Source organism: Macrotis lagotis, chromosome 1 (assembly GCF_037893015.1).
Source record: "Macrotis lagotis isolate mMagLag1 chromosome 1, bilby.v1.9.chrom.fasta, whole genome shotgun sequence".
Lineage (NCBI taxonomy): Eukaryota > Metazoa > Chordata > Mammalia > Peramelemorphia > Peramelidae > Macrotis > Macrotis lagotis.
This window is the reverse complement of record NC_133658.1, coordinates 672714909-672786997: the sequence shown is the minus strand read 5'-3', so window position 1 is coordinate 672786997 and position 72089 is coordinate 672714909. Positions and strand designations below refer to the sequence as shown.

Genomic DNA, 72089 nt, shown 5'->3' with positions numbered 1-72089 from the left:
GAGACAAATTACAGTATGTTCAACTGTGACTGATCATACAATTATGAGCTCAGAATACTCTACCATAGGTTAGGGACAGAAGTCCAGATGAACTCCTGGGGTGTTTGTTCTAATCTTAGGTATCCCACATTTCCTTTGGGCTGCTTTAATTCTATCTTTCTCATAGAGCTCAGTTCTTTCTCTCAAGAGAACACACTATTCTAGTCAATCTTGTAACAATGTCCCTCATGCTCTACAATGAGTTTTAAAGTTCTTAAGAGACCTTCAGGGTGTGCCAGGCCTTAGAATACTTAAAGGCTATATACCTAATTAAAGCACAAAAGAACATATATTACATGATATTTTAGTCAAGGAGGGTTCCAAATTGAGAAGGGATGGAAAAAAACAGATTAGCAAAGGATCTTGTATTAATACACACTATAGGTAAGGAGGATTTTAATACCATGGTTGGAGTACTAAACAGACAGAGGAAGAGAGTGTAGCTAACACTTTGTATGGAGAGGATTATATGGCTTTGTTTGAAGTAACATAGAAGAGGAGGGAGAAGGTGTAGTTAGATAGACTGAACATTAAAACATCACGAAGAGTTCATGACAGTTTTTCTTACAATTGGAGGGAGAGTGCTTGGGGTCATATAAATGATTCATGAAATGATTTCAATTTTCATGATGCTTAGTGCTCATGAGGATTGTCTGTCCATTGAGAGTCCTTGAAAAGGGAGTAAATTTTAAAATGATCATAATTTGGAGTGATGTCTGACTCTTGAGACCTGTATTTCTAATAAGACATCAGATATGAGGATACTTAAAGACTTTGTCAGTGCTTCTTATCAAGTAATCGACTAATCCACCTTTGAGAATAGTACTTCTATCAGGACAGAAAAAAAGAAATATATTTTAACAAATGAATTGTAAGTACTAGACAGGGTAAAAATAAAACATAAAAAGCAGGTCTATGCTAAGAGAAGGCAAGGTATTTATGGATAAATAGCAATAATTGAAAAGGCATAAAGACATTATTCAACAGGAAAAGAAAGGAGGGGGTGAACACTGAATAAATCCTATGCAATTAAGTTGGCACAGTAATGAATAATAGACATTCACAATTGGGTTTAAAAATCATGCTTATCTTACAGTGAAGTAGGGGGAGAATGGAAAAGAAAGGAGAAGAAATAAATGACACAACGGAAGGTAAATGTAAAAATGAAAATAAAGTAAGGGTAAAATTTGAAAGGAAAATAAAAGGGTAAAGAAAGGTTGCAAAGCACTGGTGAGGAGGAATAAGAGGAAAGGAAAGAGAAAAGTTTTAATGGGGAAAGATGGCATGGAAGGAAATATACACAAGTACTGCAATTGTGAATGAGATGAACTCACTCATTAAAGGAAACGAAAGTGGGTAGCAGAATCTTACAATATGTTGTTTACAAAAACACATTTGAAGTACAAAGATGAACACAGGATAAATTTTCAAGGTTTGGAGTAAATATATGTTACGCTTCAGCAGAAGTACAAAAAAAAAGAAACCAGAAACAGTGATATTGATTTCAGACAAAGCAAAAGCAAAATAGATCTCCTTAAAAGAGGTAAAGAAGGAAACTACACCTTCTTAAAAGGCAACATAGGCATTAAAGTTATATCTTTATTAAACGTATATGCACCAAGATATACAGCATCCTAATTCTTAGAGGAGAAGGTGATTCCAAGGAGACATAGCAAAATTTTGCTTCCTTCTGTACAAATTAGATAAACTAACCATGAAAATGAACAAGAAGGAAGTTAAGAAGGTGATTAAAATCTTAAAAAGTTTAGTTAATAGAACACTATAGAAAACTGAATGCGAATAGAAAAGAATATAGAAAAAAAAGAAAAGAATATACCTTTTTAGCTGCAGGGCATTGCACAAATACTAAAATTGAACATGTACCAGGACATACAATGTTACAGTCAAATGCAGAAAGGCAGAAATAATAAATGCATGGTTTTAAGATCATGACAAAATAAAAATTACATGTAATCACAGATTATGGAAAGGCAAACTTAAATTAATTGGAAACTAAATAACTTAATTTTAAAAGAAAGAATGGATCAAACATCATATCTTAGAAATAATCAACCATTTCATCCAAGAAAATGTGAACAGTGAGATATTATTACAAAATTTATGGGATACAATCAAAACCATTTTAGAGGAAATTTTATATTTCAAAATGATTACATGAATAAAACAGATAAAGAGTAGTTAATTGAATTCATTATACAGCTAAAAATACTAGTAAAAGAACAAATAAAAGATCCCCAATTAAATACAAAATTAGAAATTCTGTAAAACAAAGAAGAGATTAATTACATTGAAATAAAGAAAACCACTGATCTAATGAATAAAACAAATAGTTTGTTTAATGAAAAACACATATAATGCTCTTAAGAATCAGGAGCTAGTTTATCTTTTCATGGTTATTTCATAATATGATTATTCATACATTTTATTTTTCAGTCATTTTATCCTCCTAATTATTCTTCATAATGGATATTTGATCTTCTATCCCCATGATTTTGGCATACTATTGTGCTCCCTAGATGGAATATACTTCTTTTTCAAATCTTATTTTAGTCCAGAGACCCAAATAATTTAACCTCATGTAGAATCTCTCCCATTTCATTATTTTAGTGTACTAAAAAAGCAATGCTGCCAATTTTAGAAGGAATATGGGGGGAAATTGTGACAGCTATGGGTCTTATAAAAGTTTCATTTCTAAAATATATAGAGAATGGCATTAAATTTTATAAACTTACAAGTCATTCCCCACCTGATTAATGATCAAAGAATATGAACAGGCAGTTTTCAGATGAAGAAATTAAAGTATTTATAATATTTGAAAAAATTCTTCAAATAATTATTGGTGGAAGAAATGAAAATTAAAAGAACAAAGAGATACCACTCCAAACCTATTGGATTTGCTACAATGACAAAAAACGGAAAATAATCAAGGTTGCAGAGGTTATGGGGGAATTGTGACATCAATGCACTATTGGTGGACATGGGAAGTAATCCAACTATTCTGAAGAGCAATGTGGAATTATTTCGAAGGATCAATAAAAACTTTTCATACTTTTTGACCCAGCAATACCAAGCCTAGACTTGTATTCAGAAGAAATCTTTAAAAACTGGGAAAAGCTCCATATGATCCAAAATATTTTAACTACTCTCTTTCTAGTGACAAAGAATTGGAAATCAGTGGGGTCCATCAATTTTGGAATGGCTAAACAAGTTATGGTATATGAATACTATAGAGAATTATTGTTCTATATATCATCAGACTCTGGAAAGAAGTTCATGAACTGATGCTAAATAAATAGAGCAGAACCAAGAGAATATTGTATACATTAATAAAGCATTGCGAGTTGATCAACCTTGAAGAATGTAACTTGTCTCAGTAGCTCAGGGAGCTAAGACAACTCTGGGAGAACTGTAATTGACAATGCCATCCACCTCCAGTTAGAAAAAAAGAAAAGTGAAAACAATAAAAACCTACAAAATCTGAATTAACATTTTGATCAATGTTTTTTTAAAAATTCTTATGTTTTTCTTTCTATCCCATGGTTTTCTTTCTTTTCCATTATTTTTAATTCCTCATGTACAAAATGATTAATATCCTAATATCTGAAACACAAATGTCCACATACAATGTTGACTAGACTGTTTGCCACTGAGTGGGGGAGAACGAGTGAAAGAAAACTTTTAAATTATTTTTGCTTTATTTCAAGTTGTAAAGTGTCTCCCCACCTCCCCAATCTTCCCCCTTTATATTAGGAAGGACATCATTTGACAACAATTTATAAATATTTCTTTCTGTGGAGGTAGATAAAATCTTCCTTCATAATTCCTTTATAGTTGATCTGAATATTTATAATATTCATTATGAACTAGTTGTTCACAATTAAAAAAATAAATTTATCCTATTGTACAGGGTAGTTGGGAGGAGGAGAAAGAAAGGGAAAAAAGGTGCTGACAAAGAAGAGGTAAACATATAGATTAAGTTAAAGTTAAAAGTTTAAAAATCATAAAAGGGGAAATGGAAGCAGAAAAGGGAAGAGCACTAAGAAAAAACAAACTCATTGAGACTAACAATAAGAAGCAAATAATTGTGAAGAGTGATTAGAGGAAAAAATGGAGAAATGTACAAACTAGGGCAAGTTATGATGGAAGGAAATACTGAATTAGTAATCATAACTGTCAAAGAGAAGTAGATAGAAGAGTGAATCAAAAAACATAATGTTAAAATATATTGTTTATAAGAAACACATTTGAAGCAGAGAGTTACATAGATGGGGAAAGGTAAAGATCAGAATATATTATGCTTTAGCTGAAAAGCAGCAATAGAAATCCTGATCTTAGTCAAAGAAAAATAGATATAGCTTAAAGTGATAAGGATGGAAACTAAACCTTCTTAATAGGTACCATAAGAAATTAGTTAATATCAATATTAAACACATATGAAACAAGTATATCATCCAGATCTTTAAAAGAAGAGATAATTGAATTACAGGAAGACGGATACAGTGAAACTATATCAGTTGGGGATCTCAATTTCTTTCAGAATTAGAGAAATCTAGAGATAAAAGTGAAAATAAGAAATTGAATAGATTTTTATAAAAATAAGATAGGATAGACTTCTGGAGAAAGCTGAATAGGAACAGAAAAGAATATACCTTTATTTCTGTGGTACATGACACCTACGTTCTTTCAATAGGGTATAACAATTGCATCTTCAAATACAAAAAGACATAAATATTCAATGTATCCATTTCAGATCATGATGCAGTAAAAATAACTTGCAATAACAGGACATTGAATGATATGAGGAATTTTAATTGGGAAATAAAATAACCCAATTTGAATGAGTAGATTAAACAATAATTCACAGAAATAATCAACAAATTTATCCAAGACAATTACAATGATGAGACCCAAACTAAATTTTTATTAGGAGAAATTTTATTTCTCTAAATGTTTATATGAATAAAATAGAGGAAAAGAAGAGTTCAATGGACTGGGAAATCAACTAAAGAATCTAGAAAAATTAAAAATTAAAAATGTCCAGTTTCTAATTCTGAAAAACATAGGAAAAGTGCATAAAATTGAAAATAAGGAAACTAAGTAACTAATAGATAAAACTAAAAGTTGGTTTTAAATTTTTTTGAAAAAATAGACAAAACTTTGGTTAGCTTGATTTAAAAAAAAGAAAGAAAACCATATTATCAGTACTAAAAATGAAAAGGGTGAACTTACCTCCATGAAGGAGAAATTAATGTCATATTTTGGAGTAATATTGCCCAACTATATGACTACAAATAGGAAAATATATGTGAAATTGAAGAATATTTTAAAAATATAACCTTCCCAGATTGGCAAAAGAGGAAATAAAATATTTAAACAACCATTTAGTAAAAGAAATTGAAGAAATCATCCAGAAACTCCCTAAGCAAACATCTCCAGGTTCAGATGGATTTCAAATGAATTCTGCCAATCAATTAACCAACAATTAATTCATATTATATATAACCTGTTTGCAAAAATAGGTGGAATTCTGCTAAATTCCTTTCATGACACCAGTATGATAATGAAGTGTAAACTAGGAAGATGAAAAGAAAATTATTGACTCATCTTCATAATAATATTGATAAAATTTTTAAATAATATTTTTGCAAAGAGGTTACAAAAAATGTCCTACTAGAATAATATACTACAATCAAGCAGGATTTATATTACATATGTAGGGATGATTCAATATTGGTAAAACAACCATTATAATTGACCATATCAATAGCAAAATTAATGGAAATTATATAATTATCTCAATAGATGCTGAAAAGATGTTTTTTTTGGGGGGGAAGGAGTCTTTATTGTGAAGGCAATGATGTTGAAAAAGAAAAGAACATCAAGTAAATATTTCTTAAAATTTAAATGTAGTTGTAATTAGTGGGAAATGAGGTGCTCGGTAGCACCTACTTGTTGTGGTGATGGCACTGTTCTAGTCTTCATGATCAGGGGGAATACCCAATTCTTCATCTGTCCGTTTAGAAGCATCTGGATATGGAAAATGACCCAATACAGTATCTGAGTCATGCCAAAAACGCCAGAGAATCCAAAAACCACATTGTAGCACTTAACAACTCAGTTTTGAACACTTGAGATTTTGTCAGGTGGGGATACTGCCGGTAGCGGGGTTCAACGTGTACACCTCCTCCCGCATGCCGGACTCCGCCGATGCCGCGACCAGCAGCCCGCTCGCTCGGACCCTCCAGGGAGCGCCGACATGACCAGCGGAGGCCGCGGAGCCAGGGCCGACACTGCGGGACGACGCTGAAAAGATTTTTGACAAAAAATAACTCCCATTCTATAAGAAACACAAGATAATATACAAATAAATGAATCTTTTATTTAATAATAACTAATACGTATGTAAAACCATATCAAACATGATATGTATTGGGGATAAACTAGTGACATTTCACATAAGATCAGGAGTGAAACTAGGACATCCATTATCACAATTATAATTTAATATTTTATATTTGTATTAGAAATGCTAGCCTTAACAATAAGAAAAATTGATGGAATTAAAATAGGCAAGAATAAAATAAAAACTTTATTCTTTGCAGATGATTTGCTGAAATGCTTAGAGAACCCTAGAAAATCACATTAAAAAAACACTTGAAACAATTAACAACTTTAGCAAACTATCAGACTATAAAATAAATCCACATAAAACATCAGAAATTCTAAATATGCCCAACACAACCTCAGAACAAGAGTTGGAAGTTGAAATTCCACTTAAAGCAAATGTAGACAAGGTAAAATATTTGATTATCTGCCTCCCAACACAAACCCAGAAACTTTATGAATACAAATACAAAACACTTATCACACAAATAAAATCACATCTAAACAATTGGAAATATGTTAATTGCTCACCAGTAGTCCAAGCTAATAAAATAAAAATTGAAATTCTTTTAGAATTAAATTACTTTTTTCAGCGCCATATCTTTCAAATGATGCAAAATCTATTTTACAGTGCTAGGAAAAATAATAACAAGATTGTTCTGGTGTAATAAAAAGTCAGAAATATCAAGGGAATTAATGAAAAAGAATGCAGTGGAATGTAGCCTAACTATATAAGATCTAAAGCAATATTATGAAGCAGTAGTCATTAAAATTATCTGGTTCTGACTAAGAGATAGAAAATTGGATCAGTGGAATATCTTGCAAACAAAAGAAACAGTTCTTGATAAGGGCAAAGTCTGCCTTTTGAAAAAATAACTCACTGTTTGATAAAAACTACTGGTAAAACTGGAATATAACATAGTTAAAACCAGGCAGAGGCAAAAAAATGCAAAGGAATACAAGATTAAACATAAAGGGTCATACCATAGGCCAATTAAGAGAAAAAGAATATCTTTTTGTCAGTTCTTTGGTAAGGGAAAAGTTTTTGACCAAAGAACAAACAAAGTTGCTAAGACTGAAGTATAATTTTTTTCTCTTTCTTTCACTTTATTTTTCATGATGTATTTCTATTTCTGTGGGGTAAGAGTGTATTATGCTTACTCTTCCAACAAGGCTATTTTAGTCATGTATGAATAAATAAAAATATGTTTTATAGTAAAAAACAGATATGGAAGATTATTAATTACGAAATAGATAATTTCAACTCTGTTAAATTAACCACAATTTGCTCAAATAAAAGCAAGGCAGCCAATATTAGAAAGAATGCAGAAAGTAGGGAATCAATTATCATGGTTATTATGGCTAATAAGGAACTAATTTCAAAAATATATAGGTAATTGATTTAAATTTCTTAAAATACAAGTCATTCTCCAAATGATAATTAATCAGTGAATATGAACAGGTAATTTTCAGATGAAGAAATTAAAGCTACCCATAGTTAGTTGAAAAATTGCTTCCAATTCTTATTGATTAGAGAAATGCAAATTAAAACAATTATGAGGTGACATCTCACTCCTATTAGATTAGCTAAGTTGTCAAAATGGAAAATGATTAATATTGGAGGAGATATGGGAAAACAGGAACATTGATGCACTATTAGTGGAGTTGTGAACTGATCCAACTGTTTGGGAAAGCAATTTGGAAACCTGCCCAAGAAAGTTATGCCTGCCTTTTGATCCAGCAATACTATTAATAGATCTTTAACTCAGACATCACAAATAAAGGGGAAAAATCCACATATCCAAACATATTTATAGCGTCTCATTTTTGTATTGACAAAGAATTGGAAAATAAGGGGAAAGCCTTTCAATTGGGGAATGTCTGAACATTTTATGGCATAAGAATGTTTTGGAATGATATTGTTCTGTAAAAGAAAAATACTGAGTGGCAGACTTTAGAAAACTATGGAATGACTAGCATGAAGTGATAAGTGCAGAACTAGGACAACATTGTCCACATTTACAGAAACATTCTGAGATGGATCAGCAATGAAGGTTGCAGCTCCTCTTAGCAGTTCAATAATCAAAGACAATCCTGAAAGACCTGTGGATAATGACATTTATATCCAAAAAAACCCTAAGAGAAACAGAAAATAAATTGCAAAAACTCTTTAGAGTCTAAACGCAAAGCAAAGCTTACTATGTCCTCTCTTTAGAATTTTTGTTCTTTCTTCCTCATGGTTTTTGTCCCCTTGGTTCTAATTCCTCTTTCACAACTAATATGGAATTATGTTAAACACTATTATACACATACAAGTTTTAGCAGATTTTTCACTCCTGTTGAGTGGAGATGGGGTAGGAAGTGAGAGTAATAGAAAAATATGGAATCAATAAATTTGTAAATGGATGAATGTTTTTTAATTGATGATTCATTTTATTTTTCTAATTACATAATATGAAAATGTTTCAAAATTCATCCACATGCATATGCACATTTTTAAGTTATATGATTTCCTTCCACCCTCCCTTCCCACTCCCCTGCCCATAGCACGAAATAGTCAGGTAAATGTTGTACATACACATTTGTGGGGGGTTTTTTTAGGTTTTTTTGTGAGGCAAATAGGGTTAAGTGGCTTGCCCAAGGCCACACAGCTAGGTCATTATTAAGTGTCTGAAACAGGATTTGAACCCAGGTACTCCTGACTCCAGGGCCGGTGCTTTATTGCACTGCGCCACCTAGCCACCCCACATTTGTGTTTTAACATGTTTACAGATCAGTCATTTTCCATATAAGGAATTAGTATTAAAGGAAAAGAAAGAAATCCATGAAATAGGAAAGAAATATATAAAAGAATTTTTTTAAAGGGGGGTGAAGTGTTCATTTAGATGCAGTATTTTTGTTTCTTTTTGCTTTACTTCGCCTGAATGGGAATAACATTGTCCATAGGTGGTCTCCTAGGTTTGTCTGAGCTCTCTGACCTGCTGAAAGGAGCTGCATCCATGAAAGTTGATCAACTCACAATGTTTTTGCTAGTGTGTACAATATTCCCTTGGTTCTGATCCCTTTGAACAGCATCAGTTCTTGCAATCCATTCCATGTTTCTCTGATGTCTAACCATTCATGTTTTCTTATAGAATGAAAGTATTACTTAATATTCATATAGAATAACTTTTCCAGCCTTTCCCCAGTTAATGTGTATCCCCTCAATTTAAATGGATGAATGTTGAAGGCTTCCTATCCTTGTAATTGGAAAAAATCATAAAATCAAAGTGCAAAAAAAAAAAAAGAAATAACAAAATAAATAACAAAAAAATACTAGCAAGCATAGTAATTAATGGTGTCTTCCTAAAAATGATAAGCCTTAGCCATCTAAAACTAATTTCAGCCATCATATACAATGAATATAAACTTGAATTCTTCTCAATAGGATCAGGGTTGAAGTCAAGATTCCTGTTATCCCTACTATATATATATATTCAATATATTGTTTTAAATGTAAATTTTAACAAAAAGAGAAGTCAAAGAAAGAAAAGGAATTATAAAAGTCAATGAAGAAACATAAATATTACTCTTTGCTGATAAAAAGATGGCATAATTAAAGAATATTAGAGAATCCACTCAAAAATTACTTGAAACTAGTAACAGCTATATTAAAGTTGCAGAACATAAAATAATCCCATATAAATCATCAGTATTTTTATACATGTGACCAGCAAAGCCAACAAGGACAAGATTGGGAGAGAAATTTCATTTAAAACACCTTTAGACAATATAAAATATTTGGGTGTCTATCTGCAAGATAAACCCAGTTACTATATGAATGTAATTACAAAGCCTTTTTCCACACAAAGAAAATGAGATTCAATCAACTGGAAAAATATCAGCAACTCATGGATATTCTGAGTTTTTAATGAAAAAATGACAATTTTACCTAATTTAATCTATTCATTCAATGTCACAACAATCAGCGTTCCCTGACACTATTTTATAGTTATTATTATTATTATTATTAATAATAATAATAATAATAAAATTTATCTGAAAATAATAAATGATATCAAGGGAATTAATGAAAAAAATTGAAAAGTAAGGTGATGCGGCCTTATCAGATCTGAAATTATATTATAAAACAAAAGCTACCAAACTATTTGGTGCAAGCTAAGAAAAAGTGGTAGATCAGTGGAGTAGATCAATTTCTTTTTTTTCAATAGATGTTTAATTTTATTTTTCTATTTACAGGTTATGAAAGCTTTTCATTCTTCATCCACAGGAATATGAATATTTTGAAGGCATATAAATTCCTTCCACCCTCTTTGTACATACACATTTGTGTTTAACATATTTACAGATTGGTCATTTTTGGTTTGAGGATTTAGGATTAAGGGAAAAGAAAGAAAAATATGAGTTAGGAAAGAAATAGATAAAAGGACATAATATATTAATTTCACAAGATACAATAGTGTATCGCCATACTATTCTACTATTGATACACTTAGAGACTCTAGCATCTGTGATAAGAACTCACTATTTGATAAAACTGGGAAAACTGAAAAATAACATGGCAGAAATTCAGCAAAAAACAACACCTCCAATCATATACAAAGATAAGGTTAAAATGAGATTATGATTTGGAAATTAAGGGTGATATTATAAGCCAATGAGAAGGTCAAGGAATTGCTTACCTTTCAGACTTAGGAAGAGAAGGAGATTTTATGATCAAAGAAGAGATAGAGAATATAATGAAATGTCAAATGGATAATTTCAATTTCATTAGATTGAAAAGTTTTTGCACAAACAAAATTAATATAAACAAGATTAAAAGGAAAGTAGGAATCTGGGAAACATTTTTAGAAATAAATATATGGTTGACAAACCAAATAGCATGAAAAAAGATGAAGATTTCATATTCTTGGGAATGCTGCAATCAGCATGTTACCTAAACTGTGAGTGGGGGAAAGTGATGTTCCCCATCTGCCTGATTATGGAAGTATCTTGCCAACCAAATGAATGTTTATTAGCATTCTGAAAATTAAAGTAATTTTTAAAAATGTTTGTAAGCTCATCTATCTCTCCCTGCAGTGTGAGAATGCTGACAACATTATTTTGGCACAGACATTACCCATAACCCATAGTTATTAAAAATGCATAGTACCAATGAAAAGAGCATAACTACCAACAAGAAATTATAATACTGTTTACACATTCAAATGTATAATAAAAATTCCATGTTCTTGAGATTTCAAGCTATGGCTGTCCTGCAGGAAAAAAAAAATGATCTTTATAAACTCCCAAAAGAATTTTAAAAAACCAGCATATATTTAACTAAATTAGATATTTTAAAAATAAGACAAAGAGGTAAAGAGATAATTTGCTGAAGTTACATAATCCAATTATTAATTAAAGTTGATTCAAGATATATTTTGTCTGCTTTTATTCTATACCTATTGCTGCTGACTGTCTTTAGGATATTATTTTATAATGAGATACAGTGAGCTTTCTGGATTTATAAATAACATTAATAAATGATAACTAAACTGTATTGAGTGGTACATACAGCAACCAGCTGCTTTTGTCTTGTGGCTTTTCCAAAAGATTATTTGGTTTTTTGCCTGACCTGTTGCCAAGCAATTTTGTTCAATGCCTAGAAATACTGTCATAAGTAATTAACATGTAGGCTTCATAGTTAGATGCAGAAATAAATCCTCTTGACCCTAGGGAATTATTTCTCTGACAAAAATTGCTAATTTGTTTGCTGTTTGACATTTTAGGAATATGATTTTAAGAAGTGCATCATTCAATTGATCAATGATAGTCATAATTTATGAGAAGTGATGTGATGACATGGAGAATGGCCAAGTAGGTGGGAAAAAAGTCACAAGTTAATGAAGTGAATGGTTGAACATAACTCAATTACTTTTGAAAAATCAGTAAAATTAAAATGTCTTCCCACTGAAATTTGAAATTGAGGAAAATAAGCTTTCTAAATTGTATTCTCAAATTTTAATTGATTCATATATTAAATATTAATATGATAGAAATGAGTTTCCTTATAGAATTTTCTAAAATACTTCTAACTTACTGCTGCCTTTCTTTTTTCTGAAACATGTACTTGATGAAGACACTCAAGTGACACTATGACATCTTACTGAAATAGCATTGTCATGAAGTTTATTTAGTTTAGAACCAAAAAGTACTGATCAAAAATGTGTAACCTGTATGACAAATATTCATGAATGTGGTCATGAGGTAGAGAGGAAAGAATATTGGTTATGAAATAAAAAGTGACCTGGGTTTTAACATTGTTCACTCATACTAACTCTGTGAACTTGAGCAAATTCATTAATCCTTTTAGGTCTCAACTCCATCATTTGTAAAATGAATATAATAATAGTAACATCTGTCTCATAAGAAATTATTAAGATCAAGTGAGATAATGAATGTAAAATTCTTTAGAATGCTTAAAGCACCATTTTAATCTCAGACGTTATTGTTTCACTGGACTCTGGTGTAGAAAATAATGCTTAACACTGACTGTTTTAAAAATAAGCATCAATATGTGGTAGAATTTGAGAAGAATTTTATCATCTTGCTCTGGAAGAAGGAAAATGTCTTCCAATACATGTATGTCACCACTAGTGTACTTTGTTTTAGATATTACTTTCCCCTCTTACCTACCCACCCACATCTATGTTGGAGCAGGAAAGTTAAAGTGATTCAGCTAGCTAAAAAATAAAGAAATTAATACTAAGTAGAGTTGAATATTAGGTAAAGATGACTTTTTTTTTGCTTGGAACTATGTGGTCCATTTTCTCTACAAAGATAGCTTAAAAATTCAGATGATAATAAAAACAAAACTTTAAAATGTGGAGACCACAGACTAGAATGACATATGAAATTATACACAAGCATATACATTTCCTCTTATTCCTCCCAATTCACAATGTTATGAAAAGAAAGACCTCTGAAGATAATTTTATTCCTTTTTATTATCTATACATGTCATAATAAAATAGTATTGAAATAATTCACAAATTTAGCAAAACAGCAATGTTCGACTAAATAATGCCAAAAGATTGCCAGACAGTGATTAAGGGAAATAGAGAGTAAAAAAAATGTTTAAGAGGTTTCAGCAGTATCTTGGAATAGGCAGTCAGTCAGGGATCACTCTAGGTATAAGTAGAACATTTTTGCAAAAACAGAGAATTGAGAAAAGAAAATCTTTTGATAAATCCCCATGAATAGCTTCTGTCATTGCTGCTTCAAATAAGCTACAACTATGATTGCTTATCTCCACTACCTCCTGTTTCCTGGATTGGAATTCCTTAGGTCCAATACAAACTATGTGGAAAGTTTGAACTCTTGCTTGAACTGGGAAAAGAATGAAATATCTCTTTGAGGCACTGATCTATATTTCCCAGATTCCTTGTTGACAACCTCACAGATAATCATCAAGTTGGTGACTTTTATGAAGAGTCTGTAATAAGAAAATGCAATATGATATACAAAAAGATACTTCCAACCTCAATTCCAAGAAACTTTTACTGATGTGATTTCAAAATCTTTTTGTTTTCTAAGAATTGCTTATTTTGTGTGATATAGAATACCTCCCACCCATAGTCTTGTTTAACGTTAAATTTTTCAGGGAATCACAAGTGATATCCTGCAGGCACAAGTGTGGGCAAATGTTATATTTTAGAAAACAATTATTTTAAAAGTTTATATTAGAAGAGTTCATTCAATTATTCCTCCAGATTATAGGGATAGAGGTGATCTAGGTCCACAAATATTTGCCAAGTAGTAAACACTTTGAACATTGGTGTAGTAATCAATTATCTAACAAACAACCTAAGAATGTCATAATTGACCTAGTAATAGAGCCAGGATCTGAACTAATAGTATGGACTCTGACATACTTTCTTTAAGCCTAAGTGAGTCATTTAACCTTCTCATTTCCCTAGATTTGGGATTAGCAAATGATGGTTGAAGGGGCAATTCCATTGACTTCTTGTTATTGCATGGCTCTACAATTTATTTTTTAATTCTCCTATACCATAAACATTTCTGAGGGTCAAATCTTTCATCAGACATTTTTGTTAACAGAGAGCTAAGCATAATATGTCTGTGTGTGCACGCTGCACGCGCGCGTGTCTGTGTGTGTGTTTGTGTGCGTACACATCACTTTTTTTTACTTTTTATTTTATTTGAGGAGACAGGGTTAAGTGACTTACTCAAGGTCACACAGCTAGGTAATTATTAAGTGCCTGTGGTAGGTTTTGAAGTCAGATTCTCCTGACTCCATGGCTGATGTTCTAACCACTGTGCAACCTAGCTGCTCCTATACATAATTATAATGAAACATTAATTAAACATGCAAAAATAATTCTTATCTTGGTAAAGTAGGTTTGAATAATACATTTGGCCCATGGGCATGAATTTGCTGACTTCTTCTAGCTGATAGTCTATCACCATATATTTTTTTTAAATTTTTAATTAATTGATGTATTTTTTCCAACTATATATAAAGATAAATTCAACTTTCAGTTTTGTAGTTTTTTCTCCCTTCCACCTTCTCTTCCCTTAAATAAAATTTTCATATTATTCATGCTATGAAAGTAGATTGAGAGCAAAACGGTAAAAACTGTGAGAGAGTAGGAAACAAGTTAAAAATGGAAATAGTTGGCTTTAATCTGCATTCAAATACCATAGTATTTTTTTCTGGATGGTGACGACATCTAATCTAAGACAATTTGAACACAATGTGCTGACTTGAATTTCTACTGGAAATTTCTTCACCAAGTAAATCGATATGGCAGTAATAGTATATTTTCTTTCACTATACCCAGCATCAAATGTAGAGCAATGCAATCTGTGATGAAAGTGACACAATTTTAAAGTAATCTTGGATAAGAATTTTAAATTTTAGTGAAGAAAATATTCCAATGAATGGTCAATTTTATTAATGGGGTTTACCCAAGAAAAGAACAACAATTACCAAACTATATATAATTATTCTCATTTCTCTATACACTCTTAATTACTATGATCCATTCATATTATTCAGAATAATTTGGGAACTATGAGAAGCAATGAATGCCCTTTATGGATTCCCTATATGGATTATATAGATTTTCAAGAATGAATAGTAGAAAAACTGAAAGATTGTGTTTGATTATTTGCTTGATGATAACAAAACAATTTTATTTCTTTTTTAATTAGTTAATTTATTTCTTTTGAATTTACAATTTTTTCACTAATCTCACTTCCCTTTCCCCCACACTGAATAGAATTCAGTCTGTTTGTCATTACATTGTTTCCATGGTATTCATTGATCTAAGTTGAATGTGATAATGAAGAAAAATAAAATATAAGACATAGTAAAATTATATAATAAAATAAAGTTGTTTTTTTTTTAAATTAAAGGTTTTAATCTTTGGTCTTTGTCCAAACTCCACAATTCTTTATCTGGAGACAGATGGTATTCTCTATCACAGATACCTCCAAATTGTGCTTGATTGTTGTACTGAAGGAATGAGCAAATCCATTAAGGTTGATCATCACCCCCATGTTGATGTTATCATGTACAAGGTTCTTCTGATTCAGCTCATGTCAATCAGCATCAGTTCATGTAAATCCTTCCACACTTCCCTGAATTCCCATTCCTCCTGGTTTCTAATAGAACAACAGTGTTTCATCACATACATATATACCACAGTTTATTAAGTCATTCTCCAATTGATGGACATTTACAAAATTTCCAAATCTTTGCCATCACAAAGAGAGGTGCTATGAATATTTTTGTACAAGTGATGTTTTTATCCTTTTTCATTTTTCTCTTTAGGATATAGGCCCAGTCCTAGTATTGCAGCATCAAAGGGTATCTACATTTTTATTGTCCCTTGGGCATAATTGCAAATTGCTCTCCAGAAATTTTGGATGAGTTCACAGCTCCACCAACAATATATTAGAGTCCCAGATTTCCCACATCCCTTCCAACATTGATCATTTTCTTTTCTGTTCATATTGGCCAGTCTGAGAGGTGAAATTTGATACCTCAGAGATTTTCAGTTCTTTAATAAATAATGATTTAGAGCAATTTTTCATCTGATTATGGAATATTTTGATTTCATCATCTGTAAATTGCCTTTGACCATTTGACAATTGGGGAAAGGTTGGGTTTTTAAAAATTTGATTCAGTACTCTGTATATTTTAAAATGGATCCTTTCTGGATGGATCCTTTGTAGAATGGATTTTTTTCCATCTAGTTTTAAAATGGTTTCCAGGTTAATACACTTCTTTTGATCTTGGTTACAGTGGTTATCTTTTGCAAAATCTTTTTAATTTAATGTAATCAAAATTTTCTACTTTAATTTTAATGATGTTCTCCATCTCTTCATTCATCATAAACTGCTTCCATTTCAATAGATCAGATAGGTAAACTCTTCCTTGTTCTCCTATTTTGCTTATAACATTATTTTTATGTCTAAATCCTATATCCATTTTTATCTTACCTTGGTATTGTGTGTGAGGTGTTGATCTAACCCAAGTTTCTTCCTTACAAAATTCCAATTTTCCCAACAGTTGTTATTGAAGAGAGTATTTTATCCCAATAGCTGGATTTATCAAACAGCAGATTACTATATTCATTTCCTGTTATTACACTTAGTCTATTGCACCAATCCACCCCTCTGTTTCTTAACTAATAACAGACAGTTTTGATGATTATTGCTTTATAATATAATTTTAGATCTGGTAAGGTTAAACCACATTCTTTTGCACTTCTTTTCATTAATTCCCTGGAAATTCTTGACTTTTTATTTCTCTATATGAATTTACTTTCAAGTTTTTTCTAGCTCATTAAAACAATTTTTTGGAAACTTGCTTCATAAGGCACTAAAAAGTAGTTTAATTTTGATAGAATTGTCATTTTTATTATATTAACTAGGCCTATGCAATTGCAGTGGATATTGGCTCAGTTATTTAAATCTGACTTTATTTGTGTGACAAGTGTTTTGTAATTGTTTTCAAAAAGTTTCTGAGTCTTCTTTGGCATGTTGACTCCCAATTATTTTATATTATATGAAGTTACTTTGAATGAGATATCTCTTTCTAGTTCTTTCTGCTGCTTCTTGCTAGTCATATATAGAAGTGTTGAAGATTTATGAGTTCATTTTATATACTGTGACACTGTTAATTATTTGCAAGAATTTTATAATTGATTTCCTGGGATTTCCTAGGTATACCATCAAGTTATCTGCAAAGAGAGAGTTTTGTCTCTCCTTCCCAATTCTAATTCTTTCAATTTCTTTTTTTCTTTTCTTATTCTGAAGCTAACATTTCTAATACAATATTGAATAGTAGTGGTGATTACAGGCATCTTTGTTTCACCCCTGAACTTATTGGGAATGCTTCTAGACTCTCCCCATTGCATATTATGCTTGCTGATTGTTTCAGATAGATAATGCTTATTATTCTAAGAAACAATAGTTTCTCTAGTGTTTTAGTAGGAATTAGTGCTGTATTGTTCCACAAGCTTTTTCAGTATCTATTGATATAATCATATGATTTCTGATAGGTTGTCTATTAATATAATTAATTATACTAAGAGTTTTCGTAATATTGATGCAAACTTGTATTCTTGGGATAAATCCTACTTGATCATGATTTATATTCATACTAATAACTTCTTGTATTCATTTTGCTAACATTTTATTTAAGATTTTTCCATCTATGGTCATCTGGGAGATAGGTATATAATTTTCTTTCCCTGTTTTAACTCTTTTTCATTTAGCTATCAGCACCATTTTTGTGTCATAGAAAGAATTTGGCAGTTTTGTCCACACATTTTTCCAAAGAATTATATAGAATTGGAACCAATTGTTCCTTAAATGTTTGATAGAATCACTTTTGAATCCATCTGGCCCTGGAGATTTTTTCCTAGGGAGTTCAATAATGGCTTGTTCAATTTCTTTTTCTGAAATATGGCTATTTAAGTATTTAATTTCCTCTTCATTTAATCTGGTCAACTTATATTTTTGCAAATATTTGTCCATTTCACTTAAAGATTGTCAAATTTATTGGCAAAGAGTTTCACAAGATTATTTATTTTCCTCCTCATTACTGGTAAGTTCACCTTTTTTCATTTATGACTGTAGTAATTTGGCTTTAATCTTTCTTTTTTTTAATCAAATTGATCAGAGTTTTAACAAATGTTTGTTTTTTTTCATAAAATCAGTTCTTGGTTTTATTTATTAGTTCAATATTATTCCTGCTTTCAATTTTATAAATTTTTCCTTTAATTTTTAGAATTTCTAATTTGTCATATAATTGGGGGGGTTTAAATTTGTTTTTTCTCTAATATTTTAGTTGTATGTTTATTTCATTGATTTCCTCTTTCTCCAATTTATTCATGTCAACATTTAAAAATATATTGTATCAGCTGGTAGCTGCCTTGTCTGTTTCTCCTAAGTTTTGGTGTTGTTTTATTATTGTCATTAGGATGAAATAGTTAATTCTAATTTTTTGTTTGATCTACTCATTCATTAAAATGAGGTTCTTTAAGTTTCTAGTTAATTTTGGTTCTATATCTCCTGGCCCAATATTGCATGTAATTTTTTTATTATTGCATTAGTATCTGGGAAAGACATATTCACTATTTCTGCCTTTCTGCAATTGATTATTATATTTTTATGCCCTAGTACATGGACAATTTTTGTCTAAGTGCCATGTATTCCTGAAAAAAATGTATATTCCTTTCTATTGCCATTCAATTTCCTCCCTAGGTCTATTAAACCTAGATTTTTCAACAATCTATTTACCTCCTTAACTTCCTTCTTTATTTTATGGCTAGATTTATCTAACTCTATTAGTGGGAGGTTGAGGTCTCCCACCAGTGGAGTTTTGGTGTCTATATCTTCCTGTAATTTCTTGAATTTCTCCTCTAAGAAATTGGATGCTAAACCATTTACATATATATATATATATATATATATATATGTGTGTGTGTGTGTGTGTGTGTGTGTGTGTGTGTGTGTGTGTGTGTGTATATATATATATATATATGTATATATATATATATATATATATATATATATATTGAAATTACTTTATTATCTATGGTAGCTTTTAGGAGTATATAGTTTCCTTCCCGATCTCTTTTTTTTTCCATAAAAGTTTTTATTTTGCATTTTACAATTTTTTCCCCTAATGTTACTTCCCTCACTCCACCACCCACAGAAAGCAACTTGTCAGTCTTTACATTGTTTCCATGTCATATATCGATCCAAATTTTGTGTGATGAAAGAGAAATCATATCCTTAAGGAAGAAACATAAAGTATAAGAAATAACTTGATCAGAAAATAAGATATCAGTTTTTTTTTTAATTAAAAGAAATAGTCCTTGGACTTTGTTCAAACTCCACAGTTCATTCTCTGGATACAGATGGTATTCTCCAATGCAGACAGCCCAAAATTTTCCCTGATTGTTGCACTGATGAAATGAGTGAGTCAATCAAGGTTGATCATAGCTCCCATGTTGCTATTAGGGTATACAGTGTTTTCTGGTTCTGCTCATACCACTCAGCTTCAGTTCATGCAGATCCTTCCAGGCTTCCCTGAATTCCCATCCCTCCTGGTATCTAATAGAATAATAGTGTTCCATGACATATACCACAATTTGTTAAGCCATTCCCCAATTGAAAGGCATTCACATAATTTCCAGTTCTTTCCCACCACAAGCAGGGCTGCAATGAATGTTTTGGTTCAAGTGATGTTTTTACCTTTTTTTCCTCATCTCTGCAAGGTATAGACCGAGTAGTGGTAGTGCTGGATCAAAGGCTATGCACATTTTTTGTGTCCTTTGGGCATATTTCCAAATTCCTCTCCAGAATGTATGGATAAGTTCACAGCTCCATCAACAATGTAATAGTGACCCAGATTTCCCCCAACACTTCCAACAATGATCATTATCATTTCTGGTATTTATTGGCTATTCTGAGAGGTGTTAGGTGATTCCTTAGTGAAGCTTTAATTAGCATTTCTCTAATAAGTAATGATTTAGAGCAATTTTTCATATGACTATGGATTGCTTTGATCTCCTCATCTGTAAATTGCTTTGCATATCTTTTGACCTTTGTCAATTGGGGAATGGATTTTTAAAAAAAATATTACTCAGTTCTCTGTATATTTTACAAATGGATCTGTTGTCAGAAGCATTAGTTGTAAAGAGTGTTTCCCAGTTTACTACATTTTCTTGATCTTGGTTACAGTGGTTTGTGCAAATTGAAATCAACTAGTTTGTTTTTAGTGATTTTCTCCATCACTTTCTTAGTCATAAACTCCTTCCCTTTCCATAGTTCTGACAGGTAAACTAGTACTTGATCTTCTAATTTGCTTATAGTATTTTTTATGTCTAAATCCTATATCCATTTGTATCTTATCTCGGTATAGGGTGTGCGGGGTTGGTCTAATGTAAGTTTCTTCCAAACTAACTTCCAGGTTTCCCAGCAATTTTTATCAAAGAGAGAGTTTTTATCCAAAGATCTGGAGTGTTTGGATTTATCAAACAACAATTACTATAATTACTATACAACAACAATTACTAGAATTGTTTCCTGCTATTGCACCTAGTCTATTCCACTGGTCCACCACCCTATTTCTTAGTCAATATTAGACAGTTTTGATGTCTGATGCTTTACAATTTTAGATCATGTAGGTCTATGCCCCCTTTTTTTACTTTTTTCCTTGAATGCATGGAAATTCTTGACTTTTTATTTCTCCATATAAATTTACTTACAATGTTTTCTAACTCATTAAAGTAATTTTTTGAAATTTTGATTGGTAGGGCATTAAACAGGTAGTTTAGTTTTGGTAGAATTGTCATTTTTATTATATTAGCTCTTCCTATACATGAGCAGTTGTTGTTTGCCAAGTTATTTAAGTCTGATTTAATTTGTATGAGAAGTATTTTAAAATTGTTTTCAAAAAGTTTCTGAGTCTGTCTTGGCAAATAGATCCCCAGGTATTTTATACTGTTTGAGGTTACTTTTAATGGTATTTTTCTTTCTAGCTATTCCTGCTGTATCTTGCTAGTCAAATATAGAGAACTTGAGGATTTATGAGGGTTTATTTTATATCATGTAACTTTACTAAAATTGCTAATTGTTTGCAGTAGTTTTTTGGATGAATTCTTGTGATCTCTAGTTATACCATCATGTCTTCTGCAAGGAGTGTGAGTTTTGTTTATTCCTTAACAATTCTAATTCCCTCAATTTCTTTTTCTTCTCTATTTGCCGAAGCTAACATTTCTAATACAATATAGAATAGTAGTGGCAATATTGGGCATCCTTGTTTCACCCTGATCTTATTGGGAATGCCTCTAGCCTCTCCCCATTGAACATAGTGATTGTTGATGGTTTCAAATAGATACTGATTATTATGCTAAGAAACAGTCAATTTATTCCCACAATCTAGTGTTTTTAGTAGGAATGGGTGCTGTATTTTGTCAAAACCTTTTTTAGCATCTATCAATATCATCATATAATTTCTGATAGGTTTGCTGTTGATATAATTAATTGTATTAAGCGTTTTCCTAATATTGAACCAACCCTAAATTCCTGGGATGAAACCTACTTGGTCAAAATTTATTATTGCAGTGATAACTTATTGTAATCATTTTGCTAAGATTTTATTTAAGATTTTTGCATCTATATTAATCAGGGATATAAGTCTATAATTTTCTTTCTCTTTTGATACATAGAAAGAGTTAGGCAAGGGGCGGCTAGGTGGTGCAGTGGATAAAGCACCGGCCCTGGAGTCAGGAGTACCTGGGTTCAAATCTAGTCTCAGACACTTAATAATTACCTAATTGTGTGGCTTTGGGCAAGCCACTTAACCCCATTTGCCTTGCAAAAACCTAAAAAATGAGGCAGAGTTCCATCTTTCCCCATTTTTCCAAAGAATTTAAATAAAACTGGAAACAATTGTTCCTTAAATATTTGGTAGAATTCACTTGTGAATCCATCTGATCTTGGAAATTTTTTCTTAGGAAGTTCAATGATGACTTGTTGAATTTCTTTTTCTGAGATAGGTTTGTTAGGTATTTAATCTCCTCTTCATTTTACCTGGGCAGTTCATATTTTTGTAAATATTTATCCATTTCACTTAGATTGTCTATTTATTGACATAGAGTTGGGCAAAATAATTCCTCATTATTACTTTAATTTCCTCCACTTTGGTGGTGAGTTGACCTTTGTCATTTATGATACTAGTAATTTCGTTTTCTGCTTTCATTTTTTTAATCAAATTGACCAAAGTTTTTTCCTGTTTTATTGTTTTTTGTTCATAAAACCAACTTTATTAATTCAATAGTATTTTTTGCTTCCTATTTTATTAATTTCTCCTTTAATTTTTAGAATTTCTAATTTGGTATTTAATTGGGGATTTTTAATTCATTCTTTATCTAATTGTTTAAGTTACATATTTAGTTCATTGATTTCTTCTTTATTAAATTTATTTATGTAAGCATTTAATAATATAATATATCCCCTGACAGCTGCTTTGAGTGAAACCCATCGGTTTTGGTATATTGTTTCATTATTGTCATTTTCTTGGATAAAATAATTAATTCTTTCTATAATTTTTTTTTGATCCACTCATTCTTCCAAATGAGGTTATTCAGTTTCCAATTAGTTCTGGGTCTATTTCTCCCGTGGCTAATATTGCATATGATTTTTATTGCATTTTGATCTGAAAAAGAGGTATTCACTATTTCTGCCTTTCTGCAGTTGATCATTAGGTTTTTATGCTCTAGTTCATGGTCAATTTTCATATAAGTGCCATATACTGCAGTGAAAAAAAAGTATATTCCTTTCTAGACCCATTCAGTTTCCTCTATAAATCTGGCATATCTAGTTTATCTAACAATCTCTTTACCTCCTTAAATTCTTTCTTGTTTATTTTATGATTTGGTTTATATAGATCTGAGAGTAGGAGGTTGAGGTCTCTCAATTGTAGAGTTTTGCTGTCTATGTTTTCCTGTAGTTATTTCACCTTCTCATCTAAGTATTTGGATGCTATCCCATTTGGTGCATATAAATACAGTATTGAAATCACTTTATTATCTATTTTACCTTTTAGGAGGATGTAGTTTCCATCCTTATCTCTTTTTTGCTGCTGCTTTGTCTGAGATAAGGATTGCTACCCCTGCTTTTTTCACTTCAGCTGAAGCAAAAGTATATTTTGTCCAAATTTATTACCTTTATTCTATATGTATCTTTCTGCTTCAAATGAGTTTCTTGTAAGCACCATATTGTAGGATTCTGTTTTTTTTTTTCCACTCTGCTATTCACTTTTGTTTTAAGGGAGAGTTCATCCCATTCACATTCAAAGCCATAATTACTAATTCTTTATTGCTCTCCATGCTATCTTCCCTCTTTTTCTTTTTGTATTTTTCTCCTTTTACTTCCCCTTTATACATATTGCCCAGTATTTTCTTTCTGAATAACACCCCCTTTTTCCCTTGTCCCTTCCCTTGCTTCTGTTAGTTCCCTTTTTTTCTCCCCCACCCTTTCTCTGCCCCCTACCCTTTCCCCCTTTTAATACTTGATAGGTTAGATCTTTTTAAAGTTTACTGAGCATGTGTATAAGTTAACTTTAAGCCAAGTCTAATGAGAAGAAGATTCAGGTGTTTCTCACTTCCTCCCTTCATCCCTTCTATTACCATAGGTACTTTGTACCTGTTAATGTAATGAGATTTACCCCCATTTAATCCCCATCCTTCCTCCCATCTCCTTCCAGTCCCCCTTTTTAAAGAAGAGGTGTTTTTACACCATTGTGTGTCCTAGAAAATTCTGAGGATCCACTATTTCTAGTGAAAAATATTTTATCTAAAGAGTGACAATTCTGGAGAGTTATTAGAGTCTTTCTCCCAAGTAGGGTTAGAGTCAATTTCATCCCACTGGATAGCAGTCTCATGGATAAGTCATGAGTCTCCATAACTTCTGACTAGGTATACTGTGAGAGTTACAATTCTCAAGATTTATGAGAATCATTTTCCCATGCTGGGATATAGCCAGTTTCAACTTCTCAGATAGCATTTTTTTCTTTACCCCCCCTTTACTTTTACCTTTGCATGTTTCTCTTTGTTTGATGCTCCTATTTTCTATTTAACTATGGTATTTTCATAATGAATTTTGGAATTCTTCCACTTCATTAAATGTCCATCTTTCCCCTGAAAAATGATGCTCAGCTTTTTGGGATAGTGGATTTCTTGGCTGAATTCCAAGCTTCTTTGCTCTTAGGAATATTTCATTCCAGGCCCTCCAATCCCTTAATGTTGATGGAGTCAGGTCCTGAGCAATCCTTATTATGGCTTCTTGGTATTTAAATTGTTTCTTTCTTGCTCCTTGCAGAATTTTTTCTTTTATTTGATAGTTCTGAAGGTTGGCCACAATATTCCTTGGTGTTTTTGTTTAGGATCTCCTTCTAGAGGGGGTCAATGTATTCTTTCAATAACTACTTTGCTCCCTGGTTCCATGATATCAGGGCAATTTTCTATCACTAGGTACTGTAATATTAAGTCCAGGCTTTTGTTTTCTTCAATGTTTTCAGGAAGTCCAATAATTCTCAAGTTTCCCAGCCTTGATCTATTCTCAAGGTCAGTGATTTTTCTGATGAGGTATTTTACATTTTCTTCTATTTTTTCTATTTTTTTGGTTTTTATTTAACAGGCTCTTGCTGTCTCTTGAAGTCATTACTTTCTGCAGACTCCATTCATTTTTTTTTAGTTTTTCTTTTTGAAACGCAAATGGGGTTAAGTGGCTTACCCAAGGCCACACAGCTAGGTAATTATTAAGTGTCTGAGACTGGATATGAACCCAGGTACTCCTGACTCCAGGGCCAGTGCTTTATCCACTATGCCATCTAGCCGCCCCTCCATTCATTTTTTTAGAGAGGAGTTTTCATAATTTACCTTTCACAACTCCTTTTCCAATTGGTCAATTCTATTTTTGAAAGAGCTTTACATTTGATCAATTGAGGTTTTGAGAGAATTATTTTCTTTTTTGCATTTGCCCAATTGAGAGTATTATTCTCATTTTATGTTTTCCAATTATAGTTTTCAGTGATTTGTTTTCTTTTTGCAAGGTGTTAATTTTCTTTAGGGTTTCTTTTCCCAAATTTTCCAGTTGATTTTTTAAACTCCTCCCTTATTTCTTCAGGGACATAATCCTGTGCTTGAGACCAGATTATATTCTCCTCAGAGGTTTTAGATTTCTCTGAGTTAGGGAGTTTTCCTTCAGAAAATTTTTCTATGTATCTACCTTTCTGCTCTCCTTTCTTCATTTTGCTAAGACTTTGAGTTGGGGAGGGGCTGATTCACAGAGGTTTGATGTTGGGATCAACAGATGTTATATACACTGAGTGCAATACCTCCAGCCAACCAGTGTTGGTTGCTTTCTCTGGAGTGTCTGTGACTTTGATTGGGAGCTACTCTGGTAGCCTGGAGGGAGCAATTGAAGCTGTTAAATACTTTGGTCTTCAATCTATGGTGAGCTCTACCCTGGGGTGTTGTCATCCCTCTCCCTATTGTCAGCTGAGTTGGTTCTTCTGCACACACACACACACACACACACACACACACACACACACACACACACTTACTTGTGCCTGGGGCAGAAGTGGTCTATAATTGTGCTTGTTCTGTGAAGAGGTGTTGCCTGCAATGGAGGCATGGACTTGGAGTTCCTCAGACCAGAGGAGCCCAGGGAGGATGTCTGATGGCTTTCCTGCACCAGAACTCTTCCCCTAACCCTGTTAGAAAGCTCCTAAAAGTCAACACCAACACCAATGCATTTATTTCCTAATTGACCCTAGCCCCCACAGTTAAACAGGCTCTAGCCCTGCTGATCCAGCAGGTCCAGCTCTCAGGGCCTCAGGCTCTCCAGGCTCCAACCCCACCCCTAATCAGGCTGATCTGCAGCTGATCTGCCCTCTGTGCCAGGACTCACCCAGGACTGAGGAAAACAAATGCTGAAGTAGATATTCTTTCTCCTGGCTTTTCTTTCTGGGTTTTGTGGGTTGGATTTCTGTTGAGAGTTTGGTTCATATCATAGATCAGGACAGATCAGGAGACATTAGAACTGTGCCTGTCTTCCCTCCGCCATCTTGGCTGGACTTCCTTATCTCTTTTAAAGATGTCCATTTTTTCAGCTGTTTTGTCTAAGTATTATTCTGCCTGCTTTTTTTCTCTTCAGTTCAAACAAAATATATTTTGTTCCAAACTTTTACCTTCACTCTATATGTATATCTCTACTTCATATGAGATTCTTGTAAGCAAATTTATAGGATTCTGATTTTTAATCTACTTTGCTCTTTGCTTATGTTTTAAGGGAGAGTTCATTCCATTCACATCCAAAGTTATAATTACTAACTTATTCCCCCCATGCTATCTTCCCCATTTGCATTTTCCCCTGTTTTTCACTTATTCATATTCTCCTATATTGTGTTTCTGAATACATCACTTACAATGTTTACCCTCCTATGTACAACCCCCTCCCCTTTCTTTCCCATGTCCCTTTTATACCTTCTTCCTTCCCTTCATTCTGTTAGTTCCCTTCCCCCCTACCCTTTTTCCTTTTTAATACTTGAAAGGTAAGATAAGTTTCTTAACTTAATTGAGTGTGTATATGTTAACTTTAAGCCAAATCTCATGAGAGTAAGATCCAGTTGGTTCTCACCTCCTCTCTTCATCCCCTCTACTGCAACAGGTCCTTTGTACTTCTTGATGTAATGAGATTTACCCCATTCCATCATCTCCATCCTCCTGTCTCTTCACTGTTCCCTTTTTAAGGAGATATTGTTTTTAAATCATTGTATCTGAGTTACAGAAATGTCATGAATGTCCGTCACTTATGGCTAAGTATATTCTCTCTAATAGAGTTACAATTCCCGAGAATTGCTAGTGTTTTTCCCAGGTTGGGATATCACGAGGTTTATCTAATTGGATTGCAGGGTTTTTTATTTCTTTATGCTTTTTTTCACCTTTTCCTGTGTCTCTTGGGTCTCCCATTTGAAGTACAAATTTTCTATTGAGCTTTGGTCTTTTCATCAGGAAAAGTGGGAAGTCTCCTATTTTATCAAATGCCCATCTTTTCCCCTAGAAGAGAAGCCTCAGTTTTGATGGATAGTGAATTCTTGGATACATTACAAGCTCCCTTGGAATATTGCATTCCAGGCCCTTTGATCCCTTAATGTTGATGTGTCCAGGCCCTGTGTAATCCTTACTGTGGCTCTGTGGTATCTCAATTATTTCTTTATGGCTCTGTGCAGTATTTTCTATTTTGTCGGATTCTTTGGTTTGTTTGGCAGATTCTTGTCGTCTCATGAAGTCATTAGTTTTCACAGATTCCATTTTTTAGGAAAGGGTTTTCTTCATTTACCTTTTGCATCTCCTTTTCCATTCTATCAGTTCTATTTTTGAAAGAGTTTTCCATTTGACCAATTGAGGTTCTGAGAGAATTATTTTCTTTTTGAATTTGTCCAATTGCATTTTCCAAGGATTTGTTTTCTTGTTTCAAGATGTTAATTTTCTCTCCCAAATTTTCCAATTGATTTTTAAAATACTTCCTGTTTTCTTCAAGGAAGTATTTTTGGGCTGGACACAAAATCATATTCTCCTCAGAAATTCTAGATCTCTTAGTGTTTGGATCCTTACTTTTTGGTAATTTAATATGGAACCCCTGTCCATTGGCCTTCCTTTATTTTCCTGAGATCTTTTGTTGCAGGAGGGCCTGATACACAGAAGTTTGATGTTGAGATTCCTAGAGGCTTTACTCAGTGGGTTTAATAACTCCAAGTGAATCATCCAGTAGAGGGCACTAATGGCATTACTCACTGAGTTTAATATCTCTAAGTAGACCAGCCAGTAATGGGTGCTGTTTGCTTTCTCTGGAGGCCTGTGACCTTGATTTGATGCCCTTTCCCTTGGCCTGGAGTGGGTTGGTGGTACAACATTGCTGAACAATCTGGGCTATGTCATGGATCAAGGTGATTGCTCCTCCTTTTCAGTTGAGGGAGCTCTGCTGCCCAAGCCTGAGCCTTGTGGGGGGGGGCTGTATTTTTTTCTGGGAAGAAGATTCTGCTGATGTGAATATATGGAGTCTGAGGTCCTCCAGACCAGAGGAGCCCCAGACCTTCATTACTACAGCCAAAGCCTTTGGGCCTCAGTTGCAACTCAGACCATGGCTCCCAAAATCATTTCTTGTACAGCTGATCTTAGGTTAGTCTGGCTCTCACCCCACCCCCACTGGCTCTCTCCTCTCTGCCCACAGCTCACCCAAGAACCCAAAAGACAGGCCAGGATGTAGATGTTCTTCTCTTAACTTCTTTTTATGGGTTTTGCTGATTAAATTTCTGTTAAGAGATTTGTTTCCTATTATATATGAGAGAAGATCAGGAGACCTTAGCCCAATGCCTGTCTTCTCTCTGCCATCTTGGCTGGAAGTTCCCATGTATTTCATTTATATGTTAAATTTGTTTTTATACACTCAACCCCATTTGCCTTGCAAAAACCCCTAAAATGTATTTTTATATATTTATTTTTAAATTTTGTTTTTTATTTTGGATAATTTTTAATTTTTGAGTTTTAAGTTTTCTCCCTCCCTCCAATTCTCTTTTACTCACTGAGTTGACAAGCAATAAGATACCAAATACACATGTGAAATGATGCAAACATTTTCCCTCATGAATCATGTTTAAAAAAATCAAGGAAAGGTGAGAAAAATTATATTTCATTTTGCTCTAAGAATTCATCAGTTCTCTTTCTGGAAGTTGATAGTTATTTTCTTTTTACTGTGAGATTTGCAAATTGCCTTTGTTCATTTTATTTATTATATGAGTTAAGTCATTTACATTTAGGTTTTTTGCAAGGCAAATGGGGTTAAGTGGCTTGCCCAAGGCCACATGGCTAGGTAATTACTAAGTGACTGAGACCTGAGTTGAACCCAGGTACTTCTGACTCCAGAGCCGGTGCTTTATTCACTATACCACCTAGCCCCCCCCCCAGTCATTTACATTTAAGTATTACTGTAATATTGCTATAATATATAATAATTTATTGGTTGTGGATTTTTTTTGTTTTGCATCATATCATATAGATATTCTCAGGTGTTTCAAGAACCAGATGTTTCCTAATTTCTTATAATACAATAGTATTCCATCCCAATCATATGCAAGACTTATTCAGTCCTTCCTCAATTAATAGACATTTCAATTTCCGAATTTCATAACAAAAGAGCCGTTATAAACAATTTTGGCTACATAAAGAATATTTTCTGTTTTTTTATCTTCTTTAGGATCCAACCATTGTAGTACTATTGCTGGGTCAAAGGGCATGTATGTGCATATACACATTTGTACATAATTCCTAATTGTTCTTCAAAATGCTTGGAGCAGTTCATTCTGCTAATTCATTAATGGACCTACTTTCCTCCATCCATTTCAGTATTTTCATTTCTGATAGGATGGATGGAGGAAAATAAGTTCATTAACTGAGGAATTATTTAATTTTTCATTTGTCTAGTCAATACTGATTTAGAACATTTTTAATGATTGTGAAAATTTCTCATTCTGAAAATAATCTGCTCATATTTCTTGACCACTTATTGATTGGGTAATGCTTCTTATTTTTTTTATAATATGCCTCTGTTCCTCATATATTTGAGAAATATCCTTTATCAGAGATTTTTGTTATAAAGGTTTTGCTTTTACTTCATTACATAGAATACTTTTTAGCAAAATACATTTTCTTTATTGGATGCCGTTTATAATTTCATTCATGTTGTGATAGTTTTACTGAGTTAGTGTCATTAGATTTACTCTAAGTCTAAACTATACTCAGCATGATTGACTTTGTAGTAGGAATCCTGAAATAAATAAATGAATTACTATCTCCAAAATCTCTTCTCTGTAACAAAAAGTTTTATATTGAAAAATATACTTTAAGCAGACAAGAAGGAAAAGTAAATGTTCTTTTCACCAGAGCTCTCTCACAAACCCCTACAAATACTTAAATAATGACTATAAACTTATCCTGTATCAGGAAAATCCACACAAAGGCAGAGTGAAACAATATGCTATCCTAAGGCAACTTATTTGGCAGGAAAAGGACTGTCATAAATGGGTGAGAGGGAACTATTATTCAGGCTGCACCAGAATAGACCCTGAGTCCCAAAAAACAAGGAGAAGAACTTCTAAGTCACTGAATTAGCAGTGGAAGCAGTTGCTTCCAAAGGACTGAGCCCATGAACTGGAAAAAGGTGAAAGGATCAGAATGAGATTACAAGGGATGATTATTCATCACTGAATCTGGAATATGTAGTTTTGCCCATTCTCAGATTTGGGACATAGTCCTTGACCACAGTTTCAGGGATAGAAGGTTCACCATCAAACTAGAGCTTGTGTCCTCAGAAAAGTGGGTTCCCTCCTTGTAATTCTCAGGCATAAAAGAGTGCTTGTAGTCATTCTCAGAACAGAGAATAAGTCAGAGCAGTAATAAATGCTTCTTTATAGATCATATTGCCTTGGAAAAATTGAAAACTTTCAGCATCCCAGCAGTATATTTGAAAGCAGCTGCTAGGTGGTGCAGTGGAGAGGTGGCTAGGTGGTGCAGTGGATAGAGCACTGGCCCTGGAGACAGGAGAACATGAGTTCAAATCTGACCTCAGACACTTAATAATTACCTGGCTCTGTGGCCTTGGGCAAGCCACTTAACCCCATTGCCTTGAAAAAAAAAAAAAAAAAAAAAAAAACCTAAGAAAAAGCAGCTGAAAGGGGCGGCTAGGTGGTGTAGTGGATAAAGCACCAGCCTTGGAGTCAGGAGTACCTGGGTTCAAATCCGGTCTCAGACACATAATAATTACCTAGCTGTGTGGCCCCATTTGCCTTGCAAAAAAAAAAAAAATCTAAAAAAAAAAAGCAGCTGCACAAATTTATGGAAACGTAGGATGTTGTCCTACACCTTTGAAATAGAGCCCTAATTTATCAGAATTAAAATCAAATAAAAAAATAGGCAAGGAGAGTGAGCAAAAACCCCAAGTGATAAGGGGGAAAAAATGAAGGAGTAGAAGCAATGGAGGTTACAAGTGAAAACAGATAATATATTTAAGTGCTGTAAGAAGTTGGGAAGGGGGAAGCGGGCAGGTGACGGGCCAGTTCCAGCATGGCGGCCCCGGAGGCCGCCCCTGCTCCCGGGCTGCTGGGCCTCCTGTGGCTGGTGTCCGTGACCGTGAGCGCGGGGCCATGGGGGGCGGCGGCCGCCGCGGGGGGCGACGACACGCTCAAGTGCGAGGACCTGAGAGTGGGACAATATTTTTGTAAAGATCCAGAAATAAATAAGGCCACTCAAGAACCTGTTAACTGTGTAAATTACACAGCTCACACATCATGTTACCCAGCACCCAACATAACTTGTAAGGATTTTAGCGGCAATGAAACCCATTTTACTGGAACTGAAGTTGGTTTTTTCAAGACCATACCTTGCCGTAATGTAAACGGCTATTCCTACCAGGTGGCAGTCGCTCTTTCTCTATTTCTTGGCTGGTTAGGAGCAGGCAGATTTTACCTGGGATACCCTGCTTTAGGTTTGTTAAAGTTTTGCACTGTAGGATTTTGTTGAATTGTCAGTCTGATTGACTTCATTCTCATTTCAATGCAGATTGTTGGTCCTTCTGATGACACTAGTTACATTATAGATTATTATGGAACAAGACTTATAAGACTGAGCATTACCAATGAAACATTTAGAAATACACAGAAGTACCCTTAGAGACTTGGAAAACAACTCAAAGGTTTTGTGCGTCCTTGATTGTAAGAGCACTCCAGAGGGTGGAATCCCAGTCTTTCCAATCGTCCCTGTTAGGACAGCACACACTGTGGTTGCTTCAATGTGATTTTTACTGGAGATTTTTTTAGATATGTTATTCTGAGATGTGGCTGACTGGAGATTTTCTCCGAGGTTCTTGTCTCCCTGTGAGGGCTTTATCATCCATTGATCGCCTTCCTGTCCCCCCCAATGCCTTTTCCATAGGCAAGTTGTGGCTTGTCATCGTTTCCTTCTTCAAAATAAAACAAAAGAAGAAGTTGGGAAGGATAGAATGATAAGACGTAATCAATGAATTAATGTCAAAGTGAAAATGTTAAAATGTACAAAAGCATTTATAGCAGCTCTTTTGTAACGACAAAGGATTGAAAATTGAAGGCATGTCCCTAACTGACAAATGATGAAAGGATATGCAATGGCAATTTACAGAGGAGGAAATCAAAGCTATTCATAGTCATATGAAAAATTGCTCTAAATCATTAATGGTTAGAAAAATGCAAATTAAACCATCTCTGAGGTACCATTTGACATCTCTCTCAGATTGGCCATTATGACCATAAAGGACAATGATCAATGTTGGAAGGGATGTGGAAAATCTGGAACACTAAAGCATTGTTGGTGGAGCTTTGAACTGATCCAAATTTTCTGCAGTGCAATTTGGCATTATGCCCAAAGGGCAATAAAATGTGCATACACTTTGATCTAGCAATAACACTACCTGGTCTATACCCAGAAGAGATCATGAAAAAGTGTAGCACAACACTGTATGAAAATGTTCATAGCAGCTCTGTTTGTGGTGGCAAAGAAATGGAAATTGAGAGAATGTCCATCAATTGGGGAATGGATGGACAAATTACATTTTATATACATACATATATATATGTGTGTGTGTGTGTGTGTGTGTGTGTGTGTGTGTGTATATATATATATATATATATATATATATATATATATATATATATATTTAGGGGCACTATTGTTCCATTATCCATTAGAATCTAAGAGGGATGGAATTTCATAGAAGCTTGGAAAAATGTATGAAATGATGCTGAGCAAGATAAGATAATAAAATATTTATGTAATAAAAAATAAATAAAAATCTCTTAAAAACACACACAAACTCGATAATCCAGATAGCTCGGACAACTGTATTAGATTGGTTATGGACTATATTATCCCAAGTCAGAGGAATAAAAACTAAACTAAACACACACACACACACACACACACACACACACACACACAACAACAACAACAACCCTTCTGAATCTGATGAACACTATAAAAATTGACTCATATATCTCTTTCCATTAATCCTAATTCTTCATGACAAAAATTACTAATTTGTAAATATTTTTAACCGAATATGAATGCAAAACACTAACCTGACTGTTCCCTGCCAAGGGGAGGGGGTGGGCAAGGAGGATGTAGGGAAATTTCATAACTTGGAAATATGCACTTACAAATGGATGAAAATAAATAAATTTATAAAACACGTTAAAAAATTGAGGGTATGCTCATCTATTGCAGAATGACTGAAAAATTTTGTTATAAGAATGAGATTGAATACTATTGTTCTGTAGGAAATCATGAAGAGATAAACTTCAGAAAAGACTGCAAAGACTTGAATGAACTGCTGAGTGAAGTAAGCAAAACCAGGAGAGCATTTCACAAATTAAAAGCAACATTTGGGGTTCAGAGGGAAGGCCCGAGGAACTATGTCAGGAGCCCGCACTGCCACTGCTCTTTCGGTTCTTTTGCCAGCAAGGGAAGAGGGTTGGCCAGGCTGCTGTACCCCCAGCTTCCCTTTGTGCCGCCCGGACACCGTGCTGGTCACCGGCACCATGAAGATCTGGACATCGGAGCACGTCTTTGACCACCCATGGGAAACAGTTACAACAGCTGCTATGCAGAAATATCCAAATCCTATGAATCTAAGTGTCGTTGGAGTTGATGTGTTAGATAGACATATAGATCCCACTGGGAAATTGCATAGCCATAGACTTCTCAGCACTGAATGGGGCATGCCTTGTATTGTAAAGTCGCTTATCGGTGCAGCAAGAACCAAAACATATGTGCAAGAACATTCTGTAGTTGATCCTGTGGAGAAAACAATGGAACTTAAATCCACTAATATTTCATTTACTAATATGGTTTCAGTAGATGAGAGACTTATATATAAACCACATCCTCAAGAACCAGGAAAGACCATTTTGACTCAAGAAGCCATAATCACTGTGAAAGGAGTGAGCCTTAGTAGTTATCTAGAAGGACTGATGGAAAGTACAATATCATCTAATGCTAACAAAGGCCGTGAAGCAATGGAGTGGGTAATTAACAAATTAAATGCTGAGATTGAAGAGTTGACTGCTACAGCAAGAGGAATCATGAGGACACCTATGGCCACAGCAGCATTTGTAGAGAAATGATAATGGCTATTTATATGGAACTTTAATAGGTCCACCAGGGTCTCTCTAGGCTGGTAATATATTTATTCGTATTTGGTATTGAAAAGACAGATCTGTTATATTAGGTAGGTTTTCAATTAACTTGGAGAAAGGCTGTAACTTTTCATGGGAAAGTGGGGAAGGTACAGGGCTTCCCAACTTATGGGATCAACTGGAATTAACATTACCTGAAAATGCCATGCAATATCAAGTTTCAAATATTTGAAGATTTAAGGATATTTCAAATGGATACCTACACCAGCATGTTGAATCTCCATATGGTTGAATTTTATAGTATTTAATTCATGAGACTACCTATGTTTGGACCAACTCTAAACTGAAGCAGAATTAACCTTTTCTAGCATGATTGCTCAAGCCTTATTCTTGTTGTAATAACTGATTTTGGAAATAAGGAAAGTATATTACTTGGACTCCAAATGCAAGCCTTTAATTTGTACAAAAGTAATGAGCTTTGAAAAACTATGGCATTCTAAATTGGTACTTAAATGATATTTTTGTAGTGAACACTATCATTAAAGTGATATAACTCCCAGTGTGAACCTGATTGCATTATATTATAGAGTACTGTATTGATTTGCCAAAATTTTGTGATAAAATTCAGACACAGTCTATCTTGATTTTGCATTTGCAGAAATATTTTTGATTTAGGATACTGGATTGTGAGCATGCAATGTTCACTTTGAAATTTGAAGAGGAACCAAAATAAAAAAAGAAAGTTATTACCTGAATTTAAGAACATCATGAAATTTAAACCAACAACTATTTGCATCTTTTAAGCATTTTGCATAATGCTTAATTAACTTATACAAAAATTGCCATGTGACTGAATCATGCATCAATAATTACTGTAGCATGATACATCAAATTATTTAACTGTAATATAGTTAATTGCATCTTTTTTTATTCTAGTAATTGACCACAAACAAGTCTTTTTTTTTTTACAACGTATATATACCTGGATCATTTGATGTAATCTCCATTCTGATTTGACATATAAATTCTAGGTCCTTAGCACTCTTTATAATCCTTGTGCCACTTGCCAAAAGAAGGAACTTAGCAACAGCTAACCACTAAGAAAATTGCACTGAAGTTTTTATTTGTGGCGTTCCTTAATTTTGGTAAAAGAGGGCCAACTGAAATAGTGAAAAATTATTCCAGAAAATGTTCTATTTTGTTTAATATTTTAAAGCAGATAATTGTTAACTGCTTAACAGTATTTTATGATTCTTGTAATTATTTCTATAATACTGAAGTTGCATATGGAGTATTTTAAAAGAGATTTTGCTTTTAACTATGCTTAACAAAAGTTGGAACTTCTGTAAAGGTTTCCTACATTGTAAAGGTCTCCTATAGAAAAAAAATAGTGTGTTTGTACATAAGCCATGCAAATATGTTTACCAAACTATTTAAAAAATGAGTATTTTTTCTATTTAAAATATTGTTTAGCTTGAGACTTTGTTGGTACATTTGTAAAAACAATTCTCAGATCCATTACGGTTTGTGATTATTTTTTTGTAACAGGAGATTGTTTTTACAACTGAAATGATATTTCAGCTAAACAAAATATAGTAAATGTTAGTACTTGAAAAAAAACAGCAACATTGTGTAATGATCAACTAATAGATTTACCTCTTCTCAGCTTTACGTTGATCAAAGACATTGTGATAGAAAATACCTCCCACATCTGGAGAAGGAACTATGCAGTATGAATGCAGACCAAAGAAAACTAATTTCAACTTAAAAAATGATTTATGATTTATTTTTCCCTCTCATATTTTTCTTATTATTTTGTTTCTTCTTTTATAACATGACCAATATGGAAATATCTTTAACATATTTGCTCATGTATAATCTAGATTAGATTACTCATTGTCAAAGGAAGGGAGAAAGGAAAAGAAAGAAGAAAAATTGTGGAACTCAGAATCTCATAGAAAAGATAACTATTATAAAATATGGAAAAATCAATTGACATACTATTTGAAAAAGTTTTAAAAAATTAAAAGATACCATATTAATTTTTCTAAATTTGATCCATTCCTAAATAACAAATGATCAAGACATGAATAGATTTTAGATGAGTTTATTAATGCTATCTATAGCCATATTAATATTTTTTGATCACTATTGATTGGGAAACTGCTAACTCAAGCAAATTGTAGGTATTACTTTATACCTCTTAGTTTGACAAATAGAACAGAAAAGGTAAATGTCAAATTTTGGAAGGGATGTAGAGAAAATCAGTCATTAATGCACTGTTGGTGGAACTGTGAACTGATTCAACCATTTTATAGAGTAATTGGAACTATATTCCAAGGGGTATGAAACCATTCATACCCTTTGACCCTACACTACCACTACTAGGTCTCTGTTCCAAATGAAATGAAAAACAGAAAGGAAAAATTCTTATTTGTATAAGAGTATTTAAACTAGTTCTTTTCTTATGGCAAGATTTGAAAGGATGGCCTTCATTTGGGAAGTATCTGAACGAATTATGTTTGTGATTAAGATTAAATACTATTCTATAAGAAGAAAAGATAAGTAGGATAAGCTCAGCAAAGTCTAGAAACACATGGGTTGATGCAAAGTACAATGCATTTTGTATAATGCATTGTATAATGCAATGTATAATGTATTTGGTTGATACGTTGTGAATGACTCACCTTTTCTCGGAAACACAGTGACCTAAGAAAACGCTGAAGAAATGCTATTCTTTCCTAGAAAAAGAGTCAATAATGTTTGAATATAAATTGTAGCATTCTTTTTAGTTCTTTAATTTTCTTTTTATGGGGTGAGATCCATGTTTTCTTTAACAATAGGAATATTTTGGAAATGTTTTACATGACTATACATTTTTAACCTATATCAAAGTACTTGCTCTTTCAATGAGGGAGTGAACAAGAGATAAAGGGAGAGAATTTGTAAGCCAAAGTTTTAAAAACAAGTGTTAATAACTTCCTGGCCTGAGTCAAATAGTGCTACATTAGGCTACTCAAAGGCAGGCAACAATCTTTGAGGACCTGAGATGCCAGAGCAGTAATACAGGGATCACACCTCCCCAGCTCTCAGCACAAAAGTCTTGGTATCATATTCCTTATCCCCCAGATGCACAGCTCTCCAAAATGAATAAAGAAAACATAAAACTTGCTAACCATAGAAAGCTACTATTTTGTTAGGGATGATTAAATGTCTCTCAGAGGAGGAAAGCAGTGATACTATTGTCATAATGTGAAGCCTCAAAAAGGTTTTGAAATTGTTCTCAAAATCAAAAAGACCTCTTGAAAGTACTCAAATAATATTTTAAGAACCAAAGATGAGAGGAAGAAGAAAAATTTAGGAAACAATAGTAGAATCATAAAGGAGAATTATGAAAAATTGACTGAAGAAAACAATACCTTTAAAAGTAAAATTGGGGCAGAGCCAATATGACTGCAGGAGCAGAGCCTCTCTTAGGTGCTCTCTCCAAAATATTTCAAAAACCTGAAAATTATGACTCTAACTAAATTTTTGAGAACACACAAAAAGATCCAGTGAGACAAATCTCTATTCTATAGTAAGCTGGAAAATATTGGGAAAACTTTTTTCCATAAAATTGGAGGAGTGGCTGTGCAAAGCAAAGGCAGTTCAGCCTACCAGGAGCAGTACCGGGGCACCTGGGAGAGGCGGCTCTTGACAGCAGAAGCAGTTTCCTGACCTGCACCCAGGCAGCACCAAGCACAAATTGGAAGATCAACAGGGAGACCTCCTCTAGAGCACAAAGCTCAGGCCTTCAGTGCAGTTTCAGCACTTAGCACAGTTGTGGCACTCAGTGCAGTAATGGCAGCCCAGATATAGGGAATGGAAGTAGGCCCATGGAGCTGCCCAGTAGGAGATTCCTGGCAGCTGCTCCCTGAGTGCTCAGTCCACAGAAGGTATGGGAGTGCAGGGAGAATGCTGAAGTCTATCCTCTGTCCCTGGAACAGGATTCTGAGGTTTTGACTACATTCGGAGCCTGGTTTAAGTCTAGGCCTCCCATAAAGCAGGGAAGCCCCAACAGTTCCATGGCAGAGGGGTGAGCTTGAACTTGTAGTCATTCATACACCAGGAAAGCAGTCAGAGCCTCACACACTGAGATCCTTATGGGGGTGTACCAATAATACTTAAAAGCTCAGGAAGCACCCCAAAGCCAGGCACAGGCTGGGGAAATGAGTAAACAGAAAAAAAGGAACCTGCCCATAAACAATTACTTTGATTCCATGGGTGACCAAAATACTCAATCCGAAGATGAGAAAGTCCAAGATTCTGCATCTAAAGATTCCAATAAATATAGAAGTTGGTCTCAGGCTATGACAGCTCTCAAAAAAGATTTTGAAAATCAAGTAAAGGAGATAGAAGAAAAATAGGAAGAAAAACAGATAGATGCAGGAAAAACATAAAAACGAAGTCAGCAGTTTAGTCAAGGAGATTCAAAAAAATGCTGAAGAAAATAACATGTTAAAACCCAGCACAGGTCAAATGGATAAAACAGTTCAAAAAGAAAAGAATGCTTTAAAAAACAGAATTGTTCAGATGGGAAAGGATGTAAGAAAGCTCTCTGAGGAAAACAAATCCTTCAGATTTAGAATGGAGCTAAAAGAAGCTGATAACTGTGAGAAATGAAGACACAATAGTTCAACACCAAAAGAATGAATAATTAGAAGAAAATGTTGAATATCTCATTGAAAAAATAACTGATCTGGAAAACAGATTCAGGAAAGATAATTTAAAATTTATTGGGCTCCCTGAAAGTCATGATCAGGTAAAGAGTCTTGACCTCAGTTTAAAGAATTTCTACAGGAAAATTGCCCCGATATCCTAGAAACAGAGGGTAAAATAGAAATTGAGAAAATCTACCAATCTCACCCAGAAAGAGATCCAAAATAACCACCTAGGAATATTATAGTCAAAGTCCAGACTTCCCAAGTCATTAAAAGCAGACAGAATGACACAATTCAAATATCATGGTGCTGCAGTCAGGATCACACAGACTTAGCAGCAACTAAATTAAGGTCTCATAAGGCTGGAAATATAATATTCCAGAAGGCAAAAGTTCTTGGAATGCAACTGAGAATCAACTACCCAGCAAAACTAGACATCCTTTTCCAGGGGAATAGATGGACTTTCAATGACACAAGGGAATTTCAAATAATCCTGTTGAAATGACCAGAACTGAAGAGGAAGTTTGACCTTCAAATACAGGACTCAGTTGAAGCATAAAGAGTGGAGGAGAAGGATAAATTATGAGGGACTTAATGATGATGAACTGTGTGTATTCCTGCATGGAAAGATGATACTGATAGTACTTATATGAACCTTCTCTTTTAATAGAGCAGATAGAAGGAGCTTATATAGATGAAGCACAGGAGAGAGTTGAATAAGAAGATATATGGTAAAAATGGAGTCAATGGGTGAAAGAGAAATGTACTGGGAGTAAGAGAAAGGAGAGGTACAATAAGACAAGATATTTCATATAAAAGATATTTCATGTAGCTTTTGCAATGATATGGAAGGGGGGAAGGCAAGGGGTGAATGAGGGCACCTTCATTCTCATCAGAAATGGCTCAGAGAGGAAGCAGTATACACATTCAGTAGGGTATAGAAATCTAGAGGGGGAAAAAGGAGAGAAGGGGGCAGGGGCAGCGTGGGATGTGGGTGATAGAGAAGAAGGTGGATCATAGGAGAGGGTAGTCAGGTACAACACATTTTCTTTATACTTTCTGCATGGTGCTAGGATTGGATGGGTTGTCAGGGACCATGGGGCTGGGTGGTTTCTGGGTCTCTGGGGTGGGATTTTGGCTTGGGCCCTCCTGGCACCAGGGCTGGTGCACTGTCTGCTTCCCTACTCAGCTGCCCCACAGAACATATTTGAAGAGGGACAGAGCAAAAGGAGAGAGAAAATATAATGGATGGTAGTGGAGAGAAATGGATAGAAGGAGTCACAATCAGCATCAGCAATTGTGGAAAAATATGGAAGTAACTTTTATGATCAACTTATGATATTGAACATGATCCACTAAGATAGATTTGATGGTATCAGAACACAGACTGAAACACATATTTTTTTCTTTCTTTTACTGTATTTCTCATGAGGTTTTCCATTTTTATGGGGCAGGGTATTATGTTTACTCTTAAAACAAGAATATTTTAGTAATGTATAAATAAAAAATAAATAAAATCTTTTTAAAAAAGTAAATTTGACTAAATGGAAAAAAAAACAATGCCTTTAAAAATAAAATTGACCAACTAGAAAATGAAAACTATTCTGTTTAAGATAAAATTGGTCAGCTAGAAAAATAAACTCATCAAAAAAGTAAAATTGATTGGTAGGAAAAAATAACTCATTAAAAAGTTAATTTAACCAACTGGAAAAAATAAGCAGCTCATCAAATAATAAAATTAACCAATTGGACAAACACAGCTAAGTAAAGAAAATAAAACCCTAAAAATTAGAATTGGATGAATCCAAAATAACGACTTCATGAAACACCAAGATTCCATCAAACAAAAGCAAAAAGGATTAAAAAAAAAAGAAGCATATGTAAAGTACTCATTAGGAAAAATAATTAGCAAAATAGCTCCTAGAGGAAAATTTACAGATTATTGGTCTCTCTAGAAAACCACAATTAAAAAAAAAATAATTCATCTTTTCTACTAGGAAATTATTATCTATAGAATTTGCTTCATATACCATTGATGTTGCTATGACTCCATTTTCTTTTGTACCTTTTAGCAAATGTTATTCCTTCTTCATCTCTTTTACTCTGTATACTTGACAATAAAATATAGCATAGGAAACATTGACAGAGGATGGGATCAAAAGACAGGAGTGAATTGGGAACAAACCACTGCATAGTCAGATGCTGGAGTAAATAAACCTCTACAAGGGCAAGGCCTAGACTACATTGGTAACATCTTGAACAACAACAAGCCATGACTCAGACCCCAGCCCCAGCACAAAAAGTTTAGTTTTACATGTTCCATACCCCAGGAGCAGAGCTAAAATAACAAAGATGAGCAAAAAAACCTAAAAGGAAAACTATAGAAAACCACTTTGCCGATAAAGATGATAAAAATTCCACCTCAGAAGAAAGCAGTAAAAAAAAATCATATGTAAAGTCTCAAAAGAATATATGAATTGGACTCAAATTCAAAAGTTCATAGCAGAGCCTAAAAAAGAATTTAAAAACCAAAGAAAAAGGAAAGAAGAAAAATGGAACAACAGAAATAAGAGTCATGCAGCAATGTTATTAAAAACTGAGCTAAGAAATCAGCTCTTTTAAAAGTAAAAATAACTATCTGGAAAAAAGAATGTAACACTTCAAAAAATAAAATTGACCAATTCCAGAAGGAATGCTACTCCTCTAAAACTCAAATCTACCATCTAAAAGGGAAAGCAACTCAGCAAAAAGTCAAATAACCCAATTGGAAAAGAAAATACAAAAGCTAACTGAATAAAATAACTCTCTAAAAATTAGATGTGGACAAATAGAAACCAATAAATCTATGTGATGATCAGTTTCAACAAACAAAATTAAAAAGGCTAATAAAATTGAAGAAAACATAAAGTCTATTTTAAGAAAAAAATTGATGTGGAAAACAGATCCAAGAGAGATAATTTATGAATTATTGATCTACCAGATAGCCTACAACAAAAAAAGGAGCCTGGAAAATATATTTCATGAAATTATCAGGGTAAAATGCCCAAAACAGCTACATCAAAAAGACAAATAGACATTGAATGAATGCACAGAATTCCTCCAGAAAGAGGCCCCAAGAAAACAAATGCAAGGACTATTAAAACAAAATTCCAGATTTTTTCAAATAAAAAAGTAAATGGTATAAGCAGTAAAAAAAAGAAGCAATTTAAATACAAAGGAAACACAATCAGACTTACACAGGACTCATCAGTTTCGAGACTGAAGGACTAGACAACATGGACTACCATATTTTGGAGGGTAAAGGACCTTAAATTACAATAAAAAATTTAATACTCTGCAAAATTCAGCAAGTTATATCAGGGGACAAGAAGTATTTACCAAACAAAATGGAAGACTTCCAACATTTCTTGATAAAAAAGATCATATTTGAACAAAGAATTCATTCTCCTGATACAAGACTCAGATGTAAAAAGGTAAAAAGAAGAAAGGGGGTACCAAAGAAATGTTAGTCAAGAGCATAAAATTGCATACTACTCTACAAGGAAAGATAACTCTTGTAACTCTTGAGAATTGTATTTCTCTTAGGCTAGTAAAAGGGTTGAATATATTTGAAGAGATTGTACTTAGAGAATATAGGCATGTATTTCTATTGAAAAAGGTCAAAATGTCATCACTATGATTGAGACAAGTAATCAAGGTGAAAAGCCAGGTTGTTTAAACTTGTGTGTCTCATATTATCTTTGACTTACTTTAATTTTGTCCTGCTCATATAGCTTGGTGCTTTCTGTGATTATGGCTTCCTATGCTTGGCAGTCCTAAGTCAATATTTTCTGTACCTTATAATCAATTGTAAAGTTCTTCAGAGAGACCTGCAGAGTGTCCCAGTACTTCAAATACATAGAGATTCTAATAGTTAATGAAATCCAAAGTGACTTTACTTTACTAGACACTACCACAGGAGCAGAGGAGGGTGGGAACTTACTTAGAAGGGTTGTACATAAGGAGGTAAGGATGTGATCTTACCTTAAGCAATTCTATAGTTAATGAGGATATAAGGAACATGCTTGGGGAGCTAAAAGAGGGAATGTGGGAGAGCATATTCTTGGAGAGGGTTACAAATTTTTCATGGAATTATTTGGCTTAACATAATGTTTTGATTCATGAGAATTTTGGAACCGTGAAAGGTACTTGAAAATAAGGGGTAAGGAATAAAGTGATTATAATTTGATGTGATTCATTATTCTTGAGAAGTATATTTCTAATGAGACAGAAGAGAGGGTACTTAGTGACTATGAGTCAGTGATGTTTATCAAGCAATCAGCCTTTGTACTTTGATTGGTAGTACTTTGAAATTATCAAGCAGTCAGTCAATCAACCTTTGATTTATTGCACTTTGTTAGTACCTGTATCAAGTCAGATAAAATGAACATAATTTGATAAAAGGGATTAAAGTACAAAGCAGGGTTAAAGCAATAAAAACATAAAGAAAAGGATAAGGCTAGAAATTAGTGGATAAATAACACCAAGTAAAGAATCACAAAGACTTATTATATTGTTCAACCATTCCCCAGTTGATGGATATTCACTTGATTTACAATTCTTGGCCAGCACAAACAGAGCTGCTATGAATATTTTTGTACAAGTGATGCTTTTAACCATTTTTCATGGTCTCTTCAGGTTATACACCCAGTACTAATATTTCTGGACCAAAGGGTATGTACATTTTTATTGTCTTTGCATATCCTTTGACCATTTGTCAATGGGAGAATGGATTGGTTTATTTTTTACAAATTTGACTCAATTCTCTATATATTTTTGAAATGAGTCCTTTGTCAGAAATACTATTTGTAAAAATTATTTCCCAATTTACTACATTTCTTTTGAACTTGGTTGCAGTGCTTTTGTTAAGGTATGTCATTATTAAACATATATGTACCTAGTTCTTTAGTGTCCAAATACCTCATAGAAGAAGCTGAATAAATTACAAGAAGACATAGCAAAACATTAATAATGAAGGACCTCAGCCTTCCTCACTCAGCAACAGATAAATCTAACCACAAAATAAATAAGAAAGAAGATAAAAATGTAAACAAAATCTTAGAAAACATAGATTTAATGGACATCAGGAGAAAACTTAATGAGGTTAGAACAGAACATCCATTTGCCATCTGTAGTACCCAGCATCTTTACTAAAACTGACCATGAACTAGGGCATAAACTCAATACAATAAAATACAGACAGACATAAATACTAAATGCAAATCTTTCAAATCATGATTCCATGAAAATTACATGTAATAAAGCATCATGGAGAAACCAAAATTAATTAGAAACTTAATTACTTATTTTTAAGAATGAGTTAATCAAACAAAGAATGATAGAAACATTCAATAATTTCATCCATGGGAATGATGACAATAGGACATCATAACAAAATTTATGGCATGCAATGAGAACAGTTTTCTGGGGAAATTTTATATCTGTAAAGGCTCATGTGAATAAAATAGAGAAAAAGAAGATCAATGAATTGGGCATGAAACTAAAAAACTAGAAGAAGAAAAATTAAAGGTCTCCAATTATATATATCAAATTATAATTTTTGAAAAATCAAGGGTGAGATTAATTAAACTGAAAGCAAGAAAACCAATGACAAAATAAATAAAAATAAGAGTTTTATGAAAATGGAAACAATAAAATAGATAAAACTTCTGTTAATTTGATTAAAAAGAAGAAGAAAATCAAATTATCAGTATCAAAAAAGGTAAACTCACCACCAGTGAGGAGGAAATTAAAGAAATAATTCAGAACTATTTTGCCCAACTGTATAAATTTGATAACCTGAGTAAATTGTATGAATAGTTACAAAAATACAAATTGCCAAGATTAATAATAGAGGAAATAAAATACTTAATATCATTGCAGAAAAAGATATATATATATATATATATATATATATATATATGAAACCACCAATAAACTACCTAAGAAACATTTTCCAGATCCAGATGGATTTAAAAGTGAATTCAACCAAATATTTAAGGAATAACTAATTCCATTTCTATATAAACTATTTAAAAATAGAAGTTCTGCCAAATCCCCTTTATGTCACCAATATGATGCTGATATCTAAAGCAGACTGGACCAAAAGAGAAAAAGGGAATCATAGAATGATCTCCCTAATGAACATTGATGCAAAACTCTTGAATGAAATCTTAGTAAAGAGATTACAGAAAGTTATAACTAGCATAATAATCTATAAGCAGATAGGATTTATACCAGGAAGGCAGAGATGATTCAATATTAGGAAAATAGTCTAATTTATTGCATATATTTAAAAAAACAACAGAAATCATATGATTATCTCAAAATATCCTGCAAAAGCTTTTGACAGAAATACAACATCCTTTCCTATTAAAATACTGAAGAGCATAGGAATAAATGGACCTTAAAATACTGTATGTAGGGGTCAGCTAAATGTTACAGTGGATTTGGTACTCACCCTGAAGTCAGGAGGGCTTGAATTCAAATTCTACCTCAGACACTTAATAATTATGTAACCTTGGAAAAATCACTTAACCCCATTGCCTTGCAACAAAAAATACGATATGAAATAGGGATAAACTAGGAACACTCCCAGTAAGATCAGTCATGAACCAAGGATGTGTATCATCACTATTACTATGCAATATAACAATAGAAATGTTAACTTTAAAAAAGACAAGAAAATAAATTGAATCATTCAGAGTTGGCAATGTGGAAGCAAAGCTTTTGCTCTTTGCAGATAATATAATGGCATACTTAGGCGACCTGATATAATCTGAAAAGCTTCCTGAAACAATGAACAAATTCAGCAAAATATCAGGCTATAAAAGAAACTCACCTAAATCATTAGCAAAGCCCAGGAGCAAGAGACAGAAAGAGAAATTCCATTTAAAGTACCTTCAGACAACATTAAATACTTGGAAATCTACTTTCCAAGACAAAGCCAGAAATTGTATGAGCACAATAACAAAACACTATTCACACAAATAAAGTCAGGTCTAAACAGTTGGAAAATTGTCACTTGCTCATTGTTGGATCAAACTAATATAAAAAATGACAATTCAACCCAAGTTAAATTATTTATTCAGTGCCATACCAATGAAATACACAAAAAAGTATTTTACAGAGCTAGAAAAAACAGTAACAAAATTCTAATGGAGTTACAAAAAGTCAAAAAAATCAATGGAAGTGATGAAAAAATGTAAATGTAAAGGACTCTTTTGATTTAGAACTATATTAAAAAGCAGCAGTTATCAAAAATAGAGCAAAGGTAGTTTATTGGTGGTTTCAATAGAAACAGTACTAAATGACTACAATAATCTACCATTTGACAAACTTAGAGACATTATTTTCTTGGATAAGAATTCACTATTTGACAAATATTATTGAGAAATTTGGAAATAGTATTGCAAAACTAGGCATAGAACAATATCTCACACTCTATATGGAAATAAAATGAAAATGTTGATAGGATTAGGCATAAAGAGTGATACCATACACCAGTTAATAGATCAAGAAATACTCTCTCAGATCTATGGGAAAGTATGCAATTTATGACCAAGCCAGAAATAGAGTACGCTATAAATTACAAAATGGATGATTTTGATTATATTAAAGTAAAACCTTTTCCACTAACAAAACCAATGCTGCCAAGATAAGAAGGAAAACAGAGAGCTTTCTCATTACTAAAAACAGAAAATATTGAGAGAATTTAATCAAATTTATTAGGTTAAAATCATTTGCCAATTTGATAGTCAAAGGATATAAACAGGCAGTTTTAATTGAAGAAATTAAAACTATATATACTCTTAAGAAAAATTGTTTCAAATCATCCCTGAATAGAGAAATGTAAATTTAAACAACTATGAATTTCTACCTTACTCCTATCGGATTGGCTAAGATGGCAAAAGGAGAAAATTATCAGTGGTGGAAAGGTTGTGGGAGATGTGGGACATTAATGAGTATTGGAGTATTTGTGAACTAATACAACGGTTGTACATTCTGGAAAGCAATATGGAACCATGCCAATGAGCAATATAACTGGTCCATCTGTTTGATCCAACAATTCCAATACTTGTCCCATATTCAGAAAAAATAATAAAAAATGGAAAATGGTTCAAAATCTTCATAGCATTTCTTTTTGCAGTAGCAAAGAATTAGAAATTGAGGGAATGTTCATCAAATGAGGATTGACTGGACAAGTTATGGTATATGAATGTTATGGAGTACTATTGTTTTAAAAGAAATCATGAAAATGAAAAAAATTACAGGGTCTGATGCTGAGCAAAGGGAGCAGAAACATGAGAAATAAGTTGATAAACCTTGATGAATGCAGTTACTCTCAGCAGTTCAGTGACCAAGGACAACCCTGGGAGACCTGTTATGTAAAATGATATCCCTATCCAGAGGAAGAAAACAAAACAAAACAAAACCTAAAAATCTATGGAATCTGAATGAATACTACATTCACTTTTTAAAAAGCTCATCCTTAAATACTCTTTTAAGGACTATTTCCATGTACTTGTTCTAGTATAGTAGGAGATTTTTTTCATGATAATTTCCTTCAAGCTATTTTCCAAACTCTTTTTCTGATTGTGAATTTCAGGTAGGTAGACTATAATTCATAAATTATCTCTCTTGTAACTATTTTTCAAGTCGATCATTTTTCTACAATGATTTACATATTTTTAAATTTTTTTCAGTCTGTTGACTTTGATGGAATTTTGATGTATCATAGAGTAATTAGTTCAATTTGAAAAATTTTAATATTTATGGTTTTATTTTCTTCAGTTAATTTTGGGTAGGTTAATTTTTACATTCAAATGAGTTGCTTTTCTTTTACAGTTGGTCAATTTTACTTTTGTATTTTTCCCATTTATTTTATTTCAATTGGCATTTATTTTTCTTTATGAAAGTTTTTTTTTAACATTTATCTAAATACAAATGTGTATTTTTAAGTTACACGATTTCCTTCCACCCTCCTTTTCACCCCCCCCCCCTTCTCCTCAGTGTCCAATAGTCAGGTGAATATTGTACATATACATTTATTTTTAACATATTTACAAATTAGGTATTTTTGGCATGAGAAATTAGGATTAAGGGAAAAGAAAGAAATCCATGAGATAGGAAAGACATACATAAGAGAAAATTGTTAAAAAATGAGTGTAGTGCTTATCCTGATTCTGTAGGCTTCTTTTTTGGTTTGTTTTATTTTGTTTTTCTTCCTCTGGATAAGGATAGCATTGTCCATGGCTGGTCTCCTAGGGTTGTCTGAGCTGTCTGGATTGTTGAGAGGAGTGTATCCATCATGGATGACCAATTCATAATTTTTTTGTCAATGTGTAGATTGTTCTCTTGGTTCTATCAATTTTCCTTTAAAAAGAGATGTTTTTCTTTTCCAGTTCTTCAATTTTGCTTTTAAAGAAATTCTTTTCTTCTCTCAATTTTTCTTAATTCTCTTGCATGATACATATCTTTTCCTCAGATTTTCTTCTCCTTCTCTTTGGTTTTTAAAGGTGTTTTGAGGTGTTCCATGAAGACATTTTGTATTTCTGTTCATTTATAGATTTCATATACTCCTTTGAAATGCCACATGTTGGCATTTTGTCTTTGCTTTCACCTTCTGAGTTTTTACTGGCCCTATCAAAATAATAACTTTTCAAGATTAGCACTCTTTCGGGGGCTAATTTAGATGACTGAGTTTTGTCCTTTGGGAATAGAGGATTCATGCCAAGCTTTTGTCTTGGTGGTGGTGTTCTGATCTCTGGGTTACTTCTCTAGTTTTCCAGATTCTCCATTTTTTCCCTGTTCTATTGCAGTCCAATGCCACACCATTTTCCTTGGTTCAAATTTGTCTCTGACACTGGGGTTAGGACCCTCACTGCTTGCCTGCTATCAAAGGATCTGCTAAGTTAGAACCTGAGTTGTACTGTGGGTAAGATCATCCCACTGGCTTCCTAGATCTCCTGCCTACATGGAGCTAAGCCACACTATCCATTTACCGACATGAGACAGATTATTTCTCTGAAGTTCTAAGGTATACCAAGTTTAAAACTTGTTTCACTCTATTTTTTGTGCATTCTGTCACTTTAGAGTTTATATAGAAGGTAAATGCAGAGTTATTTTGGGAAAAACAGGTATTTCCTAGATTCATACCACTATCTTCCCAGATTAGTATTCTTAATTAATTTAGCACAGTGAAGTCAAATACATCATTGAAATTATATGACAGATGCTCAAGAATTTTGAGATACTCCAAGAATAAATTGGCGTGGGAAAAAGTATTGATTATAAAATCTATTTTCAAAAATGTAACAAAGTTGCATTTCAGGTATGACCTTTATCATAAAAAGTTATTCAGAGGAAATACATGAATTTATAGAGCAATAAGTGTTTTCTGAACCAGGTTAACTAGTTGGTTGTTCAACATAGGTTAAATTCAATTAGTACTTAAATAAAAATGGTCTATTGGGAAAAAGAAATATGGATGTTGAAAGGAAAGTTATCACTTACTATTTTTCTTAGAATTATTATAAGAAAAGTATTTTTTGAATCACAAAACATTCTATAAAGATGAGTTATTTGTTATTTCTGGTGTACATTGAGAGGGGTATTATAGAAATATAGACAAAAGGGATAAAAGGAAAGTGGTTCATAAAATTCACTTTGGAAATTATAAAAACTTTGGACATATTTACAGACTAAATACTACATTAAAATTATAATTGGAATACTAAAACCATGTTTTGTAGTAAATTGACTAGACAGGATATGATCGGAATTATCTGTGCACTCACTGAATGGAGAAGTATAAAGAGTGTGGCTCCTTATTAGACAGTGCTATAACTGGTCTAATTAAAGAACTTTAAAACTGTATTTAGAATAATGAATAAGCAAGACAATACAAATGTGTGGATAACACTAAACACAAAGAAAAACTGAAACCAAAGATGATATCATTACTTGTATTACATTGGTATAAAGGAGAAAGAACTTAATCTTGGAATTAAAGTTCAGAAAAGGGCAACACAAATGAATAGAAAGTAATTGTGGTTAACATTTGAGTATGACTGAAAGAATCAGGGCACTGGTGTTAAAACTAAAGATTTGGAATGAATACATTTTGTGAATGTCAAAGTGAATAACTATTTACAAATCTCTAAAATGCTGAGATGAATGACTTCTATCTCTTTTATGCCTATTGTACCTGTCCTCCAGCTGATAGGATGATATAATAATTGTATAAACAACACATCCTTTGAAATGTAAATTAGATAATTTTAGTACATATAATGAGAAATACTACTTTGTATAGTATTAACATACTATTTGTGAGATGTAACAGATTGCAAAATCTTTCATTCTAGTAGGACCAATAGAATGTTAAAATACTAAGATAGTTTCCTTCCTTCCTTCTTTATTAATATTGGAGATGTTCTGTGGAGGATTTATGGAAAGACATAGAACTTCAGAGAAAAGAAAAGTTTGAAAACCTCAAATAAAAATTATAGTAAGTATTACTAAAGGGAGTAGCCATATCCTTGCCATCACATGTGTTGAATTTTTAGTATGTACTGCTTAAATAAGCATATAATGTTTATGGAACTCCTAAACACAAATGTATTATAGAAGGTAGTGTAAGATTTTAGATTTGGAGAGATATTCTAAGAGAATCAGAGAGGAAAATAATTTATTTACCAGCATATTCTTGATGCTTCTTTTGGAAATAGAATATTGGTATGAATTGAATACCAATATGACTCTTTCTGACAATTCCTCTTTTATTCATTGTTGTTTCAGTAGATGAAAGTAATCTAAAGCTAAGATTTTTTTCTCACTTATCTACACATGTGCTTTAGAGAGAACATTACATATATTTGGTATTTAGTGTATGATTGTTGATTTAATCCCTTCATGCTTCAAGTTGAAATAAAATAAGTTTTATATTAAATGTTTTATATTTGATTTCCTATTTTAAAATACTTTAAAATGACATGTCCTACTCTCTTCAGGTACATACATACATACATACATTAACAATATTCAGCATTTTCCTAAAGTGAAAGATTTCTAATTTTTTTAAAATTCAAATTCCTTTTATGCTTTTCAAGTTTTCTTCCAATTAGCTTAATATATTCTTGTTATCTTGATTTTATATATCTTAAATAATCTTAAAATGATATATACATATCAATATACAGGAAAAATACCCACTTATAAAAATTATGATGAGAAATGAATTTTTCCCATTAGTAATGTTCACAAAGAGTTTAGTATTAAAGTTTCAAGGTTTGAAAATCATTTTAATATATTTAACGTATTCTCAGTTAAGACTCTATCACTGAAAACAATGAATTCGTGGCAAACATTATTTTCTTTGCATTACTGCTTCTACTTTCCTGTCTTTATTAGACTTTGAAACACTATCTCATCTTATAAAGATTCAGGTTTATAGCCAGGTATCTTGATTTGCCAAGAAAATATTTCTGCTACAAAGTAAAAAGCAATTAAGTCACCTTTTACTAAACTGTGTATATTGTGTGAATTCCTTTCAAGTAGATCATTAATGGGCCTACTGAGATATTTTTTGATTAAATAAGACTTGAGGATTTGGGGTTTCTGTTCTTTCTGTATTTCTTGAGTTTCATTTACCTCGTTTATTTCCTATTCTAGTAGTCCCAATATGGTCCATAACATTTGCACTTTGCAACCCAATCATAGGTTCTGCCTTAATTAAATTGAAGGAGAGGAACTAAACATAAATATTGTCATTTTTTTAGAGACATCTCAAATAACCTTTCCAACCCCACTTACAAATTTTAAATAAAGGTTTCCATCCCTTTATTGCCCTTCATGCCTGTCTTCCAACTGATTATGATGAGTTTGAATTTGTAGAAACATCTACTTAGCAACAAACATGTTGTTATTCTTATAAATACTTTGTTGTCATGGTGACAGGAGAAGATAGTTTATGTGTTGTCTTCAACAGAGATAAAATTGCATAGTTAAGACTTTTACAAATGTAGTAATTAAGAGGAAAAAGACAGGTGGAAACCAAGGACAGGACAGGAATTGTGTTTAGAAAGGGCACTGAACGTAGAATTTATGGAGCCCTTGGGTTTAGTCACAATTCTGACTCTCATTAGTCAGATCCATGTCTTTCCCTTAATGTAGGAACCTTACAAGATGGTCGTAAAATAACTTTTAACATTTTAAAGTATAATGCAAATTTGAGTTGCCATAAAATGAATTGAAAAGATCCTTGCCCCCCACCCTCAATAACTCAATGTTCTTTTTCTTTTCTACTAGGAAACTCCAGAAATTAATCATTTACAATCCTTTCTTATTTCTTGAGGCCATAACCTCTTCTTTCTGACATGGATTACCATAATTTTAAAATAATCCTCAGCAAAGGGATTTGCATTCATTTTTCTCCCTTCAAACAATTTGAAGGTTTAATTTAAGATTTTGTTTTAAATTTGCTACTTAATGTATTTTTAAAATACTTGAAGTGGCTTTATAGGGTTTCCAATGACCAAGAGTACTTTTATTTTTACATGAGAGAGAGCCATGGTTTAAGAGATAGGAGGAGTGATGGTTAAGAATAAAAATACAATATAGATAGTAGGACTTTGAATCAGAAATGGCAATGTTTAGGTCCTTTACTAGGACTATATTGGAAAGGATGAGATTTTGATGCTCATTTAGGTTGAATCAATACAAGGGGCTTATTCTCATGAGACTGAAAATAAAGGACAATCTATATTGTTTAGTCAGTATTGATGGCAGAATAGTTGTGAAACCCAGTGTAGAAGAGTGCTTCTGAGAGGCTAGTGAATCACTATTCTGGAGAAAGTGATATCCTCAGCTCCTCTAATAAAGAGATTACAGTCCTTAAGGAAAAGATAATGTACATTTTACTTTTTCTTTTCTTTTTTTGTGAAGCAATTGGGTTAAATGATTTGATAAGGTGATACAGATACTGTATCTGGATTTGAACTCAGGTGCTCCTGAATCCAGTGTTGGTGCTATATCTGATGTGTCACTTTGCTGCCCCCAAACCATTCATTTTCTGTTATACTATTCAAACTCTTCTCAGTCCCATAAACCTCAGGCCTTCCATCTCTTCCACCATGACCTTTTGAACCCAGTGATATCTTCAACAAACTTCCCTTAGACACTAGCTCCCATTTTTAGGACTTGCCCCAGAATTATTCCAATAGGGCATGTAACTTTCTATTTGTGCCTTTTTTGCTAAAAAATGGGGAGTAAATATATTACTTGTTCCCCAATGTCACTTTCAGAACTTCCCTTTCTCATCAATAGCTACATGTCCTCCTTTTATATTCATTCTAGCAGATGTATAACACTAAATTAAGCTTTGGAGTTTCTCTCATCTAATAAAAATCTGTGGTGATTGATTTGATTCTAATCAACTTCTAATTAACTAAATGATTCAGCAACTAATCCAATCCATGTATCCATGTGTCATAATTTATATGTGCAATGCAGTAAAGTACATATATATATATATCTGTTCGCATACCTAAACACAGACAAAATTGCATAATGAAGGGTAGGCAGAACTCAGAATAAGCATGATTTGATTTGATTACAAAATGTTTCTGTTACTATGGTCAAATCACTTAAATTCACATTTTTCCAAGACATTCTCAAACTTCACATTAATTTCATATACAAAATATCCTTGGGAATTTGCTGCCTGATTATGACTTTGTAGTTGACTTGGGGATAACAAAATACAACAATTTGAATATCAGCTTTAGTGCAAGAAATAATTAGAAATCTAAATCTCCCTTCAAAAAAACCCCTTTATCATGTGTCCTAAGTCAAAAATAATTACTTTTGATTAATCCATGTCACCAAGGACTTTCTATTAATAAGGATGATTAAAAATGTTATATTGTATCAAGTAACATTTATCTAAGGACTTTAATTTTGAAGAATAAATAAAACTTCAATTTTAAAGATGTGAAAATAGGCATCAAGATTCTAAACTTAAATAGATAGTAAGTGATTAAATATTCATAGTCATTTTGAACTTGATATCATATTCCTGATTGCTAAATGATTTCCAAAATATTAAATGATATATATTTTCCTTTCAAAAATTTATATATTCATTTACTTGTAGTTTTAAAAATCTTCTATGTCTGAATGTAGTTATAACATGAATTAAGTTTTAAATATTTTAAGCAGAAAAGGAAACATATATATAGTGTCTTCTTATATGCTAGACACTGAAAATCGTGAAAAATCTTATTTTATTTTTTTCTCACAATAAACCTGCAAGGTAAATTTATTACTAATACTATCTTATAATTGTGGAAAATGAAACAGGCAGAGGTTAAGTGACTTGTTTATGACCACATAATCTATTAGTGTTTGAGACAAAATATGAACTTAGAAATTCTTTGCTTCAGGTGTAGAAGTCTGAAAATTGTAGAATATTGATATTAAAGAGAACAGATAATGTACTCTTAGGGAACATGGAAATGATCAAGGCTAAACCAAATTTTTAGAGTGAAATAAATCTTCATAATCAAGGTAGTGCCATAATAAGAGATGAAGCAACTTTCAGGATGATGCCATATTACTCACTTTCAAGGAAGGTTGTATTTCACAAGGCAAATAGATTTAAATTGTAATAACTGAAATATTTAGTGAATATCTACCTAGAAAATATTACATTTGGTAATTAATGGTTAAATTTAATATTGTATAAGGTGACTTATTATAAAATATTAATGATATACACTGTCGATTGCAATTGCAATGCTGATATTTACAATAAATTAATTAATTTTCTATCAATAAACTTCATAACTTTTTAGTTCTTTCCTCTGTTTTTCATGTTTCTTTGTCTGCTGATTCCCATTTATTTTCCCTTACATATGAGTAAATCTAGAATAAAAGGTTTTTCTTTTTCTGCTTTTCATTAATTTTTCCTCATTTCATAAAGGTTATCTAGATTTTAAAGAATTAATTTCATTTATAAAACTTATTTACAGAAAGTTAGATTATATCTAATGCAGTTTACATATTGAAAATAACTTTTTCTTTTAATCACTGAAGAGAAGACTTTCTTAGAGTTTGGAAGACCATCTCTCATATTTTGGATTTGGGATTACTTGGTATATTCAAAGTGGAGATCATTGTGATGAATTATATTCCTTGAAGAATTCCTATTATTAATATTCATTTTGGATGTGTTCTATCTTTGTGACCTTAGAAGAAGAGGAAACAGAAGTAAAAGAAAAATAATTAGAAAAACAAGAAGGAGAAGGAGGAGGAGGAGGAGGAATGGAAATGCACAAAGGTCTCATGCAACACTTTTTCAAAAAGGTTTGCTTTTGGGTTCAGGAAACGTCTAGATGATAGAGATTTAACATCCTAAAATTTTCATATATTATGTTGCCACATATGATATTTGATTTCAAAACAACTTATTATGAAATTGTAATTTTTACTATCAATTCTCAGTTTATATCTCACTTTCCATAAGAAGAATGGAACCAGTATTGAGAGAATTATAAGAAATAAGTGAAACAAATTGTCTCTAATTTGCAAAATTTATTCCTGTTTGAGTAATAAGTTTCATCTTCTTGTAAATTATACCTATTTAATAACTTTGGAAATTGAGTGACATATTATTTCATATCTGTGAAAGTCTACCTTTTACTCATTCTCAATCAAGCTTAGAAATTCTCCAATTTTAACTTGAATTAAATATCAGACTTTATAATGTGTTTATGTATTCTTTTAATACAGCCAAGAACTTTGTTAAACAATAGTGGGTTTCGCTTACAAATGACAAGAATCAAGGCTCTTAACAGATTCTAGAATGACAGAAATCACAAAAGAACAGAAAAGAACATCTTCCACTCTGTCATGTGGAGAGGTTAGGTGTGGCCAGGGCTGAGAATAGAAACTCAGAGCACAAGCAGCAGGACTAGGAGGTACTAATCTAAGATTCTCAACTGTGGGAGGAGATATTTTTTCAAGTATAATTGAAAAAAGCATACTTTTTTCAGTTTGGCCTGTGTAGCAGGGTGGGTGCACCCAGGACTACCATTCAGCCATTGTGGCTCGTCTGGACAGACTGGAACAGAGGATTCCTTCTTTTCCAGGAAGGAAAGTCTACTATTCCCCAGAGCAGGGACCCAGGGATAATGATAGGATCCCCACTTTTCCCAGTGGTCCAGGGAGTGGGCAGTTAATATCTCCACTGCTGACTGTCCAGAGAACACCTCTGACATTTTTAGTCCAGAAAGTCTACCCTAGGTTTTCTCAGAATTCCTAATTATCCAGGGAGTGGGTGACTGACATTACTAGAGCACATGGTCCAGAGAGAGGGCCTCTGATTTTTCTTATCAGTGGTGGGTTCACTGAGCAACCCCCTGAAATTCCTAATTCCAATGGCCCTAGGATAGTAATCCAGCTTCATGGGTTCTGAACACCAACGTCTTGACCTGAAACACAGGATCCTTGGGATTGATACAAAACTCAAAATGTGGGGTGACTAGGTGGCACAGTGGATAGAGCACCAGTTCTAGAATAATACCTGAGTTCAAGTTTAGCCTCAGACATTTATTAATTACCTAGCTATGTGACCTTGGGCCACTTAACCCCATTACCTTGCAAAAACCTAAAAAAAAAAAAAAAAAACTCAAAATGAATAGGAAGGTCAGAAAAAGTCAGAATAGAGTGCAAGTTACCTTGGAGATAGGAATGAACAAAACACTAGCTCTGAAAAGGAAGGAAAATCTTTGGAGGAGAATATTAATTTAACTGTATTCCTGTCCATAAAGACTTCTTTGTATTTTCAATTCATATTTTATTTTATTTTTCTAATTGCAAATTATAAAGATTGTCAACATTCATCCCTATGCATATTCATATTTTTAAGTTATGTAATTTCCTTCCACTCTCCCTTTTTATCACTCTCCCCTCAGCCATGAACAGTCAGGTGTGTATTGTATATGAACATTTGTGCTAAACTTGTTTACAAATTAGTCATTTTCTTATGAAGATTTAGGGCTAATGGAAAAGAAAGAAAGCCATGAGAAAGGAAAGAAAAACATAAGAGATTTTTTTAAAAAATTAAATATAGTGCTCATTCAGATTATGAAGGTTAAGACTTCTTAGAAGATTTTAAATGTCAAATAAAAAAATTGAGGAAAGAACTGCAGGAGAAAATTAATATCTTACAACAAAACATTACAAAAGAAAAATCATTTAAAATACAACTGAGCAAATGCAAAAAGAAAGTAATTCCTTCAAAAATACAATTGGCAAAATGTAAAAAATGATAAAAAAGCTTCTTTAAAAAGAGAATTGGCAAATGGAAAAAGAGATGCAAAAACCAACTGAAGAAAATTGTTCTTTGAAAAATAGACTGGGGATTGGTAGCATGAAAGAAGCATTTCTATGGGAACTCTTTTCCCCCCAAACTCTAAAAGCTAACAATTTATGACTCTAGCCAAAATTTAGACGGGCAGAAACCACAGAAAGACTGAGTGATATAGATTCTCAGTCCAAAATACCTTAGAAGTTCCATGGGAAAGGTGTGTTTCACCAGGACCTGGGTTTGGAAAAAAGCCACAGCCATAGTGCAGCATAGCACAGCACAGCCCAGCACAGCCCAGCACAGTCCATCCCAGAGATCACTGACAACAGCTTGAAGGGGTGGTGAGAGAACTCTGCTACACAATGAGTGTGCAGTGAGCAGCATCAGTCACAGAATCTGCAGTGAGAAACTAGAGAAAGCAGCCTGCACCCACAGGGATGGTAAGGGGTCAGGGAAGACTGCAGAAATTTCTCTGCTCTCCCTCAGGGTAAGACTGCTATTTGCCTATACTCCTAGGTTGCAGTTGGGGTTTCCATACTAAGAAGCCAAGCAGGATCCTCCTTACAGCTCTAGGGCAGAGGGAAGTGTCATCTACATATCAAAGTACATGCAAGAAAGAATAAGACCTTGTAGCAATAAAGATCCCAGTGGGGCCTCCCCCCACAAAATAAGCGTTAAAAGTGCTGTCTTGGGCTGAGGAAATGAGTAAACAACAGAAAAAGAAGAATCTGACCAGAGAATTAATTAGTCCCATGGAAGATCAAAGCACATGCTCAGATGACAACAAAATCAAAGCTTCCATATCCAAAACCACAAAGAGAAATAGAAAATAGGCTCAAATTGTGGATGAGCTCCAAAAAGACTTTGAAAAGCAATCAAAGGAGGTAGAAAATAAATTGGGAGCAGAAATGAAAGTGATGCAGAAAAATCATGAAAATCAAATCAGCAGTTTGGAGAAAGAAATACAAAAAATACTGAAGGAAATAAAATGTTAAAAATCAGTTTATGCATAATGGAAAAAATCAAAACAAAAAAATTCAAATGAGGAGAAGAATGCCTTAAAAAGCAGAATTGCTAACTGGAAAATAAGATAAAAAAGTTCTCTGAAGAAAATAACTCCTTCAAATGCAGAATGGAAGTACAGGAAGCTGATGACATTGCAAGACATCAGGAAGAAATAAAACTGTTCCAGAACAGCCAAAATATAGGAGAACATATGAAATATCTCATTTGGAAAACAACCAACCTCGAAAACAGATCCAGAAGAAATAGTTTTAAAATTATTGGACTTCCTGAAAGCCACAATCAGGAAAAGAGCCTAGACTTCATTTTTCACCAAATAATACAGCAAAGTTTCCCAGAGATTCTAGAGGCAGAGGGTAAAAGAAAAAATCAAGGGAATTCACTGGTCACCTCCTGAAAGAGATCCCAAAAGGAAAACTTAAGAGATATTATAGCCAAATTCCAAAACTCCCAAATCAAAGAGAAAACTCTAAAACCTGCTAGAAAAAAAAAAAAAACAATTCAACTAATGAGGCTCCATAGTCAGGATTACAAAGGAACTGGCAGCTTCTACATTAAGGGCTCATTGGGATTGGAATATGATATTCTAGAAGGCAAAAGATCTTGGTTTACAACCGAGAATCAACTATCCAGCAAAACTGAACATCCTTTCAGGCAAAAAGATGAACATTCTATGAAACAGGGGACTTTCCAACTTTCTTATCAAAACAATCAGAGTTGAACAGAAAGTTTGATCTCCAAGTACAGGACTCTGGTGAACCATAGAGGGGGTGGATGTGAAGGACTAATTATGAGGAACTTTATGATATTGAACTGAATGTATTCCTGCATGGGAAGAAGATATTGATAACTAATATGATCTTTCTCATTTATAAGAGCTGTTAGAAGGAGCCTATATAGACAGGAAATAGGAAGGAGCAGAATACAAACATATAGTAAAAAGTAGTGCAGTAGTATAGTATAGTTGTATAGTATAGTAAAAAGATGGAGTCAATGGGTGATAAAGGAAAGTACTGTGAGGAAGGGAAAGAAGATCAATAAGAAGCTAAGAAATTTCACATGAGTCAAGAAAAAGCTTTTTCAATTGAGTGGAAAGAGGGAAGGCAAGAGGAAACAAATGAGCCTTCATTCTCATCAGAAATGGCTCAGACAGGAAATAATATTCACACTTAATAGGGTGAGGAATTCTTTCTTAACCTAGGGAAAAATGAGAGTAAAGGAATAGGATAAGGGGGTATGGGGGAGGGAACTGGGGGGATAGGTGATAGAAGAGAGGGAAGATTGAGGGAGAGGGTACTCAGGTATAACACACTTTTGAACAGGGCCAGGATGGAAGGAGAGAGAGAATAGAATAAATGAAATTGGGAGGAACTGATTGGAGGTACAGCTTGTAATAGCAACTGTGGGAAATATATTGAAGTAACTTCTCTGATGGATTTATGATAAAGAAACAACTGACCCCAGAGACAGAATCATTAGAATCTGAACACAGACAGAAGTACATTTTTTTCTCTTTCTATTCTTGAGAATTCTCATCTTCTTGGGGGCAGGAGTGGAGTTTATGTTACTTGTATAACACATTCAATTTCGATCAGTGCATAGCATGGAAACAATATAAAGACTATCATACTATATTCTATGGGGGGGGGGAAGGAAGGGGGGGAATTGTAAAATTCAAAACCTTTCCAAAAATGATAGGTAAATACTACTATTGCATATAATTGAAAAACAAATAAAATGTTAAATTACTGGAAAAAATAAAAAAATAGATTGGGACCAGAGGAAGTTAATAATTTCAGTAGATACCAAGAATCTGTGAAACAGAGTCAAAAAAAAAAGAAAGAAAAGAAAATGTAATACTTCACTGATAAAAAAAAATGGCCTGTAAAAATGAATCCAGTGGAGGATATTTAAGAAACATTGAAGAAGCTGAAAGTCATGATAAAAAAGACTCTTGACTCTATTCTTCATAAAATAGTCAAGGAAAAATACTCTGATATCCTGGAACAACAGAGCAAAATATTTATCAAAGGAATCTATGGGTCATCTCCTGAAAGGGATCTCAAAGTGAAAATGCCAAGGAATGTTGTAGCCATATTTGAAAATTAAAAGATAAAGTTGAAACTCCTGGTCAGAAATAACCAATTCACATGTTAAGGATTCATAGTCAGTGTTACACAGGACCTGGCTGCATCAATAGTAACGTAATGAATAGTCTAAAAAATCATATTCTGGAGGGTAAAGGAACTTGAATAACAACCAAGAATTGAACACCCAATATCATTTAGCATAGGTTTTCAGGGGAAAAGATGGGATCTAAGGGAAAGAGTGAGAACTGCTTGAATCTTACTCTCAATTTAGAAATTTATCTCAAAAAGGGGATAGCGAAATAGGGATTGATAGAGAGGAGGCATGGAAGCAGGGAAAATGGGAAAAAGGGAAGAAAAAGGATGAGTGATAGAAGGGAGCAACAGCTTGAGGGAGATGGTATCCAGAAGCAAAATACCTCTAAGAAAGGAAAAGGTGAAAGATGGGGAAAAAAAGATTAAATAAAGAGAAGATAAGGGACGGCTAGGTGGTACAGTGGATAGAGCACCAGCCTTGGAGTCAGGAGTACTTGGGTTCAAATACGACCTCAGGCACTTAATAATTACCTAGCTGTGTGGCTTTCAGCAAGCCACTTAACCCCATTGACTTGGAAAATCTAAAAAAAAAAATAACCAAAGAGGAGATAGCAAGGGAGCTATTAAAAATTTAATAATAATAATGGGGAATATGACTAGGATAAACTCTCCCAGAAAACAAAAGCAGATAGCAAAGTTTATTAGAAGCCAGAATCCTACAACATTCTACTTAGAATAAACAAATTTGGAGCATAGAGATAATACAGAGTAGAGGTAAAAGGTTGGAGAATAATATATAATGCTTCAGCTGAAGTGAATAAAGAAAAGGTAGCAATCCTTATCTCAGACAAAGTGATTGCAAAAAAAGAGATCATATTTAAAGGAATAAGGAAGGAAACTATATCCTCTTGAAAGGTACCATAGCCAATGATGTAATATAAATATTAAACATGCATACACCAAATGTTATAGTGTCTAAATTCTTAGAGGAAAAGCTAAATGAGTCAAAGAAATAGACACTGAAACAATAATAAGTTTGGGAATTTGATCTCCCTTTCTCAGTATTAGATAAATCTAAATTTAAAACAAGCAAGAAAAGGGAAGCTAGGTGGTACGGTGGATAGAGCACTGGCCTTGGAGTCAGGAGTACCTGAGTTCAAATCCAGCCTCAGACACTTAATAATTACTTAGCTTTGTGACCTTGGGCAAGCCACTTAAACCCATTTGCCTTGCAAAAAAAAGGAAAACTAAAAAAACCCAAAGAGACAAACAAGAAAAAGGTCAATGGGATTAATAGAATGTTAGTAAATATGATAGGCCTTTGGGGAAAATTGAATGAGGATAGAAAGGAATAAACTTTTTTTCTGTGATATATAGCACCCACACACACAAAATTGATACCATATAAAAATCTCACAATCAAATATAGAAAGAGAAAATATTAAATGTATCCATTTCAGATCATGATGCAATAAAAATCACATTCAATAAAGGACCATGAATAAATAGAACTAAATTGATTGGAAACTAAGTAGCCTTATTTTAAAAAATGAGTGGATCTAACAAAAAAATCATAGAAATAATTAACAATCATTTTTGACAATGATAATAAGATAACATATTAAAACTTGCTGGATAAAGCAAAAAGAAGTTATTATAATAAACATTATGATTGCTAAATGCTTATATAAATAAAATACAGGAAAGGGAATGTCAATGAACTGGGCATACAATGAAAAAAGTTAGAGAAAGGACAAATTTTTAAAATATCCAATTAAATATCAAATTAGAATTTCTGACAATTAAAGAAGAAATTAATTTTGAACTAATAAAGTTATGGTTTGGTTTTATGAAGAAAAAAATAAAATAAACATCTGGTGAATTTGATTAAAACAAAATAAAATACCAGTATCTAAAATAAAAAAAAAAGTAAGGGTACCACCATTGAGGTGGAAATTAAAGTAATAATTTGGAAATATTTTGCCCAACTGCATGCCAAAAAAATTGGCAATTTAAGTGAAATAGATGAACAGTTACAAAAACATAAACTGCCAAGGTTTAATGAAGAAATTAAATACTTAAATAACACCATCTCAGAAAAAGAAATTGAACAAGACATCAATGGACTCCCAAAGGAAAAATATTCAGGTTCAGATGGATTCAATAAACAAATTCTATCAAATATTCAAGGAGAATTTAGATCCAATTTTATAGAAACTACTTGATGAAAATAGGTAAAGAAGGCATTCTGCAAAATTCCTTTTATGACACAACTTTCATGCTGATACATAATAAAGCAGAATGAATAAAAACAGGGAAAGAAAATTATAGACTAATTTCACAAATGAATATTGAAGCAAAAATTTAAATAAAATACTATCAAAATGATTATATCAAGTTATCTCTAGGATAATGGACCATGATCAAGTAGGGTTATGCCAGGAATATAAGGTTGGTTCAATATTAGGAAATTGAGACTATTAATAACAAATCTAACAGAAATAATGTTATTATTTCAATGAATGCTGGAAAAGTTTTTGACAAACTGCAAGTTCCAAATTATTGGAACAAATGACGTGTTATTTAAAACAATTTGTTATTTAAAACAACCAACATTATGTATCTATTAACAAGTATAATATGTAATGAGGAGATGCTGGAAGCATTTCCAATAAAATCAGGGTGAAACAAGGATGCCTATCATCAACACTATTATTTAATATAGTATTAGAATTGTTAGCTTTAGTAATATGAAAAGTAAAAGAAATTGAAGAAATTAGAATAGGTAATAAAACACAAAACTCTTACTCTTTTTTAGATGATATGACAGTTCACTTGGAAAATCCTAGAAAATATTCTAAAACATATTGGAATCAATTAGCAACTTCAGCAAATTTGAAAGATATAAAATTAACCCATATAAATCATAATTGTTTTTATGTATTAATTATAAGATACAACAGCATGAGATATAAGCAGAAATTCCACTTAAGGAAAGTGAAGACAATATAACATACTAGGGAGTCTACCTGTCAAGACAGACACCAAAATTATATATAAACAACTATAAAACACTTTTGAGACACACCAAAACAATCAGATCAAAATAAGTTTAATATTCATGGGTAGGCCAAGCTAATATGATAAAAATGGCAATGTTCATATATTAAATTACTTATTCAGTGCCTTAGCAATTAAACTTCCAAAATATTATCTTGTTAAGTTCAAAATATAGTAATGAAATTCATATGAAGGAACAAAAGTTAAAGAATAGCAAGGGAATTAATGATAAAAATTGCAAAGAAAGATGACCTAACTATACCACATCTAAAATTACAACTTTAAGTCTTAATCTTCAAAACTCTTTGTCTAAAAAATAGAATAGGGGATCAATGGAATAGACTAGATGCAAAAGAAATAAATAGTAAAGGACAATAGTAATATACTGTTTGATAAAGCCAAAGATTCCAGCTTCTGAAATAAGTAATCAGTCTTTGATTAAAATTTTCTGGGAAAACTAGATGATAGCATGGTAGAAATTCGGCATAGACCAACTTATCATACCCTATACCAAGATAAGATTGATATGGGTACAGAATTTGTATAGATAAGATGATGTCAAAAGACTATTACGAAAACAAGTTACTGTCAGCCTGACAAATCTATGGAAAGCAGAGCAATTTGTGATAAAAGAAGACAGAGAGAGCATTATAAAATGTGAAATGAATAATTTTGATTACATTAAATTGAAAAACTTTTGTACAAATAAAACCAATAAAACCAAAGTCAAAATTAATGCAATAAGTTGGGAAACAATTTTTACAACTAGTGTTTCTGAAAAGAGACTCATTTTTAAAATGTAGAGAGAATTCAGTTGAACTTGTAAGAATACAAATCATTTGCCAGTTGATAAATTGTCAAAGGACATGCAATGGCAAATCTCAGATGAAGAAATTAAACCTATTTATATTTATATGCCCTGTTATATTCATATTCATTAACACTCTAAATCATTATCTAAATCATGCAAGTTAAAATAACTCTGAGATATCACCTCACTCCTTTGAGATTAGCCAATGTGAATAAAAGAAAAATGATCAATGTTCAAGGGAATGTGAGAAAATCAGAACACTTATGAAATTGTTGGTGGAGTTGTGAACTGATCCAATTTTTCCAAAGAGCAATTTGGAGTTATGTTCAAAGGGCAATAAAACTGTTCATACCTTTTGATCAGCAATATCACTGCTATGTCTGTGTCTCAGAGACCCCCAAAATGGGTAAAAACACAAACATGTAAAAATTATTAGAGCAACTTCTTTCATAGGAAATTTCATTGGACATTAAGGGTATGCCCATCAACTGGAGAATGGCTGAGCAAATTGTGGTATATGAATGTGATGGAACACTCTTGCTCTATAAGAAATCATAAGTGATGGGACTTCAGAATAGCATAGAAAAGCTTGCCTGAACTGATGTTGAGTGAAGAGAGCAGAGCTAAAAGAACATTATACAAGCAACAGGGGAGAAGCATAGTATTGTGAACATCCCTTTAAAGAAATTTGTTTTGACCACTGAAACATGCATAACTTTACATAAAGGAATAGAAGAGAATTATTAAAACATAGAATTCTCAAACTATGCTAAAATATATAAAAATCCAATTGATTCCTCAATGTTGATTGACTTGTTTACTTCAGTAGTACAATAAAGATAATTCTAAAAGACTTGTGATTGAAAATGCCATCTATATCTGGAAAAGGAATTATGGAATTTAAATGCAGATTCAAGCTTACTTACTTGCTTTTACTTACTTCCATCTTCAATTTTATAAGTTGTTTTATATATTGTTTTTTTCATCTCTCTTGTTTTATTTTTTATTATTTGATTCAATTCATATTTTTAATATATTGCATAAATTAGATCGCTTTCTGTTAGGATGAGAAGTGAGAGAAAAGAGTGAGGGAGAACAAAGTAAAACTCAAAACTTTACAAAAATTATCATTGAAGGGCAGCTAGGGGGCACAGTAGATAGAGCACCGGCCTTGGAATCAGGAGTCCCTGGGTTCAAATCTGACCTCAGACACTTGATAATTACCTAGCCGTGTGGCCCTGGGCAAGCCACGTAACCCCATTGCCTTGAAAAAACCTAAAAAAAAATTATCATTCAAATACTGTTGCAAAAAAAAAGGAAAAAAGTAAATTACTTTTGCATGTAGTTGGAAAAACTAATGAACAAAATATATTTAAAAATTATCTTCCTGTATTCAGCAAAAAGTGCTATACTGAGTCAATTTGATCCTGATATGTTGTACAATTGCATGCTTTGGCAACATAATTAATATGCTTGGAATCTGAAACCTTTGTTTCCTCAGTAATTGTAGATTTCAGGTGTCATCATTTTGGAAAACCCAGTCAGTTCAAGACAGGTTTCAGATCACCAGGAAGGACTTTCAAGTTTATAAAAGCTGCCATGGTTGTCATACTTCTTTCCTAAATCTCATTTTTTTTTTTCTGAGCTAAGCTAAGATTTAACCCCATCTTATTGGAAAAACATGGGCTACTCTCTTAAAGCAAATGATAGATTCTGTTAACAGTAAAATGCTATAGGAATCTCTTTTTCCCCCATTTCTAATACGTATACCATGAATTTTTTTTTTTGTCTTGGCAGCAGGGGAAAAGCATACTATTATGCACATCCCTTTGAAGAAATTTTTATTGACCACTGACATATGCATAACTTTCCATACAGGAATAGAAGAGAATTACTAAAAGATAGAACTCTCAAATTATGCTAAAATTTAAAAAATATCCAATTTGTTCATTAATTTGACCTGAAGAGGATAGTTACTGGAAATTTAGAAAACTGTGAACACTAAACTTTTCAGGTTTTTTTGGTATTCCTCTTTTTTTTCTTTCTTTCTTTTTTTTAGGTTTTTGCAAGGCAAACGGGGCTAAGTGGCTTGCCCAGGGCCACACGGCTAGGCAATTATCAAGTGTCTGAGACCAGATTTGAACCCAGGTACTCCTGACTCCAGGGCTGGTGCTTTATCCACTATGCCACCTAGCTGCCCCAGGTTTTTTGTATTCTAAGTGATTGTGTGGCAGAGATAAAGTCAGATAATCAAGGAAAATAAAATAATTTCTTTATTTGTAGAAATTTATTTCATTGGAAATTATATCTCTACGTGAAATTTTATTACAAACATTCAAATCATGGTAGTTGCTAAAAATATCTTAGTAGGGTTTGGAAGTTTGTAGATTTAAATTCTCTTTGAATTGGAGAGAAGGATATCAAAATAGGAAAGACATTTGAGGAATGTTGATTCCATTGAAATAAGGTGATTTAAGGGCAAACTGAATAAGGAAGTCACCCTCTTCTATTTATTTGTCCTATCTGAAAAGGCATTTAGCCAAAGGGGAGCAAATGGCTATGTTTTCTTAATGAATTTGGGCCTCTCACTTTGTTGAATTTATGTTAAAGGAAAATAAAAATAAAACCCTGTGAAAAGTACAGAGCAGAAACCTAAGCTCAAAACTCAAAAAAATCTTCACTCCTACCCAAGCAGCTTTGGTACCTTTTGATTCCTTTTCAGGTCTTAACTATTCACGTAGCCCTGGCTTCGGTTCCAGCCATATCAAGAAACTGTGAACTTTGTGAATGCTTTTATTATCACTGATAGAGCAATATTGCCAGAGAATGAAAAAAAAAACTCTGAAGTTTACAGTTTAAATTTACCTGGTACCTAAGAAATGTCTGTAATGAACATTTTCCTGATCATAAAAAGAGAGAAATAAAACTTACTTAAATAATGGAACAACTTAAGAAGAAGTAAAATTTAATGAAGGCATGGTAAGCGAGATTACTAATGAAAAAGGAGGAGGCTGTCTACCCTGTACCCACTCTTACCTGGACCCAGGCACTGTTGTGGATAAAGGGAATAGTTCTTCACAATAATGGGAGGGGAGAGATGACTGGAAATCAGAAAGATCTTTTGTAAAAGGTCAAAATAGAATTCTCCAAGCCTTATATTTAAAACTGATACTTACTGATAAATTAGAAGCAAAGTCAGCAAAATACATTCAAAAAAGTAAGCTATTAGAAACCCCAAAAGGTAAAAGAATGCAATTGATGGGGGTTACTTAAAAATTAATGACAAATTCAAAAGAAAATACATGCTGAGTGAAAATTAGTTCAATCCTACAGAGTTCCAAAACTGGGGGATTCCAAAATTTTAATGTCATTAGCATCATTTCTCAATCAATTGTAACTGAAAAGACTGGGAAAGGTAAGAATATGTGACTAGGTTATTAATTCAAAAGGAATTGACTTAACTTTGATATGGTTTAAAGGAAATACAGAAAAAGCTATTGATATTGCAAACATCACCATGATTCTTTGAAAATAAGGCGAAATTTTGTTCTATAACTGTGTAGGATAAATATGGTAGATTGTAAACTTAAGAAAGTTTACTTCACCTCTGCCTACTTCAAGTTTCCTAATTTATTTTAGGTTTTTGCAAGGCAAATGGAGTTAAGTGGCTTGCCCAATGCCACACAGCTCTGTAATTATTAAATGTTTGAGGTTGCATTTGAACTCAGGTACTCCTGACTCCAGAGCTGGTGTCTATCCACTGCTCCACCAAGCCACCCTAAGTTTCCTAGTTTTTAAAGGAGATAGGTTTAGCACCAATTTCTCTGGGATGCTGTGAAGATCAAATGCTATAAAGTTTGAGAAGAGCTTAAAACTGTATCTAGCATATGTTGAATCCAATTTAAATGTAAACTATTGCTATTATTTCTTTAGTTGAATGCATTTGATATAACTAATTTTATATGTGATTAATATAAAATGACAAAGAACTATTTTCTATGTGAAATAAATTCATTTTGTTGAAATGATGTGTGAACAGGAACTCTCTAACATCTATACTGTAAGTTAGAACTTTCCTTCTTCACAGAGGAGCAGGACAAGAGAGCTTCACAACAATCAGCAAATAGAAGGGTTTCTGAGGCTCAAAAATGCTTGATACCCTAGCAATCCTTGGTAAAGTGTAAAGTAAACTTTATAACTGGAACTCCAATATGTCTACAGAGGTCAGACTAGATTTGTAATGCTCAGGGGTAGGCTTAAACATCAGTAGCAGATTCAATATTTTCCAAATACTTTTCTCCCTGGTATCAATCTACAGATGTCTTCTCCCTTAAACACCCCTCCATCTACAAAAGCTTCTAGAAATTATATTATCACAACTTTTTTCTCTCCCTTTTGAGCAGATGGAAAGTCTCTCTACCTCTGCTCCCTTATAGCACTTCTCTTTCCCATAAAATTTTTTCGGACTATAACTGCATTTAATTTTTATATTAGGACATTTCATCTTAGATCCCTTTTTGAACCTGGTGATCATTTGTTAACATTTCCTATTAAGTTGCTATAACTGCTATTAAGTTTTATTTCAAATTGAAAATACACCTCCTGTAAATTTTATTATTTCTAATTTTTTTCATATTGTAGAAATTGAGGAACTATTTCAGAAAAGTTAACTAATTTGCTTTTAATGTAAATGTTATTATATTATGCATTCAACTTTTTAACATATGACATAAAATAGATATTTATAAACTATTAATTTTAATAGGACAAATGTTAAATAATAATAACAATACTAATGTACTATTGGGGAAAATGCTTCACAAACCCTTTTAGATATCATTATCAGTGAGATATTTTTAAATTCGGGATGGATTATAACATTTTATAAGTCCTACTGACCACATGTTGCAAAAATTTTTAAATACTGAAGTTTAAGAACCTATAATTGAGAAAATAGAATATTATCTCCCATTTAGTTCCAAATGGGGCAACTTTAGAAATTTATTATAATAATGAATTTTCATCCAAAATTATTTGGTTATCACTTCTGTAAAATGATAAAATAGCTAAATATTACCTAATGAAGTTAGATATTTTGAGCTAGCTTAATAGAAGTGGATTCAATTATTTAAACAGTGACTTTTGAATTTGAGGTCTATTGTTGCTAAATGAATCAATATCATGTGTATTACCTGTATGTGCAATTTAAAGTACCCTAACAAATGACTATTTTTCATATATTTCTCATTTAATCATTAGGTTCCACTTGGCCAAATCTAATTTTCTTCAGTGAAATTTTGCCCTTCTTTTTCCATTTACTCATTTCTATTATGGCTAGAATTGTGTGTATTCTGATCTGGAAACAGACACCTTGGTGAATAAAGTCAAGTGCATCTTAAAAAGCATTGCTAAGAATAAGGAAATATATTGGAGGTGACAGAATTTCAGCTAATCTATTTAAAATGCTAAATGATGATACTGTTGCACTCAATATGTCAGCACATTTGAAAAACACAGCAGTGGTAACTGGATTGGAAAATTTGTTCTTTCTCTAATTTTTTTAGTTGCATTTTTAGTTCATTGATTTCCTCTTTCTCCAATTTATTCATATAAGCATTTAGATCTATAATATATCCCCTGAGACTTGCTTTGAATGAATCCCATAGGTTTTGGTATGTTGTTTCATTATTATCATTATCTAAGATAAAATGGATAATTCCTTCTATAATTTGTTTTTTGGTCCCCTCATTTTATAAAATTAGGTTATTCAGTTTCCAATTTGTTCTGGGTCTATATCTCCTTGGCCCAATATTGCATATGACTTTTATTGTATTGTGATCTGGGAAAGATGTATTCACTATTTCTGCAGTTGATCATTAGGTTTTTATTTCCTAGTACATGGTCAATTTTTGTATAAGTTCCACGTACTGCAGACAGAAAGGTATATTCCTTTTTATCCCCATTCAGTTTCCTCCATAAGTCTACCCTATCTAATTTTTCTAACAATCTATTTACATCCTTAACTTCTTCCTTGTTTATTTTATGATTCATCTAGATTTGAGAGTGGGAGGTTGAGATCTCCTGTTATCCCGCTAGTAGAGTTTTGCTGTCTATATCTTCTTGTACTTATTTCAGCTTCTCTAAGAATTTGGGTGCTGTTCCACTGGGTGCATATATATATATATATATATATATATATATATATATATATATATATATATATATATATATATATATATATATTCAGTATTGATATGACTTAATTGTCTATGGTACCTTTTTAGGAGGATAAAGTTTCCTTCCTTATCTCTTTTAACATTGTCTATATTTGCTGCTGCTTTGTCTGAGATAACGATTGCTACCCCTGCTTTTTTTCCTTCATCTGGAGCAAAATATATTTTGCTCCAACCTTTCACCTTTACTCTATATATATCTCCCTGCTTCAAATGTGTTTCTTATAAGCAGCATATTGTAGGGTTCTGGTTTTTAATCCACTCCACTATTTGCTTACGTTTTAAGGCAGAGTTCATCCCATTCACATTCCATATTATGATTACTAATTCTTTATTGCCCCCCATGCTGTCTTCCCTCTTTCTGTATTCCCCCCTTTTGCCCCCCTTTTTCCATATTCCCGAGTATTTTGTTTCGGAATACCACCGCCTTCAGTGTGTTTGCCCTCCTATATCATACCCTCCCGTTTCTTTCCCCTTTCCCTTTTCCCTTCCCTTCCTTTTGCTATTTCCCAATTTCCCCCCCACTTCCCTTCCCTATCTCTGTACCCCCTCCCCTTTTCCCCTTTTAATACTTGAAAGGTTAGATGTTTTGTAAGTTACCTGAATATGTGTACGTTGACTTTAAGCCAAGTCTGATGAGAAGAAGATTCAGGTATTTCTCATCTGTTCCCTTCTTCCCCTCTATTACCATAGGTTTTTGAACTTCTTAGTGTAATGTGATTTACCCCATTCAGTCCCCTTCTTCCACCCATCTTTTTCCTGTCCCCCTTTTTAAGGAGATAGTGTTTTTTAGATCATTCTATCTAAGGCAGAAAATTCTGAGTGGCTGTCCCTTCTACTTAAGTATATTCTGTTGAACAGAGTCATAATCCTTGAGAGGAGTTAGAGTCTTTCTCCCAAGTGGGGCTAAAGCCAGTTACATCTCTTTTAGATAGCAGTCTCATGGATAAGTCATAAATGTCCATCAT

At 32.9% G+C, this 72089-nt stretch overlaps 1 protein-coding gene and 1 pseudogene across 1 annotated transcript; both read left to right on the top strand.

The window, feature by feature from the left end:
- Positions 1–31658: 31658 nt before the first annotated feature.
- Positions 31659–32466, top strand: LOC141522802 (TM2 domain-containing protein 1 pseudogene; annotated as a pseudogene).
- Positions 32467–34130: 1664 nt separating this feature from the next.
- On the top strand, positions 34131–34783 carry LOC141522791 (PRELI domain containing protein 3B-like). Its single transcript, XM_074236242.1, has one exon. It carries the CDS (start codon positions 34163–34165, stop codon positions 34745–34747), a length of 585 nt encoding a protein of 194 aa, XP_074092343.1. The 5' UTR covers positions 34131–34162; the 3' UTR covers positions 34748–34783.
- The last annotated feature ends 37306 nt before the right edge of the window (positions 34784–72089 follow it).

Bases quoted from the DNA above. Each gene is read 5' to 3' on its own strand.
- LOC141522791 (XM_074236242.1), top strand. From the start codon at position 34,163: ATGAAGATCTGGACATCGGAGCACGTCTTTGACCACCCATGGGAAACA.